General features: G+C 36.6%; 4 protein-coding genes and 1 pseudogene across 4 annotated transcripts in view; 4 read left to right on the top strand and 1 right to left on the bottom strand.

Moving 5' to 3' along the window:
- Positions 1–104, top strand: part of LOC141821648 (D-3-phosphoglycerate dehydrogenase 1, chloroplastic-like) — a 1691-nt gene extending 1587 nt beyond the window's left edge. The window contains exon 4 of the mRNA XM_074709013.1: positions 3–104. Coding sequence (XP_074565114.1) covers positions 3–104 — 102 coding nt within the window. The remainder of the gene's footprint in view (positions 1–2) is intronic.
- Positions 105–29740: 29636 nt separating this feature from the next.
- On the bottom strand, positions 29741–31790 carry LOC141822193 (protein BYPASS1-LIKE-like). The gene is made up of 2 exons (XM_074709628.1): positions 30357–31790; positions 29741–29990 (listed from the first exon to the last, which is right to left on the bottom strand). Exon 1 carries the CDS (start codon positions 31648–31650, stop codon positions 30430–30432), a length of 1221 nt encoding a protein of 406 aa, XP_074565729.1. The 5' UTR covers positions 31651–31790; the 3' UTR covers positions 29741–29990; positions 30357–30429.
- Positions 31791–39198: 7408 nt separating this feature from the next.
- On the top strand, positions 39199–44632 carry LOC141821129 (transmembrane 9 superfamily member 1-like). The gene is made up of 12 exons (XM_074708505.1): positions 39199–39380; positions 40264–40456; positions 40585–40689; positions 40851–40868; positions 40959–41047; positions 41144–41296; positions 41740–41874; positions 42000–42166; positions 43009–43103; positions 43301–43674; positions 43939–44212; positions 44327–44632. The coding sequence occupies exons 1-12, from the start codon at positions 39276–39278 to the stop codon at positions 44392–44394; spliced, it is 1776 nt and encodes a 591-aa protein (XP_074564606.1). The 5' UTR covers positions 39199–39275; the 3' UTR covers positions 44395–44632.
- An 11492-nt stretch (positions 44633–56124) lies between these two features.
- LOC141821647 (uncharacterized) lies at positions 56125–57334 on the top strand (annotated as a pseudogene).
- A 10960-nt stretch (positions 57335–68294) lies between these two features.
- On the top strand, positions 68295–69612 carry LOC141818233 (1-aminocyclopropane-1-carboxylate oxidase-like). The gene is made up of 3 exons (XM_074705765.1): positions 68295–68465; positions 68532–68767; positions 68860–69612. The coding sequence occupies exons 1-3, from the start codon at positions 68367–68369 to the stop codon at positions 69434–69436; spliced, it is 912 nt and encodes a 303-aa protein (XP_074561866.1). The 5' UTR covers positions 68295–68366; the 3' UTR covers positions 69437–69612.
- The last annotated feature ends 2477 nt before the right edge of the window (positions 69613–72089 follow it).

The raw sequence follows: 72089 nt of genomic DNA, 5'->3' as shown, positions 1-72089 counted from the left end.
AGGAGGAAGTGGCGATTGAAATAGCTGGAGCTGTTCTTGGAGCTCTGAAAGGAGAGCTTGCTTCTACTGCAATAAATGCTCCAATAGTTCCTGCCGAGATATGATGTTTGCATGGTGTTCTGAACTGTGACATATACCGAGATATTAAATCACGCTATCTTTTCTTATTTGCTACTAAGAACTAGTACATGACTTTACTCTTAACTGCTGGCTTAGATATTGATCAAAGACAGCTGCAACTGATATGAGTCCTCTGGAATTTCTGACAGACATGCTAACACTCATACACGAAGTGCATTGTTTCTTTAGTCAGAATCTTAACGATGCAACCTTTTACACAAAGCTAAACTATAGTTTGTATTTTTTTTAAATTTTAAATATAAATATATATTAATTTTATTAATATTTAATTATTACATAAGTTTACATAAGTTTTATATATATGTTGAAATGTTAAATTTATATTTCAATATTTTCTCTTAAAATTTAAAATTATAAAATCATTTGAAAGGTTAAAAATACTTATAAAATTATTTGAAAATTTTAAATTATTTTTTTGAATGTTTTTGTAAATTTTTAATTTTAAATAATTTATTTGAAATTTTTAAGAATTATATTTTCTTTAAAAGTTTAGATTATTTTAAATTTATATTTAATTTTAAAATTATTTTTAAAAATTAAATTATTTTATAAAACATTTATTAACTTTTAAATTATTTAAAAATTTTGAAATAATTTTTAATATTTTATAACTATTAATAATAGTTTATTTTTAAAAATATATATATATATATATTTAAAAAATAAAAAATTAACTAAATCAAAAAATTAAAAAAATTACGGCTGTAATAGCCCGTGGAGGTTGTCATAGCACCGCGGCGTAGAGGATTTTAGGAATATATAAAATTTTATTAAAATTTTAAATAAATTTTTATATATATTAATGAGATAATTTGATTAGAATTTTAAAAAATATATTTAATTATTTTTTAGGATATGATTGACTATTTATTTAGGTTAAGAGTTGATGAGAAAATAAATAAAAAATTATTAAAATTTAAATAAAATAAATAAAATATATAATTAATTAGATAATTTTATTAAGATTTAATTAAATTAATTATTAGCATTTTAATTAAAAAATCTAATCTTTTCCCCTCCCTCGACGTGCGCGATCCTACAAAAAGCAAAGAAAAAACAAAAAGCAAAGAAACGCGAATGATCAAGATTGATCACCCTCCTCTATCGATCCCACATCGGTTCTACAAAATGAACTGATGAACCTATAGTTTAATCGCTGGTTCAATTGTCAATTTGAACTAACGGTTCAACTATCATTTCATTCATATTTATTAAAAAAATTAAAATTTTAATTTAATTTTAGATTTTTTCGATCATAATTTTTATTTAATAGTATTTTAGTTATATTATATGGTATGTATATTAATGGTATGATTCAATATAAATTAACTCATTTATTTTAAATTTTCAATATGAAACTATTTTATTTTTCTATTAAAATTAATCAACTTATTTATCTTGAATTCTTTAATATCAAACTATTACACTTTTTTATTAAAGTCAATTTTTCAATCTATTTACATTGAATTAACTAAGGTGGAGTATTCTACCTTTCTATTAAAGTTAAATTTTTAAAGCAGTTTTTAGACTATTCTACCATTAACTTATTATATATATTAATCTTATTTAACTCTCTTAATTACTCATTAGTCTTATTTTATATTTGATTCATTTAATATTGAATTTATAAAAATTATTTGACTTATATAATATATCCAATAATAAATTTATCGAGAGATATAATTTATTTAATAATAAAATTATATATATATAATGAAGACTATTATCGAATATATAAAATTAATTAAAAGATATAACTTATTGATTTATATATCTCATCATATTAAAATATAATAATATTAATTAAGTTTGATAAAACAGTATTGATGTAAAAAATAATGATGATTCAGAGTTATAAAACATAAAATATTAATGATGGGTGAAACTAAAAAAAATAAATAAATTTAATTTTCAAAAGACGTAATAGAAAATTTTAATATCAAAATAACTAACGAATTATGTGACTTTAATTCGCTTACCGTCCCCGGGGCCATGGTACCATGGTAGGACATCCAGGTTGTCACCCAGGTATCCATGGTTCGATCTCCAACTATGACATACGTGGTAGGACATCCAAGTTGTCACCCAGGTACCCATGGTTCGATCTCCAACTATGACATATTTGCAGGAATTTTTCTCTAAATGGGGATCGCAATTAAAGGATGTTGAGCATCTGGATTGGTTGCTGCATGCGCTTCCCGATTTACCCTAGTGGCCGGTGGAAAACTTCCGTGGGACCGAGTCAGTCACCTCAAGGATTGAGTCAATACGACTAACTGGGATTATTATTTTTTTTTATTCGCTTACCAATAAGTAGATAATTTAAATAAATTTATTTTTCCATATTTATAAAATTTTTAATTTTTTTAAAGAATAAAATATAAATAATAAACTTAAACGAACCGAATCATAACCAATGATTTTAAATCGTGAACTTATGTTTACTTTGAAATTTAAGATTCTTGACTCCGAGAAGTCAAATTATTAATTTCAAATCGTGGTCGGTTAAACATCTAGCAACCTCAACGATCGCAACAAAATGATACTAAATACAGAATAATTCAATCTACTATTCATTAATCTTAACAATTTCTTTTTTTTCTCTACCCGAGCAGGGAATTATTACATTTGGATATTTCTAAATATTGTAAAATAATAATTTTAACATATTTTTTGTTATTTCATTTTATATATCACAAACTTCCATAGTCCCTTAATAAACTCATTCCTTTGTGATGACGGCTACTGGCGCAGACATTATAAAAAATAATTATAAATAACGATGAATTTAATAATTGATTACAATTTAGTCACTGTTTCAATGATCGATTTTTAACTTCAATCGCTATTTAACGATTGAATTATATAATCGATCGCTATTTAATGACGAAAATTAATAATCGGTCATTAATTAGCGATGAAAATCAAATATCGGTCGTTAAAATAGCGATCAAATTTATATGTGGAGAATTTTAACGAACTTTAGCGACAGAATCGATATTCGATCGCTAAAGTAGCGACCAAATCTCGATTCGGTCGCTAAAATAGCGACCGAACTAAGTTTTGATTGCTAAAATAGTGATCAATCGGTGTTCGATCGCTAATGAGCGATTGAACCAGAGTTCAGTTGCTAAGTTTCCCTAAAATCTCATGGATCTTTTTCTCTTCTCCCCCGAACCCTAAAGTTCTCGAACCCTAAAATCTCCTCCTCTGGCGCGATTTTCCTGGCGGGATCTCCTCCTTCGACGTCTCAGGGTAAGTTACGTTGTTACTTCGATATTTTTTTTTGTTGGGTGCGACTGTGATGCCGGCCGGCTGGTACCCAACTCACACAGCCGAGGTGGCACAGTCGATCCCGCCACCAATCGTGGGTTTGATGGCGCGGTCGACCTCCGGGCTGGTGGTGCGGCAACAGGGTCTGGTGGCGCGGCAACAAGGTTGATGGCGCGACCAGCCTCCTTGGCGGTTGCGGGGCTGCTTGGGGCCTGGGTTCAACCCTGATCTGGTCATGATGGGGTGCGGGGTTGTAGGAGTCGGGAGCACGACGGAGTCGGGGTTGAAGGGGTCAGTCGCAAGGTTGCCAGGGCCGCCCGCCTAGGGCTGTCCGGGTCGATCGCCTTGGGCTAATTTAAGACATTATATAATGTGACTAATGCTAATTTTTAAAACCTTTTTTTGTTATCTTTAGGTGTACTAGCTGCATATTCTGAGCATCATCTTCCGTCCGTTTGGGATCTACTCTGTTGGTGGTACTTTAATTTTAAATTTAAAGCATCTTATTTACTTTAAATTTAAGTGGTATTATGGTTTAATTAGGTTTATATTATGAAGTTTGCATGTTTAACTTTATATATTTATTAATATAGTAATTGTTTTTTTATTAGGTTGTATATAAATAATGTTTGGATGGATAATAGATTAGAGAACGGATTTATTACTGACGAATATTTTGATGAATTTATTACTAATAATAGATTAGATAATCTATTTCTGTTGCATGTTATTTATTCTTAGATACTAGTCATGCCAACTCCATCAATTTCAAAGTTTCACTAGGTGCCTATTTTTCATGTTATTTCTTACTACTCAGCCAGATTTATCCATGGCAAGTTGAATTGTATGATTTAATGTTTATGCTAATTTGTGAAAATCATGATCATTGATTAACTGCAGGTAACTGGAAATATGCACTAGTTATCTTGAAGAACTTTGTTGAATGTATTTGCAGTTATAAAACTTCCACTACAATTCCTGAAAGCGATAAACAAAGCCTACGCTCTTGCAAGATGCTGGAAGTTCATTTGGCTAGATATATTGAGGATAACAATTCTGAAAATTCATCCTCGAACTGAAAAAATATCAGAATATTACTATGGCAGTCTTGATGATGCTGGGCGAAGGTAAAAAAAAAAAGTGTTTTCTTAAGATATTGAATTTGATCATTCACTGGGGAGTATATACAAATGTAGAAAACCTCTAGCTTGTGATTGTTTCCCATCGCATTAATAAGTTGCTCGACTTTTCAATAGTTTCTGGGTTGCTGTTCAATTTCAATATCTATATTCCATGAGAAAGTCTGGGGGAGTAGCTGAAGAGAAATTAGAGGTGGACTGTACTAATTTTAGGTATGAAAAGGATCAAAATACAATGAACAAAGAAAGAACCGATTAATTTTTCTTTGATACTAAATTATAGTCTTGTATCTAATTTTTTTAAATAGATTAAAGTCCAAAATAGCCCAATCTCATATAATTTTTAAAAAATTAGATTAAAATCCAAAATAGTCCCTTCAGAAGGTGAGAGAGGCTCAAACTCTCGATCTCAGGAGACTGCTGACCTATGCGCTAGCCAACTGCGCCACCAGCCCCTTCAAAAATATTTATTAATGATAAATTATTATAAGACTTACAGAGCTGAGCTACAGCCCAGGATAGCCCCTATTTAAATCCGTCTCTGCCTGAAGATCATCCTGTCAACTCTAGGTTGGCTGCTTGGGCCTTCCTATCTGATTGTCAAGATGATCTGCTTAACTCTGTTTTATCTTGGGTAGACATGAGAAATTTTGGTGTAGGTCTGTGGTATACAAATGCGTCGCAGTTGAGAACACGGGTAACACAATTCACAATCTCTCATCAAGATTTATTTACAAGAATTCTGCAGCTACAATTTATTAACCCTCTAGCTTTTGTGGGTTTTGTAATATCAGATGTCATCATAATGCATGCATGATATTGAGAAAAGTTGGTGTTTATATAGTCGACTTGATTCTTTAAACCTCAGAAATTTGTTATAAATGATAATTTTTAATGAATATAGAATGACTTACATTTACTTTTGGACCACACATTCTCAAATTTTCATATATTTTCTCAAGCAGGAAGATTCAGAATTCTTCTACTTAGTTAATGCAGTTTTCACTGAAGTTCCTTATCTGTAGATTCACTTTATTGCTTTATTTAATTCATCATATCCTAGCACATCTACATTAATTAGCTAGGTGTCGTGATGGCTGTTTTCTAATGCTTCCTTTTCGGTAATATCATTTCTTTCTTAATCACACTTCAAGATTAAACATATGATTTTTTTTTTTGACTATTTAGATGGAGAAGTTGGCTAGATTCGAGTATCTAAGGAACAAACAATTGTCATGGCTCGGAATGTCCACTGTCAATGCTACTGTATGGAGGTTGGATACAAAGTTGCTGAGGACGAGATTGTCACAGAGAAATGCGAGCTAGTGGAGGACGACAAAGAAAACTGTACTGTAAGAAACTTCATAGGACTGAGTTGGTCGGAGTTGTGTATGATACCTATCTAATTGTAGTGAGAGAAAATAAAGGGCGTTTGGTTTGAAATTTTTTTTATTTTTTATTTTTTATTTCTATTTTTCTATTTTCTGATCTAGTTTTTAGAAAATCAAAAATGCGTTTGGTATGATATACTGTTTTCTATTTTCTAGAAAAGAAAACTGAAAAATATATTTGATTTGTTAATATAAAAAATTATAAATAAAATATTTTTTTAATAAAAAAATTATATTATTCATAGAAAAGAAAAAACCTTGCGTGAAGAGCAGCAAGGAATTCAAGAATAAATATTCCTGCTCCCCAAACTCACACCCAACAAACATATCCAAAATAAAAGCATAATTGGCATGCAAGACATATGTCTATAAAAATCCAAAACATAATAAGTAAACTAAAATCTATTTCAAAACCTTGAGGGAGTAGGAAAAGAAGGGGGGTAAAAAAGAAAACTGATTAGGGCAAATGACATAGGTTAAATGGAGTAAGGTAAGATAATATAAGAAAATAGTAAACTAAACGCATGCACATCAATCTACAACATCAATAAATGCTGCACCATAGTTATTTAAGGAGTGAAGCGTCCAAAAGTACATAAGTTTTATGGGACTTGAGGGGCACTATGCAAGGTGAGAAGCACGTCTTACTAAAGAAAGACGGTCTAGGTATAAATTTGAGAATAATTTCCATAATAATTTGAGAATATAGCAGCAAATGTGTTGCATGAACAAAAGAACCTCTAAAACCAACAAAATAGTACAAGCAAAAGAGTCAATAACATAGCACGGGATTCTCCATAAGAATTACTGTTGCTAATCTCAACTTTATTCTACCTTAAGCTACCTCTCGCCCAATTCAACCTCATAGCTCAATTTCCAAGATGGAACCACTAGACTAGCCACTCTCGCCAGCTCACCATCAAATCAAATCATTTTGCCTTTCAAGTCATTGATCACTGAAAACCCTCTTTCTATGTCCAACTCCAAATAATACACCCTACCTTTGATGTTGGCCAACTACCATTCACCATTACCTATCAACCTCTCTGTATTGATCAACTGGACCACCTGTGAGAAAGACAAGGATATCAATCCATCCTATAACCCACTAAACATCTTAGGAAAGAATCCCACTAAACGTTTGCTCAATTCTCCGCCACCTCCAAACACATCCTACAATCAGCATTCACAATTCCCTCCAACGGTTTGTCCTCACAGTTCCACACGTTCCAATTAACAGAGAATATGAACCTACCAGCACAAGCGCAGTGATTCGCTAAAACAACACTAATTGTACGCTGCGGGAGAAAAGGCTCCTTCGTTGTTGCAAGAGAATGCTGGAAAATAACTGCGAGGAAACATCAATTTACTACGACAAATTACAAAGAAACACAAAACTACAATAGGGTATTAAAACTCAGATTGCCAATGACGAAATGCAAGACCAGAGGTTAACGATCATGAAAGGAAGACAAGGCCAGGGGCTGATATTACTGATTAGAAGAGGAGCTGACGGGGTTTGACTGCTGCAACTCCCAGAAAATGAGAAAGGAGCAGGGGACGCTGATGAGGAATGCTTCTGATCGACAGGAGATCAGCAGGGGAAAGGGTTTCACAGCGGGGAAAAGGGGACAGAGCTGACGGGGTTTGACCGCTGCAACTCCCAGAAAATGAGAAAGGAGCAGGGGACCAGCAGGAGGAAAGGGTTTCACAGCGGGGAAAAGGGGACAGAGCTGCCGGATTCACTCGCCGCAACTATGAGAAAGGTGGGGGGGGGGGGGGGGGGGGGGGGGGGGGGGGGGGGGGGCGGCAGTGAGCGACTATGCAGGCTCGCCGGGATACGGCGGCCGCTCCGGTCGGGAAGCCGAGGCGTGTCGATAGGGAGTAAGGGAGCACGCGATCGCTGGCGGCTCCCGGCAGTGCGGCGGCGAGGTCGCAAGAGGAGAGAGGAGAATGCAATCACGACTTGGGGTACCGCATTTTCGTATTTTCACCACAATTTTCATTTTCCACGTGATATCTTATTATTTTTTATTTTCTTAGAAAATAACTTCTCATTTTTTTAAAAAATAAGATTGAAAAATAATAATTTTTAGAAAATAAAAAAACTAAAAAATATTAAATCAAACGCTATCTAAGATTTGTTATTTTCTGTTTAATCTTTTCATTTGTAAGATTATTATGTATGAACAAATTTATCTTTCAATAAGAAATTAATTTATCATTTAGATAAATTTGTGGTATGTATTTAATTTTAAATATGAATTCTAAATATAGATTGTATGAGAAGAATTTAATGTTGGTTATATGTAAATATAAACATGGGATTTTGATAAATTTTTTAAAATATTAACGACGAAATTAGCGATTGAATTGAAATTTCGTCGCTCAATTTAGCGACCAAATTAAAATTCCATCGTTAATTTTAACGACTGAATTTATAATTGATCATTAATATTAATGGCAAAATCTTAAAATTGGTCGCTAATTAACGATCAAATTTCAATTCGGTCGCTACTTTTCGCGATCGAATTTGAATTAGGTCGCTAAAATTAGCAAGCGAATTCGAATTCGATCGCTGATTAGCGATCGAATTTCAATTCGGTCGCTAAATCGAATTACGATAAATTTTTTTAATGATTTTTTATATCGACCGTTAATCGGATTTAGCGACCGATTAGTGATTAAATTTTCAATCGTTAATCGGTATTATTTTTGTAGTGAGGTTTCCATTGAAATTCGATCGCTAAAGCAAATTATGATGAACTTTTTTTATGATTTTTTATATCGGTTGTTAATCGGATTTAGCGACCGATTAACGATCAAATTTTCGGTCGCTAATCGGTATTATTTTTGTAGTGAGGTTTCCACTCCATCTCAGTGGAGACGACGAGCATGCCCTCCAGCGGTAGCCTGCACTCCCTGTAGCACTCGCCCGTTCCCTATCTCTTCGTCTGCCTCGGGTCGATGTCCGACGTCGTCGCCTTCGCCATCGTCCTCCTCGCCTACTCCCACAGGAAATTTGGCTCCCACCTTGATTTCGCCGCCGGAGGGGACTACGACAAAGAGAATTCCCGCTACAACACCGCCCTAGAGGACGACCGCCGCCTCGTTATCATAGCCAGTGACCGCGTGCCCACCTTCATCGTCATCCCCATTTCCCATGGCGCACTACAAAAATAATACCGATTAACAATCAAAAATTCGGTCGCTAATTGGTAACTAAATTTGATTAACGACTGAAAATTCGATCGCTAATCAATCGCTAAATTCGATTAACGATCGATATAAAAAATTGTAAAAAAATTTGTCATAATTCGAGTTAGCGATCGAATTCGAATTCAATCGCTAAAATCATGTTTGATCACTAAAACTATCGATCGAAATCATGTTCGATAGCTAATTTTAGTGATCGAATTTCAATTCAGTCGTTAATTAGCGATCAAATCTCGATTCGGTCGTTAATTAGCGACCGAATCTCGATTTTGTCGCTAAAGTTTGTTACAATTTTTCGTGTGCCGTCTAACTCTAAAATTAGTGAGCTAATATAAATTTGATTGCTATTTTAGTGACCAATATTTGATTTCTGTCGTTAATTAGCGATTGATTGTTAACTTCTGTCGTTAAATAGCGATAAATTCTTGGTGACCTCGTCAGCAGCTATCGGGAACCATTAAACGGCATGACAAGATGTCGATGGGACATCGAACGGTCGGCGCAATGAGAAATGAGAATGATCGGGACAGTGAAAGAAAACGGGGCTGGGGTTCGGCAAAGAGAGGATGATGCGGGACAGCGAAAGAAAACGGTGGCTGGAGTTCGGCGCAGAGAGGATGATGCGGGACAGCGAAAGAAAACGGTGGTTGGAGTTCGGCGCAGAGAGAATCATGTTATAGCAATCTCAACATGAGCGACAGTCCTTATAAATAGAAAATCTCCTTTATCCCCTTGTGATGACGCCTACGACCGCAACGAAATCCGTTCCGCCTGCGGCAAATGCCTGCGAAAGTACCTAGGCGGCCCACTGTTGCCGTCATTCGCCGAAAAGCTCCAGCGCTTCGCGGCGAAGACTCATCATTGCTCCTCTCCGTCGCCCACAACAAAAATAATACCGATTAGCGACCGAATTTTCAATCGCTAATCGGTCGCTAAATCCGATCAACGACCGATTATCGATCGATAAAAAAATCATTAAAAAATTCATCTTAATTCAATTTAGCGGTCGAATTCGAATTCGATCGCTAATTAGTGATCGAATTCGAATTCGATCGTTGATCGAAATCATGTTCGATCGCTAATTTTAGTGACTGAATTCCTGTTCGATCGCTAAATTAGTGACCGAAATAATGTTCAATCGCTAATTAGCAACCGAATTCAAATTCGGTCGTTAAATATAACGATCGAATTTAAGATTCCGTCATTAATATTAACGATCAATTATGAATTCCGTCGCTAAATTTAATGATCAAATTTAAATTCGGTCGCTAATTAACGATCGATTGTAAGATTCCGTCGTTAATAGTACCGACCAATTATGAATTCCATTGCTAAAATTAATGACCGAATTTGAATTTAGTCTCTAAATTTAATAATGGAATGATTGTTAATTCTGTCGTTAATATTTTAAAAACTTTATCAAAATCCCATGTTTATATTTACATACAACTAATATTTTTAGCGACCGAACACAGATCGGTTCTATTTTAGCGACCGAAACGTAGTTCGGTCGGTAAATGTTAACAACCGATTATTGATTCGGTCGTTAAGGTTCGCTAAAATTCTATGTGTCATCCAACTTTAAAATTAGCTAATTCGGTCGCTAAATTAGCGATCGATATGTGATCTCTGTTTCTAATTTAGCGATCGATTTTTAATTTCCGTCACTAAATTAGCGACCGAAGTTTATTCGGTCGCTAAATAGTGATCGAAGTTAAAAATCGATCGCTAAATTAGCGATTGAAATTTAATTAATTATTATTTGTGATTATTTTTGTAATGATTGCCTTTCTCCTCGTCATCCACGGTGACAGCCGAAAGGGAGGAGGAGGAAGTGGATGGGCCAGGGCTGTTGGCGGCTTTTGGAGATGGTCGGCTGCTCAGGGACTGCTACATGGCGCCGCACTTCCTATGCCGGTGACGCCCGGCTAAGCACGATGACCACCCCTGAAAGTTTGAAGGCGGAGTAGGAGGCAACGGCTCCGACGGTGACGGGCCGGGAGTCAAGACTGTCCATTTGTTGAGCTCTGTTTTGGAGATTTTATAAAGTTTTTATAAAAAAAAACTAACTAATTGAAATACGATGAATATACATGTATTTCATGATAATTTTCATTAAATCTTTTTTTAATTAAATTTAACTGACAATTTAGATTTAATAAATTGAAACCTTATGACAAAGTCAACACAGGAAACGGTAGTTTGTTAGTTAGTCCCTAAATTGATTGATATAATTTGACTGAAGACAAACTCAAATTAGACTCTAATTGACATTTTTATAATTTTTCTACTGAATTTCAATTAATAAAAAATGATGAAAATAATTAGCTTAAGCAACAAAGGGGTACATCCTTATTCCCTCCTTTAAGAAACCTGGTCTTCAAATTTAATAGAATGTATATCAATTATCTTTTTTTATTTATTTAGGAAAAATGACTTATAGCACAATAACTTGATATTAATATATGGTAATAAAAATCTTTATGGTAATAAACTAATGACATAACATATAATTTATTATCAATTTAATTATGAATTTGATCATAAATTAGCACTAATCAAGTAGTTGAGACGTCTAGAAAGTTTGATCATCTACAACCCTGAGAACAATTTGATAAGTTTAATTTTAACTCTTTCAACCTGATAATTCTCAATCCTTGTGAATTACATCAATGCATATCGCCTTAGTGATCATGTCATAAGTGTTCTTGAACATTTTCTTGCAATATTGTTGACTGATCAACCTGAATTGGAATTTGTTCTTTTCAATAATGTTTATATGAAGCTAGTTATTGCTTAAATGCTACACAAATATAAACCATGCATACATAAAGAGAATTTTCACAGTTGATCCCTTCAAATTCACCAAATAATTTACTAAAAGAATAATAATGAAACAAATATGAGTGCTAAACTAACTTGGATGTTGATCGTACATTACCAATATTACCAAATAAACTGAATGTTATAGGGGAACTTACATATAAGAACGTTTCAAACTATGTGTAAACATGAGTAAACAAACATATTGACATACAAGGTGTATGAGAAAGAATTTAATATTGGTTATATGTAAATATAAACATGGGATTTTGATAAATTTTTTAAAATATTAACGACGAAATTAGCGATTGAATTGAAATTTCGTCGCTCAATTTAGCGACCAAATTAAAATTCCATCGTTAATTTTAACGACTGAATTTATAATTGATCATTAATATTAATGGCAAAATCTTAAAATTGGTCGCTAATTAACGATCAAATTTCAATTCGGTCGCTACTTTTCGCGATCGAATTTGAATTAGGTCGCTAAAATTAGCAAGCGAATTCGAATTCGATCGCTGATTAGCGATCGAATTTCAATTCGGTCGCTAAATCGAATTACGATAAATTTTTTTAATGATTTTTTATATCGACCGTTAATCGGATTTAGCGACCGATTAGTGATTAAATTTTCAATCGTTAATCGGTATTATTTTTGTAGTGAGGTTTCCATTGAAATTCGATCGCTAAAGCAAATTATGATGAACTTTTTAATGATTTTTTATATCGGTTGTTAATCGGATTTAGCGACCGATTAACGATCAAATTTTCGGTCGCTAATCGGTATTATTTTTGTAGTGAGGTTTCCACTCCATCTCAGTGGAGACGACGAGCATGCCCTCCAGCGGCAGCCCGCACTCCCTGTAGCACTCGCCCGTTCCCTATCTCTTCGTCTGCCTCGGGTCGATGTCCGACGTCGTCGCCTTCGCCATCGTCCTCCTCGCCTACTCCCACAGGAAATTTGGCTCCCACCTTGATTTCGCCGCCGGAGGGGACTACGACAAAGAGAATTCCCGCTACAACACCACCCTAGAGGACGACCGCCGCCTCGTTATCATAGCCAGTGACCGCGTGCCCACCTTCATCGTCATCCCCATTTCCCATGGCGCACTACAAAAATAATACCGATTAACAATAAAAAATTCGGTCGCTAATTGGTAATTAAATTTGATTAACTACTGAAAATTCGATCGCTAATCAATCGCTAAATTCGATTAACGATCGATATAAAAAATTGTAAAAAAATTTGTCATAATTCGAGTTAGCGATCGAATTCGAATTCAATCGCTAAAATCATGTTTGATCACTAAAACTATCGATCGAAATCATGTTCGATAGCTAATTTTAGTGATCGAATTTCAATTCAGTCGTTAATTAGCGATCAAATCTCGATTCGGTCGTTAATTAGCGACCGAATCTCGATTTTGTCGCTAAAGTTTGTTACAATTTTTCGTGTGTCGTCTAACTTTAAAATTAGTGAGCTAATATAAATTTGATTGCTATTTTAGTGACCGATATTTGATTTCTGTCGTTAATTAGCGATTGATTGTTAACTTCTGTCGTTAAATAGCGATAAATTCTTGGTGACCTCGTCAGCAGCTATCGGGAACCATTAAACGGCATGACAAGATGTCGATGGGACATCGAACGGTCGGCGCAATGAGAAATGAGAATGATCGGGACAGTGAAAGAAAACGGGGCTGGGGTTCGGCAAAGAGAGGATGATGCGGGACAGCGAAAGAAAACGGTGGCTGGAGTTCGGCGCAAGAGGATGATGCGGGACAGCGAAAGAAAACGGTGGTTGGAGTTCGGCGCAGAGAGAATCATGTTATAGCAATCTCAACATGAGCGACAGTCCTTATAAATAGAAAATCTCCTTTATCCCCTTGTGATGACGCCTACGACCGCAACGAAATCCGTTCCGCCTGCGGCAAATGCCTGCGAAAGTACCTAGGCGGCCCACTGTTGCCGTCATTCGCCGAAAAGCTCCAGCGCTTCGCGGCGAAGACTCATCATTGCTCCTCTCCGTCGCCCACAACAAAAATAATACCGATTAGCGACCGAATTTTCAATCGCTAATCGGTCGCTAAATCCGATCAACGACCGATTATCGATCGATAAAAAAATCATTAAAAAATTCATCTTAATTCAATTTAGCGGTCGAATTCGAATTCGATCGCTAATTAGTGATCGAATTCGAATTCGATCGTTGATCGAAATCATGTTCGATCGCTAATTTTAGTGACTGAATTCCTGTTCGATCGCTAAATTAGTGACCGAAATAATGTTCAATCGCTAATTAGCAACCGAATTCAAATTCGGTCGTTAAATATAACGACCGAATTTAAGATTCCGTCATTAATATTAACGATCAATTATGAATTCCGTCGCTAAATTTAATGATCAAATTTAAATTCGGTCGCTAATTAACGATCGATTGTAAGATTCCGTCGTTAATAGTACCGACCAATTATGAATTACATTGCTAAAATTAATGACCGAATTTGAATTTAGTCTCTAAATTTAATAATGAAATTCTAAAAGATTGTTAATTCTGTCGTTAATATTTTAAAAACTTTATCAAAATCCCATGTTTATATTTACATACAACTAATATTTTTAGCGACCGAACACAGATCGGTTCTATTTTAGCGACCGAAACGTAGTTCGGTCGGTAAATGTTAACAATCGATTATTGATTCGGTCGTTAAGGTTCACTAAAATTCTATGTGTCATCCAACTTTAAAATTAGCTAATTCGGTCGCTAAATTAGCGATCGATATGTGATCTCTGTTTCTAATTTAGCGATCGATTTTTAATTTCCGTCGCTAAATTAGCGACCGAAGTTTATTCGGTCGCTAAATAGTGATCGAAGTTAAAAATCGATCGCTAAATTAGCGATTGAAATTTAATTAATTGTTATTTGTGATTATTTTTGTAATGATTGCCTTTCTCCTCGTCATCCACGGTGACAGCCGAAAGGGAGGAGGAGGAAGTGGATGGGCCAGGGCTGTTGGCGGCTTTTGGAGATGGTCGGCTGCTCAGGGACTGCTACATGGCGCCGCACTTCCTATGCCGGTGACGCCCGGCTAAGCACGATGACCACCCCTGAAAGTTTGAAGGCGGAGTAGGAGGCAACGGCTCCGACGCTTACGGGCCGGGAGTCAAGACTGTCCATTTGTTGAGCTCTGTTTTGGAGATTTTATAAAGTTTTTATAAAAAAAAACTAACTAATTGAAATACGATGAATATACATGTATTTCATGATAATTTTCATTAAATCTTTTTTAATTAAATTTAACTGACAATTTAGATTTAATAAATTGAAACCTTATGACAAAGTCAACACAGGAAACACGGTAGTTTGTTAGTTAGTCCCTAAATTGATTGATATAATTTGACTGAAGACAAACTCAAATTAGACTCTAATTGACATTTTTATAATTTTTCTACTGAATTTCAATTAATAAAAAAATGATGAAAATAATTAGCTTAAGCAACAAAGGGGTACATCCTTATTCCCTCCTTTAAGAAACCTGGTCTTCAAATTTAATAGAATGTATATCAATTATCTTTTTTTATTTATTTAGGAAAAATGACTTATAGCACAATAACTTGATATTAATATATGGTAATAAAAATCTTTATGGTAATAAACTAATGACATAACATATAATTTATTATCAATTTAATTATGAATTTGATCATAAATTAGCACTAATCAAGTAGTTGAGACGTCTAGAAAGTTTGATCATCTACAGCCCTGATAACAATTTGATAAGTTTAATTTTAACTCTTTCAACCTGATAATTCTCAATCCTTGTGAATTACATCAATGCATATCGCCTTAGTGATCATGTCATAAGTGTTCTTGAACATTTTCTTGCAATATTGTTGACTGATCAACCTGAATTGGAATTTGTTCTTTTCAATAATGTTTATATGAAGCTAGTTAAATGCTACACAAGTATAAACCATGCATACATAAAGAGAATTTTCACAGTTGATCCCTTCAAATTCACCAAATAATTTACTAAAAGAATAATAATGAAACAAATATGAGTGCTAAACTAACTTGGATGTTGATCGTACATTACCAATATTACCAAATAAACTGAATGTTATAGGGGAACTTACATATAAGAACGTTTCAAACTATGAGTAAACATGAGTAAACAAACATATTGACATACAAGGTGTATGAGAAAGAATTTAATATTGGTTATATGTAAATATAAACATGGGATTTTGATAAATTTTTTAAAATATTAACGACGAAATTAGCGATTGAATTGAAATTTCGTCGCTCAATTTAGCGACCAAATTAAAATTTCATCGTTAATTTTAACGACTGAATTTATAATTGATCATTAATATTAATGGCAAAATCTTAAAATTGGTCGCTAATTAACGATCAAATTTCAATTCGGTCGCTACTTTTCGCGATCGAATTTGAATTAGGTCGCTAAAATTAGCAAGCGAATTCGAATTCGATCGCTGATTAGCGATCGAATTTCAATTCGGTCGCTAAATCGAATTACGATAAATTTTTTTAAAGATTTTTTATATCGACCGTTAATCGGATTTAGCGACCGATTAGTGATTAAATTTTCAATCGTTAATCGGTATTATTTTTGTAGTGAGGTTTCCATTGAAATTCGATCGCTAAAGCAAATTATGATGAACTTTTTTATGATTTTTTATATCGGTTGTTAATCGGATTTAGCGACCGATTAACGATCAAATTTTCGATCGCTAATCGGTATTATTTTTGTAGTGAGGTTTCCACTCCATCTCAGTGGAGACGACGAGCATGCCCTCCAGCGGCAGCCCGCACTCCCTGTAGCACTCGCCCGTTCCCTATCTCTTCGTCTGCCTCGGGTCGATGTCCGACGTCGTCGCCTTCGCCATCGTCCTCCTCGCCTACTCCCACAGGAAATTTGGCTCCCACCTTGATTTCGCCGCCAGAGGGGACTACGACAAAGAGAATTCCCGCTACAACACCGCCCTAGAGGACGACCGCCGCCTCGTTATCATAGCCAGTGACCGCGTGCCCACCTTCATCGTCATCCCCATTTCCCATGGCGCACTACAAAAATAATACCGATTAACAATCGAAAATTCGGTCGCTAATTGGTAACTAAATTTGATTAACGACTGAAAATTCGATCGCTAATCAATCGCTAAATTCGATTAACGATCGATATAAAAAATTGTAAAAAAATTTGTCATAATTCGAGTTAGCGATCGAATTCGAATTCAATCGCTAAAATCATGTTTGATCACTAAAACTATTGACCGAAATCATGTTCGATAGCTAATTTTAGTGATCGAATTTCAATTCAGTCGTTAATTAGCGATCAAATCTCGATTCGGTCGTTAATTAGCGACCGAATCTCGATTTTGTCGCTAAAGTTTGTTACAATTTTTCGTGTGCCGTCTAACTCTAAAATTAGTGAGCTAATATAAATTTGATTGCTATTTTAGTGACCGATATTTGATTTCTGTCGTTAATTAGCGATTGATTGTTAACTTCTGTCGTTAAATAGCGATAAATTCTTGGTGACCTCGTCAGCAGCTATCGGGAACCATTAAACGGCATGACAAGATGTCGATGGGACATCGAACGGTCGGCGCAATGAGAAATGAGAATGATCGGGACAGTGAAAGAAAACGGGGCTGGGGTTCGGCAAAGAGAGGATGATGCGGGACAGCGAAAGAAAACGGTGGCTGGAGTTCGGCAGCAAAGAGGATGATGCGGGACAGCGAAAGAAAACGGTGGTTGGAGTTCGGCGCAGAGAGAATCATGTTATAGCAATCTCAACATGAGCGACAGTCCTTATAAATAGAAAATCTCCTTTATCCCCTTGTGATGACGCCTACGACCGCAACGAAATCCGTTCCGCCTGCGGCAAATGCCTGCGAAAGTACCTAGGCGGCCCACTGTTGCCGTCATTCGCCGAAAAGCTCCAGCGCTTCGCGGCGAAGACTCATCATTGCTCCTCTCCGTCGCCCACAACAAAAATAATACCGATTAGCGACCGAATTTTCAATCGCTAATCGGTCGCTAAATCCGATCAACGACCGATTATCGATCGATAAAAAAATCATTAAAAAATTCATCTTAATTCAATTTAGCGGTCGAATTCGAATTCGACCGCTAATTAGTGATCGAATTCGTTCGATCGTTGATCGAAATCATGTTCGATCGCTAATTTTAGTGACTGAATTCCTGTTCGATCGCTAAATTAGTGACCGAAATAATGTTCAATCGCTAATTAGCAACCGAATTCAAATTCGGTCGTTAAATATAACGATCGAATTTAAGATTCTGTCATTAATATTAACGATCGATTATGAATTCCGTCGCTAAATTTAATGATCAAATTTAAATTCGGTCGCTAATTAACGATCGATTGTAAGATTCCGTCGTTAATATTACCGACCAATTATGAATTCCATTGCTAAAATTAATCACCGAATTTGAATTTAGTCTCTAAATTTAACAATGGAATTTTAAAAGATTGTTAATTCTGTCGTTAATATTTTAAAAACTTTATCAAAATCCCATGTTTATATTTACATACAATAATATTTTTAGCGACCGAACACAGATCGGTTCTATTTTAGCGACCGAAACGTAGTTCGGTCGGTAAATATTAACAACCGATTATTGATTCGGTCGTTAAGGTTCACTAAAATTCTATGTGTCATCCAACTTTAAAATTAGCTAATTCGGTCACTAAATTAGCGATCGATATGTGATCTCCGTTTCTAATTTAGCGATCGATTTTTAATTTCCGTAATTAAATTAGCGACCGAAGTTGAAATAGCAATTTAAAAATCGATAATTAGCGATTAATTTTGATTATTTTTGTAGTGATTGCCTTTCTCCTCGTCATCCACGGTGACAGCCGAAAGGGAAGGAGGAGGAAGTGGATGGGCCAGGGCTGTTGGCGGCTTTTGGAGATGGTCGGCTGCTCAGGGACTGCTACATGGCGCCGCACTTCCTATGCCGGTGACGCCCGGCTAAGCACGATGACCACCCCTGAAAGTTTGAAGGCGGAGTAGGAGGCAACGGCTCCGACGCTTACGGGCCAGGAGTCAAGACTGTCCATTTGTTGAGCTCTGTTTTAGAGATTTTATAAAGTTTTTATAAAAAAAAACTAACTAATTGAAATACGATGAATATACATGTATTTCATGATAATTTTTATTAAATCTTTTTTAAATTAAATTTAACTGACAATTTAGATTTAATAAATTGAAACCTTATGACAAAGTCAACACAGGAAACGGTAGTTTGTTAGTTAGTCCCTAAATTGATTGATATAATTTGACTGAAGACAAACTCAAATTAGACTCTAATTGACATTTTTATAATTTTTCTACTGAATTTCAATTAATAAAAAATGATGAAAATAATTAGCTTAAACAACAAAGTGGTACATCCTTATTCCCTCCTTTAAGAAACCTGGTCTTCAAATTTAATAGAATGTATATCAATTATCTTTTTTTATTTATTTAGGAAAAATGACTTATAGCACAATAACTTGATATTAATATATGGTAATAAAAATCTTTATGGTAATAAACTAATGACATAACATATAATTTATTATCAATTTAATTATAAATTTGATCATAAATTAGCACTAATCAAGTAGTTGAGACGTCTACAAAGTTTGATCATCTACAGCCCTGAGAACAATTTGATAAAAACTATTTCAACCTGATAATTCTCAATCCTTGTGAATTACATCAATGCATATCGCCTTAGTGATCATGTCATAAGTGTTCTTGAACATTTTCTTGCAATATTGTTGACTGATCAACCTGAATTGGAATTTGTTCTTTTCAATAATGTTTATATGAAGCTAGTTATTGCTTAAATGCTACACAAGTATAAACCATGCATACATAAAGAGAATTTTCACAGTTGATCCCTTCAAATTCACCAAATAATTTATTAAAAGAATAATAATGAAACAAATATGAGTGTTAAACTAACTTGGATGTTGATCGTACATTACCAATATTACCAAATAAACTGAATGTTATAAGAACGTTAAAACTCAAACATGTTGATGAGAGAATATACCACAAATTAGAAACATGAGTAAACAAACATATTTGACATACAAGGTGTGAGCAACTCTTTTGGCTGCGTGATTTGCGACGACTTAGAACTATCTCAACATGAGACAATGACTTGATCTTGGCTCAGTCTCGATAGGCAATGATGGTCGACCTTTGTAAGAGATAATAAGAGTAAAGATGACACAGTAGATCTCATTAGACTAGATTTGGCATGAGGAACAACTCCTTGAGCCGTGTGATGGGCGATGACCATTATATTGATGGTCTTGATAGAGACAACAGGTGATGGTCGATCGTTACTATTCATGAGGAAGGAGCTATATATAGACGGCAGAAGGCAGGAGAAATTATTTCTGCTTGCTTCAAGCAAAAGTCAGACTCCTAAAATGCCTACATTTTTCATTGACATCGAAGTTAGGGAAACCAAACATTGAAAAACCCGAAACTAATTTATAGAGAAACATTTTCCATTGGACAAACATATCCGAAATCACAGATCAAAAGGGAAGCATATAATATAATCTTAAAAGTATTATATCTAAATCTTTCAAATATGGAAGAGATGTGGGATATATCATAATAAGTTAATAAATGTATACAGTTAATAAATTTATATAGATATAATCAAGAACCGGGATGAATATTTATGGAAGAAAGGCCAAAGGATATAGACTTCAAAAATGAATTCGACTCGTCAATCTAATTCAAGTCGATTTGAAACATTTCGAATTAATATTGGAGGGTTTCAGATTCAAGTCAGGTTCGGATTAAGAGTTTTTTGGTTGAATTGAGTTTGGATTGACCCAACTTAACCTAAATTTATGATTTAAGGGTTTTTTTAGATTAAATTAAATTTGATTTTGAAAATTAAGATGTTTTAGCATAATGTTAATATCACAATAATAAAGTATATAAAAGTGAAGAATTATAAAAAAATAATAAAAAAGTTTTTTTCGGGTCAGTTTGGTTATTGGTCAGGTTATATAGGTTCGGATTTGGATTTTCGGATTGAGTTCAGGTTCAGATTGATATTTTTTTATAATAATTTTGTTTCAACCCTATCAAACCCGACCTGACCCATCCGAATTTGAGGCTGTAAATAAGTCAAATCGAGTCAAATTTTATAGTGTTCAAACTTGTTTGATAAGGTGGCCAAGTCAAGGCAAGTCGAGAATGAACCAAACTTTTGAAATAATTATTCAAAATTAACTTGATTTCTTGTTTATGAGTTTGAACTTGGTTCGTTTAGATGTTATTTAGCTCTCAATTTAAATTTAAGTTTATTTGATTGTTTGAAACTTTTATAATTTATTTAGTGGGTTATTAAGTTTGATAATATGAATTTATTTATTTATTTTGAATTTTTTTTTAATATATTGATAAAAAAATTTATTGATGAATATGATTTATAAATTATTTATGAATATTATTTACGAATATTATTTACGAATATTATTTATTAAGGTTGTTCATGAACATTGTTCATGAATATTAATGACCTAAAGATATGTATTTAAGTTTATTTATTTAATTTAATATGTTATTTAAATTTTATTAATTAATTAATTTATTGAATGAATATAAATAAATTTTTATTTAATTGAATATCAAATTTATTTATAAACCTTCCATTTATTGATAGTACTATCCAAATTGTGATATGAAAGGGCAGCCACGTAACTGCTGGGCTACAGCCCAGACTATCCTTGCGTATAGCCCGGACCGCCCTTTCGTGACCATCAAATAAAAAAGAGGGTGAATAATACATAGTAATGATTAAAATATAAATTGTAAAAAAGTTTGATGTTTCACTCCTTCTATAAATAATAAAACAAAATTTCTTTGGCTATGATATAGTGGAATTATTAAACATTTGCATCATTACCAAATTATTATTTTATCATTATTTTTATGATAATTTGTATTTACTAATTGTTGGCATTTATTAATGCACCCTGCAAAGGGAAAACAAATTCCTTCGTGCATTGTTGTTGATGTTGAAAATCTCTTACGTCAGAAAATTTTCTTTTAATATAGTATCATTTTACAATGTAAAGGCATTTTATTAATTAAATATTGTGATACAAAGCAAAAAAATAATAAAAAAATTTAAAAAGGCGGTGTTATCGTAAAAAGCACCCCATTTTTTTTAAAAAAATTCCATTCTATTTTGCTATTTGAAAATACTCTTTTTTAATATCACTGTAGCAACTTAGTTTAAAGTGCTATAATAGTTAATTTTGACTCAGTTAGGGCAATTTGATATAGCATATATTAATTTTAATTAAATTGGAGTAATTTTGCTCTACATTGTAATAATGTTGGCAAAAATTGTTAGTATAATATTAGAACAAGGATATTTTCGGGATAACATGATAGAATGTCCTTTTAATATTTTTTTGTAAATCGAATATATTTTTTATGATAATGCAAATAACAAGCACTTTTGATTTCCTCCTAGACCCTAAAATTCATTATTCAAATACATAGGTATAATTAGGCATATTGTGAGATTATGAATTAAATGAGTTAATGTTAACTAGATATTTGTTAGTGAACAAAGTCAATATAGATGTAGAGTGATTGAACATTTGACTTATGGGAAATCCAAATAAATCAAAATTGATTAAATAAGTGACAGATGCGGAGTTGACAAAGAAAGTCTACAAGTGTGGAGGAACTTTAAGTTAGTGAATGAGGATCAACTACTTAGCTATAAAAGTCTTAACAAAATGGTGATTGGATGTTAAGTAGTGGAAGTCTAAACAAGTCAAAAGAACTAGATGCTTGATAGCGGAAGCCCTAATAAATTAAGATTAATCAAACGCTAGATAAGTGAAAAGTTTTGATAGGTCAAGATTGATTATGAATTCATAGAAGTGAGGAGTCTTTAGACAAGAAAAGTCCTGATAAATTTAAGTAAATCATATACTTAATAAAATTGAAGTCCTAGTGAGTCAAAGTAAATTTGCACTAGACATATGAGGAAGTCCTAGAGAAATGAGATCTCTTAGCACGACAAGATTTTGGTCTTAAAGAAGCTAAAAATTGAGTACTAGTTGATTGATATAAAAGATATCAGTCAATTTATGAACTTGAAACTATGAAGTCATGGTTTAGATAGGCTTGTAGTATTAACCAGTTGACTAATGAGGTTATTCAATCAATTGGAGAAGGAGTCGACTTAGTCTAGAATTCACATGCAAAGAATATTTTTGTTCAGCTTTGTCTAAAGTGTAATTAACTGACTAGTCTATTGAATTTAGAATTAGTCAATTAGGATGGTAATACTAGTCAATTGATGTCAAACTAGGAAACCAGAAAGGAGATGCTTAGTGGATAAGGTTGCAACAATATTTGAATTTTGACAGAATAATTGATTGTTAGATGATAAGTAATTAATTGATGTGCAATAACCAATTGGAAATGGCATAGCAATCGGTTGATCAATGGCTTCTAGTCATGAACAATAACCATATAAAGGAGAGTTTCTTAAAGGTTTGGTTGCATTGATTCTTGAGGGTTCTTGGGCAAGTTTTGCTACATTCTAGAGTTTTCATAGAGCAACCTCAAGCATGAGAAAACAAACAAAGTGAAAATTTCACTTGTGCCACATTTGTTTTACTCGTATCATTTTGTTTCCTATTATACTTTTGTATTATTATATAGAAAATAAGTATTATAAGAGGGTTTTCTACCAACCAACAGATGTTGTCTGAAGAGGAGAGAAGTGTTGGAAATTTGAATGGAAACAATAAGAGGTGGTTAAAGGAGACTCTATTGTGCATGAAATTTTAGTTCCACATTAGGGGTTTCATGGACTTATTGTTAGTTTATATTGAATCACATGCATATATGTTGTGAACAAATGCTTGATGAGAGACTCTCTCTTATGTGTGGGTGCATAAAGGGGTGCAAATCTTGAGTTTAGATTGCATTGAACCAAGTTAACTTTGTGTGAGTATGACTTGTACATGCCAAATGTTAGATCAGTCGTGATAACATTTACCTAAGAAAATGAACTAATATTTTACCACATTAATACATTTTTTGCTACCTCATCCTTAATTACATAAAGGATGCATTTATGGATGTTAATGCCGTATCCGTAATCTCTCCGACAAAATGGCCGATTATGATTGGTATTTTGAGTCGGGTGAGTAAAGATAGTAAATGACAATTAACTGACCATTTAATGTTACCTAAGGAGGTCATGATCTTGAGCAAGAGTGTGCAAGCAAAAAAAAAAAAATCTTCATCCACTTTCATTCCCTCATTGTCTTTCTCTCTGTCGTGCATTTACTTAACAGATCCATCCGTGGTAGCCTTCAGATACTATCTCAGTTCACCATGACTGCTAGTGCTTGGTGAAGGTTCACGGTTTGTCATTGTATCCTAGGAAACAGATGACCCACGATAACCTCGAAGCACCGTTGGAGATGGGGTGAATCTATTTTAAGGAAACTGCGTTGAATGCAGACCTCGACTCTTTATTTTAGCTTAGACTCGGGGACTCAGACTTGGCAACTGGAACTTGGTGATTCAGCGACTTAGACTCGACGACTCAAACCTCTATTTCAGCTTGGACTCGGGGACTCAGACTTAGCCATATAAGGCAGCCTAGTCTTCTAGGTAACTCAACAACCATCCAAGCATCTCATCCTTCCTGCTTGGCAGCCAGAGATTATCAGCTCAGGTCATCTTGATAGATAAGTTGAAATTGAAATACTATAATTTTCAATTAAGTACATTCCCATAATATCTCTAGCAAAGATTGTTCAACAATCTTAAAACAGATTCATTTCTATTGAGATGACAACGAAAGTGGTTGAAGTGCAACAAACTCAACGCGTGATGGCCCCGTTTCCCCCAATTGGAAATGTTCCAATCAACCATGAGGAAAAGCGAGAGAAGTTCATTGGATTGAACTTCAAGTGGTGGCAACAAAAGATGCTCTTCTACCTGACCATGCTGAATCTGACTCAATTCTTGACTGAGAAACCTCCCAAGCCGCCTGAGAATGCGAATGTAGTGGAGACATGGACTCATTATGAGTTCTTATGTCAAAACTACATCCTTAACTGCCTTGTTGACTCGTTGTATGCTGTGTATAGCACGAAGAGAATGGCTAAGGAGTTATGGGTGTCCTTGGACTAGAAGTACAAGAAAGAGGATGCGGGGTCAAGAAGTTCATCGTGGGTCGATTCCTAAACCATAACATGGTTGACTCCAAGATGATGATCAGCCACGTCTAGGAATTTCAGATGATTCTACACAAGATTCACTCAGAAGGTATGATACTGAGTGAAACCTTTCAAGTGATCACAACCATCATTAAGAAGCCGCCTCCCGACTAGAAGGACTTAAAAAACTACCTGAAGCATAAGCGGAAGGAGAAGAACATGAAGGAACTCATTGTTAGACTTCGAATTGAGGAAGATAATAAGAGTTCAGAGAGAAAGATATTCTCCTAGGCTACTGTAAAAGCTAACGTGGTCAAGCACGATTAAAGCTTGAAATGGAAGAATCCCAAATCTTCCAAGATGGGAACCAAAATAGGCGTCAGTAAGAAGAAATTCTTTGGGAAGTGCTTCAACTGTGATCAAGCCGGTCACAAATCTTTGGAGTGCAAAAAGTTGAAGAAGAAGCAAGAGGCCAACCTAAATGAGGGACCAAAAATGAATGACCTCTATGTTGTGATCTTTGAGCTAAACTTGGTGGGTTCAAATATGTGACAATGGTGGATCGATACTAGTGTCACCAGATGTGTGCTGCAACAAGAAGCTACTCCATAATTTTGAAGAAGTCAATGGGGACAAGTTGTTCATGGGAAACTCAGCAACCTCGGATATCATGTGGCAAGGAAAAGTGGTGCTGAAGATAACCTAGGGCAAGCACCTCACTTTGAACAATATGTTTTATGTTCCAGAGGTTTGGAAGAATCTAGTGTCCGGATCACTATTGAGCAAGCATGACTTTCATATTATTTTTGAGTCAGACAGAGCTGTTCTATCTAAAAATGAAATATTTGTAGGAAAGAGTTATGTAATTGATGGGTTGTTCAAACTCAGTGTAATGACTATTTGGTCTAAGATTAATAAAACTGAAAGCTTTTCTACTTATATGTTTAAGTCTTCGTGTTTGTGGCATGGTAGATTAGGACATATTAACTATGATATGTTGCGTAGATTAATTACCATACAAAGCATATTTACATTCCACCTTAACCAGAAACACAAGTTCAAGACTTGTGTTGAAGCGAAAATGACAAGGTCATTTCAACACGTTGAAAGAAGCAATGAGCCACTTAGCTTGATCCACATCGATGTGTGTGACCTTAAGGGTACACCAACACATGGACATGGTGAGAATAAGTATTTCATCACTTTTATTTTGTTGATGATAACATAAAATATTGTTTTATGTATCTTCTCAAAAGTAAAGATGAAGTTATAAAGAAATTTGTTCTCTATAAGATTAAGGTTGAAAACTAATTTAATGAAAAGATTAAGCTGGTTCAAAGTGATTAAGATGATGAATATGTATCACTGTTCACTAAGTTGTGTGTTGAACATGGTATCAGATATGAAACAATAACTTCCTATACTTCTCAGCAAATTGGTGTTGTTGGGAAAAAAAATTGTACTCTGAAAGAAATGACGAATGCTTTTCTATTAAGCTCTGGATTATTAGAGCACATGTGGGGGGGGGGGGGGGGAGCTGTGTTAACAATTAATTACCTTTTGAATAAGGTGTCCCGAAAGAAAATAAATAAAAGCTCTTATGAGTTGTTAAAAGGTAAACAACTATCCTACAAATACTTGCGAGTGGAGGAGGGGGGGGCGTCTAGCCAAAGTGTTACCTTATCCAAAAAAGGATCAACATAGGATTAAAAATTATTGATTGAATATTTATTAGATATGTACATAACAACAGTCTATAAGTTCCTTGTATATGAATTTCGTCCCCGGGGCCATGGTGCCGCGGTAGGATATCTAGGTTGTCACCCAGGCACTCGCGGTTCGATCCCTAGCTACGGTGTATTTGTAAGAATTTTTCTCCAAATGGGGATCACAATCAAAGGATACTGGGCATCTGGGTTGGTCGTTATGTGCGCTTCCCGATTTACCCTGGTGGCCGGGGGGAAACTTCCGTGGGACTAGGCCGGTCACCCCCAGAGATTGAGTCAATGCGACTAACTGGGATTATCATTTTTTTTTCTTGTGTATGAATTTCAAATATCAAAGATACATAAGAACTCAATTATTGAATTGAGAAATGCCTCGCTCTTCGAACATATGTCTTTCCGTAAGACTCGAGAGGATGCTAACTCCTCGAAACGGGCATATGATGTTGGTGCAATCTTGCCCCAAGTATCAGTCGATTTTAATGTTTGACTAAATGAGTTTAAGTTAGACAATGTTGGTAATTTAACATGTGTGATTTGAGTAAATAGGAAAGTCCAGGTTTGAAGTCTTGGCAATTGGTGAAGTCCCGGAGGCGCGACCTGTTGGCAAATGGTGAAGTCCCGGAGGCGCGGCCTCTTGGCAAATGGTGAAGTCCCAGAAGCGCGAGCTCTTGGCAAACGGTGAAGTCCCGAAGGTGATGCCTCTTGGTAAAAGGAAGACTTAGCGTGACAAAGCTGAGGAAAACATCTCAAGCAAGTGCAAGGATGAGGAGTTGTGAGCTTGAAAGCATCCAAGGAAGGCACGAGGCTTATAGAAGATGTTTGAAGGCGTGAGTCAAGGCTAATGGATGACGAAGGAAACTAAAAGGTGGGGTTTCAGCTTCATCAGTCGACTGGTGTCTTGATTCAAAACACATAGAAAGATCAGTTGAGTGAAAAAGCAGAGACCAATCGACTGGTTGAGTCATTAGTCGACTGATATTTGAACGTTGGGGCTGATAGCTGGAGAATTAATGCAATAAACAGTAGTCGTTGGAGCTCACCAGTCGACTGATCATGAGACAGTCAACTGGTGTCGAGAAAATATAAAAAAGACAGATTCGAGACAGAAAAGAAGGGTTCACTTTCTCATTGTTGTAAGCTCCGTAAATCTCTTATACTCTTCCTCTAATACATATGAAACACAAGAGGAAGAAGAATATGATGAACCAGTTGAGGTTGAGCTCAGATGAAGTAAAAGAGCTCCAATGAAAAAATCTTTCGGAATAGATTTTATTAATTTCATGTTGGAAAGTGATCCCCAAAGTTACTGAAAAGCAGTAAACTTTTCTCAAGGATCTCAATGGAAAGAAACAATTGCATCTGAGATTGACTCTATCTTGCAAAATCACACTTGAAAACTTATGGATCTTCCTCAGGAAAGTAAACCACTATGGTACAAGTGAATTTCAAAAAAAGATGAAATCAGATAACACGATCGATAAGTACAAGACCAGATTGATAATTAAGAGTTACCAACCAATAAGAAGACCTTGATTACTTTGATACGTATTCTCCGGTATCGAGAATAACTTCCATTAGAGTGTTGTTGACGATTTTCGCTCTATGAAATTTGGAAATACATCAGATGTAAAGACAACTTTTCTAAACGGAGATTTAGAATAGGAAATCTACATGGAGCAACCTGAAGGGTTTTCTGTGGCAGAAAAATAAAAATTGTAGATTAGTGAAGTCATTATACGACTTGAAACTAGCATCAAAGCAATGACATGAGAAATTTGATAATGTCACGAAGGAAAGTTGATTTAAAATCAATGAATATGATAAATGTGTCTATATGAATGTCACAGAAAACGACTATGTAGATGACATACTTATCATTGGGAGTAATGATAAAATAATCAGATCCACTAAAGATATATTGAACTTAAGATTAGACATGAAAAACATAGGCCCAGCAGATGTGATTCTACGAATTAAAATTCTTAGAACATCAAAAGGACTTGTTTTGAGTCAGTCCCATCAACTGATGTTAATGGCGTATATGCATAACCTTTAGGATGAAACGATCGACTAAAAGAGGAGGCCATGATCTTGCGCAAGGTGGGTGCAAGTAAATTATCTCCATCCACCTTATTCCCCCAAATTCTTTCTGTCATTCATCTTTCGCTCGACAGACTACCCGCGATAGCATTCGGGTGTAATCTCAGTTCGTCGCGACCGACTTGTGCTTGGTGGTGATCACGATTCATCGTTGTATCTTGGGAAACATATGTTCGTCATGACCTCTAAAGTACTACCGGAGGGGACAAATTTATTTTAAGGAATCTACGTTGGACGCGAGCCTCGGCACTCAAAAACCCACTCAAGAATACTTTCTCGAGCACTTAGACTCCATGCCCAAGCACTTGGCACTCGAATGATACTCAACAGTCGAGCGACATCTCTCCCGACTCGGAGTTCTACTCGAACGATAACATAAGTTTGGCGAAGTTCTCTCCCGGCAACAGTCCACTTGGTTGATTCAGCGTTTGAGCGATTCAGCACTCAACAGTTCAGCCGACTCTGCTATCAACAATTCAAATCTCAACCGACTCAGGCGACGACAGACAGTATCCCTCTTGGGAAGCATTAGGTTGCCAGACCTCATGCCACTCCAAGAGGACATCCCACTCGGACTCGGACTCGCGCTCACCTAAATAACCAAATAACACAGAACTTAGCAGTACGAGATTATCAGCTCTCACAGATACGTCTGAAATTAATTTGTAATTCATATTATTCTTCTTGATCTCCGACAACAAGACAACAAGATTGTCTAACACCTCCTTTCCCCTCTTCCTTGTAGGAGCCACGAGAGCACAAATGCCTCCACCCTAATCAACTTCTATGAGTTATTTTACTGGGGTACTTTGAGCCTATTCCATTGCCGAAGCTTGTCATGCAGGCGTCTTGATGAAAGAGGATGATGCTTTCCCTCAAAGCAGATAAATCTCAATCCTGTAAAGAAGGTAGCCGATCAGCATATTTGCCAAATGATGGCATCTATAGTGCTATCCAATACCGAGATTTCAGGCACAGAACCATATTGCGACAGAATTTTTTTATAAAGTAGAAACAGAACAGAGAGTTTATTCTGTGAATGCATACAAAAAGGATTTCACCCGACATTAAAGATATGTCCGGGGAAAAAAAAAACATGCAGATAACCTCTGAAAACTGATCGAGCCTATCGAAAGTTCATGAGACACAAACATTAGTCTGGCAGAGAAGAGCCCAGGACACAGACATCACTACTTGCACTCTGTGATTGTAGGTAAGAGAAACAACCAACAAAATGTACCACGGTGAATACGGAAGTGCTACCTGAAGCTGGTGCCGATGAATTGAAGAACCAATTGGCCTAACTCTGATCCTTCAGTCTGGATTTCCATGAGTCTCAAAACAAAGCATGGCCTCGTTGCAAACTACGGGATGACAGATCGAGAGCCTCAGCGCGGCTACGCCCAATACGAAGGAATATCTCCATGATCTGGCGCTCCAATGTGTCAAGTCCTTGCTTCAAGACCTCGCATACTCGAGACAACTCCAGTGCTCCCTGTTTCAGCTCTTTCTCCTTCTCCTCCGACATGGGAAACTGGATGTTGTCGATTGTCGAAATCAGATGGTGTGTGCAACTATGGATTTGTCGAAGCTCTTTCAGAAGCCCGGGCGAGTTCCTGCGGTCCTTCTTCTTCGACTCCTCCGCGACCCGCTGGTGAAGAGACATGATAGGCGCCGCCCAAGGGAAGGCCCGCGGGATGAAAATTTGGGCCTGGAGGGCGCGGTCCTGGCCGCGTAATGCAACCATAAGAGAGCGCATCGCGAACAGAAGCACCGCGCTCATCGTGTATATGGGCACCGCGAGCCCAGCGGTGCTGTCGATCTCGTGATCGCGAGGTGCGACCACATTACTCCCCATTGCCTGCAGTTGCCTCGATGCTGACCAGGAACGAGACACGGAAGAGGAAATTGAGCGCAACTGCAACATGCGGCGGTTGCTACTGGATGAAAAGAACGAGCCGGCGCTGGCACTATAGCCGAAGAAGCGGTTACGGGAGGAGTGACCACAGTCCTTGTCGTCAAGCATGACCTCGAGTTCACCAAGCGCCTTTCGGGCGCGCCGAGCCTGCCCCTCGCCAAGTCTCCGCTGGGAGGAGGAGGAGGAGGAGGATGCGGCGGCCGCGGGGCTGAGCGCGGCGACTACGATCTCGACGTGGGCGCGGCAACGTCGCAGATGATCTATGCCGTCTCGGGCAGCGTTACAGATGTCGAGGGCCTTGACGGCGCGGTCGGAGAAGTCGGCGATGAAGCGATCGAGGGGCGGGCGGACAACGAGCGGCACGCGATCGAGGAGGACTGCGCGGAACTCCTCGTGGCAAATGAGGAAGCCGTGAAGGAGCTTGCAGACCCAGGAGATCGAAAGGAAGCCATCCGCGTCTGCCACGGCGAGGTCTTGCAAGTACTCGGCCACGCAGCCGTGGAGGCGGAGCAGAAGGGCATGTTGGTCCGCAGCCATGTGGTCGTCGATCGCGTGAACCTGGTCACGTCGGAGGTTGAGGAGGGAGGGAAAGGGAACGGAGGCGGCGCAGGGGAAGCCCTGGTGGTCCTGCGCAGGCATTGTCGAGCGGATCGAAGGGACGGAGCCCTGAGGAGGCGACGATGAGAGGGGGCGGTCTTTTATGGTGCGCACGCCACGCCGGAAGTGTCCTTTTCGAGTTTAAATGGTAAAGTAAAAAAAAGAGAAAAAAAAGAGAAAGGAACCAGAGATTTGCAGTTGTGGGTATTCGAGCCACTCTTTTAAACGAGACCCCGTCTATGGAACCGCGGAGAGAGAGTGCGAAAGCGGAGCTCCATGCGGACGCGGACGGAACGCGAACGGGACACGGCCGCGTCCGCGTAGCAGCAGCGACGGCTTCTTTCTTTCCTTTTTTGCATCGAGATTCGTGGACGCGCGAGAAGCGGACGGAGATGGCGTGGCTTCGATCGATCAATTTCGATGAGGGTGGGGTCCTATGGCAGGGTGGGGGCGAGGAGGAATGCCTTCCAGTTATTGGACGAGATATTTTTACTGTTCCGGGCCTCGAGCCGAGTGGATGTGCCCGATCGTGGAGGGCGCCTATGGAAATGAGTAGCCTAACGCGGCCCCGTGGAATTTTGAATGGGTCCAAAATCGGGTAGGTAGACGAAGTCATTAGTCAAACGTCGTATGTGATTGAGTGCTGGTTGCGTGTGCTGTTGTGGAGCCCACCGCCAGTGCATGAGGATGCATGAGGATTCTACGATGCATATCATTGTTTATTTAGTTGTTTGGCACCTTCAAAGTAGGACTAGATTGTATCCATGTATTTAAATTTAAAAGAAACTCATTCTTCTTTTTCGGTAAAAAATAGAATATATCATCTCAATAGTATGACATGATCAATCACATAATCATCTATGAAGAAATAAATTAAAAAATTATAGTTGACTATTACGACATGAGCGAAAGTCAGATATTATTCTAACTGGGCTTTAGCCCGAGGGCTCAAAAGTGTTAAAGAGAAATTATAGTTTAAATTTATTATAGATAAAATAAAAAAATTATGTGAAAAATGAAGATAGCTCGAGGGCTTTCGATCAGCTCGGGATTAACTCGGAGGCTATAAAATTCCTGGGTCCACCATTGCAGGAGGACATTACCTCGACTTCGGTGAGATTCGACTTTTGCCCACTTCAACAAGTCTGCTCTATCGTAACCAACTCAACTATACCTCGAGGGCGAAAATAAACTCACCATAGATACGATGCAATAGGGCAATAATATAGCATAATCAAGTATTCATACATAGATTTAAAATTATGATGTACAAGATTAATTTTTTTCAATCGAAAAATAATTTTAGAATATTAATTATGGAGCGATATATTATTCATACTTCTCAATTTACCCCGATGATTAATAAAAAATTTTTATAGAATCAAATCAATCACCTCCAGAATTAATCAATTTGAAATACTAAATACTTATATTATAAAAAACATTAAAGAAACTCAAAAATAATTATATAGTAATTTTGGAAAAAAAATATTATATGATAATTTTTATTTTTAAAATTTTTTATTTTTTGTTGGTACTAGTTAATCAAATTAATCCTAAGAATGATTGGTTCAACTCATAAAAATTTTTCGACTACCAAGATATATAAATCAAGAAGCACTCACATGATAATTTTTCTCTTTAAAAATAATTATCATATAATAATTTTAATTAAAATTATAAAAAAAATACTAAATAATTATTTTCTTCTTGAATTTTGAGTAGATATTTTAAAGTGACTAAACTACACAAAAATGACCATAGGATATTTTATCCAAAACTATCGAACTATTTTTTAAAATTTTAAATTAAAAAAATAGATTTACTCATCCTTTTAAAAGAACCAAAAGACTAACAAATTGTCATGTATAAACTATTATATAGTCATTTTCTTAAATTTTAAAATTGAATAAAGAGATGATGTATTGTATGAGATCATTAGATTTCAATTATGCTTTCAAAGTGACTAAATAATTCAACTACCATGTAGCTAAAAAATATTACATGATCATACATGAGACCAAACCCTAATACATAGTCATTTTTTCCTTAAATTTTTTCTTTCGAGATCAATTTAACCTCAAGCAAATCTATTAAATATCCTCTACAACCTAGAATGTAAATCCCCTAGATAAGTTAGCATTAGTGAAGTTGCCCTAACGACAATCATGTTCTAAGGGAATCTCTATACAAGGTAATTGATAGTGGTTCCTCCCTTTGCAATTAGTGAAAATCATAGTGTTTTGTTGTTTAATCAACACATTTAAGTTAGAAACTATGATTTAACAAAGTATTTCTTTAGAATGAAAACCCCCTAGATAAGTTACCTAGAGCTGTATATTCTTTTTATATCTTGTAAATTTCTTATGTTATCGATCTGAGTCCTCAGAGATTGATCTTTGGGACTCGACTAATGATATGGTTAAGTAATTAGTTTAACTAGAAGGGGTTTTCCTAGTCATTTTTTTGTTAATGGATTAGACTAATCTTAAAAGTCCGACTACCTTTTCGAACCGACTAATAAATCTAAAAAAGATGACCGATTCGGTCTCACAAAAATTTTTACGCTAATTAAATCATCAGAATAAATCTTGCAGTGAAGCACAAATAAGCATATCGCTCTTATTAATAAAAATCAAACAATATTGTTCTATAATTATCTTTTTATTGAAAGAAATTAATCTGTAATACATCGTAATTAAAAATCGATTGATATTAGATTAATAATTACAAAAGTGTCTTGCATTATTGTGTTATAGATTTAATGCAAGTGATAGCAATTAATTCTTAAACTTGAAATTAATAATAAAAATCAAACAAGATGGATAAATGATATTACTTTTTTTTAATGATGTAAGAAATATTAAGAATTCAACAAATTCCCAGCGTATATGAAATTTCAAAATTCTCAAAAAGTGTATCATGTTTAATTATAATTTTACTCTTATACATGCATGCAATCTCTCAAATGGTGCCACGGTAGACACATCTAATTATAATTTTACTTGCACACAAGTTCTGTGCGCTTCTCTTTACCCTTCTCTTCTAGGCATACATGCAACTTTTTTTTTTTTTTTTTCTCTTATGCATGCATGTATTCTCTTAAATTAAATTAAACTAATTTAAACACCATTTAAATTTTAATAAATAATCCTATAAATTTATTTATTTTTAATTTTAATTTTAAAACTTTAATAAAAAATTAAAAATATATAAAAAGAAGGTTAATAAAATATTTTTATTTTATTTTTAATATCTAATTATAAAAGAATAAAAAATAAAAATAAATTTAATAACAAGAGTTAATTTTATTAATAAAAATAATAAATAAATAAAAATAAAAAATTACTTTGGTGTTGGTTAAAAAACAACACCATTGCTTAAATATAACATTGCTCTAATACAATATTGTTGGTTTCTGAAGATCAACACTAAAATGATGCTGATTTTAAAAAACTAGCTCCACAATGTTTTGAAAGTTTTAAATCATTTTGAGTATTATTGGAAGGACATTAAAATAGTAAAAGAGGATTTATTTAAATTAGGTTCACCTAATAAACTCACAGAATTAGAATGAGTCCAATTGGATCTCTCGCTCTCTAGGTCCATCAATGAGTTTTGACCGAACTCATTGATGGACTTAGATGACTTGGATTTTTAAAATTTTACAATGAGATAAAAGTATGGAGTGTGTAAACAGTAAATATGGTGAGAAATCCTGATCTAGAGTCTCCTACACGAAATTATAAGCCTATGTCAATTTGCACAAAGTTTGAAAACTTTATAAACCTTTTGAGTACTAATGTTGAAAATTTTTACGATGATAACAGATAACACATTTGGACTTCTGGGCACTGAAAAACTTACATGAGTTGGAATAAGCTTGATCAAAACTCTCTATATAAGTCTATTAATGAATTTTGACTAAAATCCATTAATGAACCTAGATGACTTGAATTTCTAAAATTTTATAATGAAATAGAAGTGTAAAGTGTGTAAAAGATAGATATGGTGAGAAATCCTAGTTCTGAATCTCCTACATAAAGTTATAGTCCCGTGTCAATTGACACAAAGTCTGAAACTTTCTAAATCATTTGAGTAATTTTGGGAATCCTTTATGATAATAATCGAGGACACCCTTGGACTCCCAAACATTGCAAAAACCTACAAGAGTTGGAATGAGTTCAATAAGAGCTCTCTATGTTATCAATGGGTTTTGATTGAAACTCATTGATTAACCTATGGTATTTAGATTTCTAAAATTTTTCCATGAGATGAGAAAAGTTAGCCTGTAGAAAGTATATGATATCTAATATTGGTCCTAATATACGTAGACGAAGTTATAATCGCATACCAACTAGCATAGATTGTGGTGTTGGTTTCTGAAGACTAGCACCACAGTGTGTGATCAGAACCAACATTGTGGTGCTGGTTTTTGAAGACCAACACCACTTTGGTACTGATCTTCAAAAACCTAGCATCACAACTTTGCTAGTTGGCATGCGCATAACTTTGTCTACGTATATTAGAACCATGATTTGACACCATATATACTTCTATACACTAACATCTCCCATCACATGATAAAATTTCAGAAATCCAAATATCCTAGGTTCATTAATGAGTTTCGAATCAAAATTCATTGATAGATCTAGAGAGCTCTGATCAAAATCATTCCAACTCTTGTAGGTTTCTACAATGCCCGTAAAGTCCCGGAAGGGTGCCCTCCGGTATCATCGTAAAGGATTCCCAATATTGCTCAAAAAGTTTAGAAAGTTTTAAACTTTGTGTCAATTGGCACCTTTGTGTGGGAGACTCAAAACCAGAATTTCTTACCATATCTATCTTCTACACACTCTACACTTCCATCTTATTGTAAAATTTCAGAAATCAAGTCGTTTAGGTCCATCAATGAATTTCGGTCAAAACTCATGGATCTAGAGAGCTCCGATTGAACCTATTCCAACTCCTATAGGTGTATTAGATGAATCTAAGTCTAAATAAGTCATCTTTTACTATTTTAAAGTTCTTCCAATAGTACTCAAAATGAATTGAAACTTTTAGAATACTGTAGTGCTGATTTTCAAAAATCAACACAATAATGTGTGATCAGAACCAACATTGTGATGCTGGTTTATGAACAGTAGCATCACTGTGGTGTTGATTTTCAAAAATCAACACAACATTCTATGCTAGTTGGCACGCGATCATAACTTCGTCTACGTGTATTAGGACTAGGATTGGACACCATATATACCTTCTACACACTAACCTCTCCCATCTCATGGTAAAATTTCAAATATCCAAAATATCCTAAGTCCATCAATGGATTTCGATCAAAATTTATTGATGGACCTAGAGAATTTGATTGGACCATTTCAAATCTTATAGATTTCTGTAGTACCCAGAAGTCCAAGGGCGTCCTCCGTTATCATCGTAAAGGATTTCCAACATTGCTCAATTGGTTTAGAAAGTTTCAGACTTTATGCTAATTGACACGGGTCTATAACTTTGTGTAAGAGACTCAGAATTAGGATTTCTTACCATATCTATCTTTTAACACTCCACACTTCCATCTCATTATAAAATTTTAAAAATTCAAGTCGTTTAGGTCTATTAATGAGTTTTGGTCAAAACTCATTGATAGACTTAGAGAGTTTTGATTTGGGCTTATATTCTAACTCATGGAGGTTTCTACTATGCCTAGGAGTTTAGCTAAATGTGTCATTCATTATCATTGTAAAGGATTTTTAATTTACACTGCTCAAAAAGTTTAGAAAATTTTCATTAAAAATAACTTTGTGGAAATTGACACAAGCAAATAACTTTGTTAATTTTATTTTTTAAATTTTAAAATAAATATATATATTAATAAAATAATTTATTAAAATAATTATTTTAATGCACATATATTACTTAATCCTCTCACTTTTTTTAAATTTAAAATTTTATATTTCGCTTAATAAAATAATTTATTAAAATGATTATTTTAATAAAATAATTTATTAAATTAATAAAGCTAATATGATAATTTTATTTTAATAAAATAATTCATTAAAATTAATTATTTTAATAAAGGAATTTATTAAAAATAAATATAATTTGTTAATTTCATTTTTTTAAAATTTAAAAAATATATATATTTTTATTAAAATAATTAATTTATTAAAATATCGCTAAATCCATTCCCATCCATTAATTTTATTTTTTAAATTTAAAATAAATTTATTTTTTTTCTCCCCTTTAAATTAAAATTTATTGAATTAAATAATTTAATTTTAATTAGATTCCTCCTCTTCTTTTTTCTAATTGACTTAGTTTTAAAATCAGAGGGTAATCATGGAAAAAATTTTGTTAACCTCCTCTTCTTCTTCCTTTCTCCTGCCAAGCGCAATCACATTACCAGGTTATAATCGATTTACTTATTAACGATCAGACGATCGATTAATTAATCGATCAGACGATCAGACGATAATTAACCCTCAGACGATCAAACACCAGACGATCGATGATTGGGCTCATTAAGTCATGTGTTTAATCGATGATTAAGCCAAATGTGCCCTATTATCGATCGAGAGCCTTTTTAATATTGTTTAAAAGGTTTAAAAAATTTCAGATTTTGTCCAAATTGACACAAGCAAATAACTTTGTGTAAAATCCGGTAATCATGATTTTTCATCATATCTATCTTCTGCACATATCACACTTTCCTCTCACTATAAAATTTTAAAAATCTAAATTATTTAAGTTCATCAATAGATTTTGATCAAAATTCATTAATGAATCTAGGGAGTTCCAATGAGGTTCATTTCAACCCTTATGAATTTATTAGGTGAATATAAGTTGAAATAAATATTCTTTTATTATTTTAAGATACTTCTAACAATGCTAAAAATAATTTAAACTTTTAGAATACTATGGTGCTAATTTCTGAAGATCAACATCACTATGGTGTTAGTCTTTAGAAATAACACCATAGCGATTTTATATTTAAGCTGTGGATTTTTAACTAGTACTAAAAAGTGATTTTTTATTTTTATTAATAAAATTAACCCTCGTTATTAATTTTATTTTTATTTTTTATTCTTTTATAATTAGATATTAAAAAATTAGAGATGTTAAAAAATAGAAAATATATTTTTAATGTTTTATTAATATTCTTTTTATACTTTTTTTAAAATTTTTAATTATAAAATTAAAATTAAAATTAAAATTAAAAATAAATAAATTTAGAGGTTTATTTATTAAAATTTAAATAATATTTAAATTAATTTAATTTAATTTAAAAGAAAAGAGAAGTTGCACGTATATATATATATTAAAGAGAGAGGAAAGAAATATATAGAAATAAAATTATAATTAAGTGTATTTTTTTAAGAATAATAAAGACTTATGCATTGTTGGGAATTTTGAAATTGCATGTACGTCCTAGAATTTGCTCACAACAATACAATCTAGATTTTTTTTTTCTTCAAGTTAACAGATATTTTCCTTTCTAGGTTTATTCAAACCAAACTAGACGCGTTACAAGGACCATCATCACCAAGCTCAATCAAACCCGATCTGATAGATGCGTTACAAAGACCATCATTCCGCTTCCTCAAATTAAAGACTTTAAACGCCCCTCTTCTTCCTCTCCACCGCCATCTCAGATCCGGCTTTCGGCGATGCCTCCCGGCGACCGATCTCCATCCCCTTCTTTCGCCTCGTCCGCCTTCATATTCCTCTTCTTTCTAGCCGCCACGGCTTTCGCCTCCGAATCTGACCACAAGGTACGCCGGTGCTCCCGCCGCTGGATTGGCTAATCACCCTGTCATGACTCTGGCATGTCTGATGAGATCTTCAAGTTACAACGTTCTCATTTTTTTATCCGCCATCATTTGATGCGAAAAGCCGTTTCTGTGGTGATCGCGCGATTTCGGCATCAGTTTGTCGCTGCTTGTTATTTTTAATCTACGTGTAGATCTGGACCTGGATTGTTTCCTGATACTTCTTGATATATATTCATTATTGATTTAGTTTATTTTGGTTTGGATTTAGCCTCTTTTTTGACGATCCATGGTTACCAAGAAGCTATGGTAGCTCAGTCGGACACTAACATGTGGATGAATCTGGAAGAAGTTTCAGAGATGGAACCAAGGTCAAAATTTGGCATTCCATGAAGCTTTTATGTGTTCATAGTATCTGCTTACACGAATTAGGGAGGAGTGATTTTGTCTAATAGGAAATTCCAGATCCACTTTATGGGGCAAGTTTGAGTTTGTGGATTCACCTTCGACCTGCACGTGGTTACTTGTCTTACCTTGATGAAGGATGGGAACTTAGTTCCCTGAAAGAAATTAATTCTTTCCGTAGCTCAATTGTATCCGATGTGATGTTATTAGCTTGAGGAGATAATGTATACATATCACTTCTATTGGATATATGACCACACTTGTTTGAATTTGGTTCTAGCACTGGTTAACTTTTTGTAATGCTGATCTATTGTAGTCTATAGATTTTAAAATGGTAAATGGTATTTTTTTTTGATATTCTTTAACAAAATGGAAGTATTTATTGCAAGTTCCTCTGCCTCTTTAAGTGGTTTCTCTTTCTCATTTCCATACACACAGCTTTTTATTGTGATTTTCATATGCATTGCCAATTTACTTGCAGTACCAAGCAGAAGACCTGGTCACACTATGGGTAAACAAGGTTGGGCCTTATAATAACCCTCAAGAAACATACAACTATTACACTCTTCCGTTTTGCCATCCATCTGAGAACCCTGCACATAAGTGGGGTGGGCTAGGAGAGGTCCTAGGCGGAAATGAACTAATAGACAGCCAGATTCCTATAAAGTTTGAAAGTATGCAGTTTTGTCACATAGTTGTTCCTCATTTTCAATTCATGATCGGATGCAAATAAAGACTATGAAATACGGTGCATAGTTAATGATTTATTTCTTCAATTTGAAATTTGAGAATTGATGTGCAGGAAATATTGAAAAGGGCACCATTTGTGCAATTGAACTTGATGCCACAAAAGTTAAGAAATTCACAGATGCTATAGAGAACTCTTATTGGTTTGAATTTTTCATAGGTATTGACACAGTTTTTCCGTATCTGGTACTTTAATAAGTATGGGATATCCTGTTTTGTTGTCTTCCTGTGTTCTTTCCTCTGCAATTATTTTCTTTTTGTTTAGTTACTTATCCTTTATTTATTTCTTCTTTCTGATCCTCACTTGGAGCTGCATCGTAGATGACTTACCTTTACAGGGTAAGCTTCTGTCAATTGTAATTGTCTTTTATATGTATTTTATGTTTCATTAAACTTCACATTCCTGGATGTACAAATTTGTACTTTCAGGGTTTGTTGGAGAGACTGATAAGAATGACAAAGATAAGCATTACCTTTACACACATAAAAGCATTCTGATCCAACACAACAAAGATCAGGTAAAGCAACCATTGGGTCTCTTTATGAGTAATAGAAAATTTTCTTCTTAGGAGACAATCTGGGTGTCAGTTATTTTATGGGTTGCTTTGTTGCAGATTATTCATGTTAATCTCACTCAAGAAAATCCTAAACTTTTGGAACCGGGGAAAAAGTTTGATATGACATATGCAGTCAAATGGGAGCCAACAAATGTGACATTTGCCCGCCGATTTGAGGTTTACTTGGATTACCCCTTTTTTGAGCACCAGGTAATGTAGTTATTGCTCGGTTGCATATCATATACTTTTGCTAACTCTCAATGTGGATCTTCCTGTACATCAATACATTATATTAGAAAAAATATCTTACATATCCTGCTGATCATGGTTTTGAAATCCACGTTATACAAGCTATATTGTTCAAGACTACCCGTGTTATAAGCACCAGGTAATGTAGTTATTGCTTGGTTATGTATCACATACTCTTGCTACCTCACAATGTGGGCCTTTTCTGTACATCAATGCATTATATTAGAACATCTTAAGTTTCCTCCAGGTCATTGTTTTTCAAAGCATGCTATAGAAGCCATATTGTTCCAGCAATCTGATGGTAGAGATATTACATTTAAACTTTGTTAGTGATATCGATTGACATGTGTGATCCATAAAGTTTTTCCCTACTTGAGATAACAAAAAATTGTATGCTTTGACAGATTCACTGGTTCTCTATCTTCAATTCATTCATGATGGTTATTTTCCTCACTGGCTTGGTATCTATGATATTGATGAGAACTCTTAGAAATGATTATGCAAAATATGCTCGGGAAGATGATGATCTTGAAAGTTTGGTAAGTCTGTGATTGTTTGATATGCAGATTTCAGCTTTAGTCACTATCTCAGTTGAGATAGTGATGGGTCTAAGCCGTGATGCTAAAGCCAACTTGGTTTCTTATATGAATTGATTTTTGGTTAGGAAAGAGATGTTAGTGAAGAATCTGGTTGGAAATTAGTTCATGGGGATATCTTTCGACCTCCTCGGAATTTGGTTTTTATGTCTGCTCTTGTTGGTATTGGTGCCCAGTTGGCCACACTTGTTCTTCTAGTTATTTTGCTGGCTATTATTGGAACACTATATATCGGGTATGTATAACCTTATTTTTATAATATGCTAAATGGATTTAGAGCAAAGAGAATGGGTAGCTAGATTGTGCTATTATTTCCATTCAATACATAAAATAACAGTTTACTAGAGCTTATTAGAAGTTAAACTAGTTTTGCATACCTGTTCGATTCCTTTCAACTTAAATTTGTTATCGATTATTATTGTTGTTTAATATTTTACCAAAGAATGATCATTAATCTGATTTAACTTCTCTTATAGTACTATAATATGGTTGCACTAATCAATCAGGTGACAGTTATTGCATATTCAAGATTGATGAAAATTTTTGTTTTCTGCCTTCTTTTGAATTGTATTTGCTTCCTGTATGTTGGTTCAGTATACGCTGACAATTCCTCAGTACAGTTCATGGCCATTACATTTTTCTCATCTTCTAGTTATATTCAGACTTTTGTTTGGCGGTATCTTTTTCTTTGGATTGTTACCCACCAACCAACTATGTACTAAATAAAGTACATAAATTGCCACATCCAATTCCTTCTCATGTATAACCCATAACTTCTAAGCTGATTATTATTGTGTTGGTATACTTATCAGAATTGTGGTGGTTTCTATTTCATGTAGATAGCTTATTGTGTGTCTATTTTGTTAATTCTCTGTGATACAGTAAAATAATTCAGTCTAAATTATTTCATAAGAGCATTTCTAAATTTTTGTGTCAATCAGTAATTCAGTGTGAAAAAGAATGCTTATATTTGCTCAATATGAGTTCTGGTTTTAATTTGATATTTATCTAGTGTTATTTGTCCTCTAATCTTTTGCATGCTGACTTTGATTACTTCACCCTACTTTTTTTTACTAGGCGAGGTACTATCATAACTACATTCATTGTGTGCTATGCCCTTACCTCATTTGTCTCTGGCTATGTTAGTGGTGGACTTTATTCGCGTAATGGCGGTATGGTTCCTTTGAAATATTCACCTTTTCTTTCCATTATGCAATTTTTATGCTTCTTAATTGGGTTTCTTCCAAAAGAAGTTCCTATCATGTCATATTAACGAATCTAGGCTCTCTCAGACACATGGAAGCAATTTTCTTTAGAGAAAAGACTTTCACTTAATTTGTCTGAATATTACATCTGTTTATTTTTGCAGGTAAAAATTGGATAAAAGCAATGATTCTGATGGCATCATTGTTTCCCTTCATATGCTTTGGAATTGGCTTCATACTTAACACAATTGCTATATTTTATGGATCATTGGCAGCTATTCCATTTGGGACAATGGTGGTTATGTTCATATTATGGGCTTTCATTTCATTTCCTCTTGCACTTTTAGGCACTGTTGTTGGTAGGAACTGGAGTGGTTCACCAAACAATCCATGCCGTGTGAAGACCATCCCCCGTCCTATTCCTGAGAAGAAATGGTATCTAACACCATCTGTCATCTCACTTATGGGAGGATTGCTTCCATTTGGTAGTATCTTCATTGAGATGTATTTTGTTTTCACATCATTCTGGAATTATAAGGTAAGTTTATGCATCTGCTTGTAACTTTACACTCAAAATAATGTTTAGAATTCCATTCATTGTATCAGTTCAATCATGACTATCGGTAATAATCTGCACTTGCTTGTCAAGTAATATTTTGCCATAGGCAATATTTGTTTTCTTGAATACCTAGTCGGCAGAAGTGCAAATTTCTAGTTGGCATTTTGTCCAGTTCAGATATTTGTCAAGTAATATCAAAATTCTAAGATTTGACTAATAATTTTGGTTGTCTTGCTTGGACAGGTATATTATGTGTATGGATTCATGTTACTGGTCTTCTTAATCCTTCTCATTGTCACCATTTGTGTGACTATAGTGGGCACATATTTCTTGCTTAATGCTGAGAACTATCACTGGCAGTGGACTTCATTCTTTTCTGCTGCATCAACAGCCATCTATGTGTATCTTTACTCTATTTACTACTACTATGTGAAGACCAAAATGTCTGGCTTTTTCCAGACTAGTTTCTACTTTGGCTATACTCTAATGTTCAGTTTGGGTTTAGGAATTCTTTGTGGTGAGTCCAACTATTTTCAAATCGTCATAAACTCCATGTTTTATATTATGCTTCTCTAAGGAGGATCATTAAATTAAATTCTATTGGTGACTTGTTTCCATTTTTTTTTATCAGGTGCTGTTGGCTATCTTGGCTCTACTTTGTTCGTGAGAAGAATCTACAGAAACATTAAATGTGACTAGCAAGCTACATGAAATCCAGGGAGATTGATACCATATACCGTCGCCAAATTTTGAAACAGCAGAACTTGAAGCTGAGAGTTATTGTTGATTACAAGTTGATGTAGCTCGTCAAATTCCACGAGAGTAGGTTGTCCTAGCATCCTTTTTCTTTCTTTATGTTCTGTTTTGAACTTAGCGGAACGATGTAATTTTTAGCTTATTTTAGTGTAATATGGAAACTACAGATATTTTCTTTACCTATATCAGTGTAATTATGTACAAGAAGGGTCAGCCTGTAGTAAACAGTAGTGGCTACAAATGTACCCACAGTTGGCAGCTCCTATTCTAGTACCATTCTATCCACTTCTAAGTAGAGCTATTTTTGATACAACTGCTTAAAATTTATAATGTCTTGTCATGAAGCCTTGTTTGAAACTTGGAAAGCTATCCTATCAACTAATGATTCAATCTTTCTATCATGCATATCATTCAATCTTTTGTGTTTTCCCCCCAGCAATTCATAGAACTTGTGGGTCTCTATACGCTGTGTTTCGTCTGTAAAGATTTGTTGCAAGCGTTTCACAGGGTTTATAAGATTTGAATTGGAAAACGGCGGGGATGTGTTGGATTCCTTTTTATGTTTTAGTTACTAATGGTTGCCTAAATATTTTAAAAATCAAGGATGATTATTTGAAAATATGTAAATTGTATATAATTTAACTATTTAAAACATCTACAAAACAAAACCTCATTTCCTCTCAAGTCACCCACCGATAAAGGTGAGACAGAAGCAATTAATCCCTAATTATTATACCTAGGGAGCAACTAAAAGAAATGTCCTAAAGATAGTGCAGACGGATAACATAATGAATTAAGTTTGATGTTTGATCTGTTTATTTATATTCGTTCGATACGTGATTAATAAAATAAATAAATTTAAATAATTTATTAAATTAAATAAATAAATTAATATATATATATATAGAAATGATATATTATATATTTTATGTTGTACATTTCGTGAATATTTAATATTTTTATTTTTATTTTATTTAATCTAAATATTATATCTTATTTGAATCTTAAATATTATATTCTAAATTAAAAAAAAATAATATTAGATGTTTCATAAAATATATAATATATTAAATTCTTTTATATATATACATTTGAAGTAAGATGTTAAGATGGTTACGGCATAAAATATTTAACATATTAAATCCTCTTATATATTTGAAGTTAGATGTTAAGATGGTTAAGGCATCCTACCGGCTACGTGCAAAAGACGGTTTAGGCATCCCACTGATATTTCTAAAGTTAAGAGGCCTTTTTTGTAAGATTTCACAAGTAGGTGTTTCTCTGGCCCCATTGTCCTCGTTCTTGTGGCCCTGTGGCCCCCGTCCCGACTCGGCAACCGTTACCTCGCTCGTCGATGTCTCTCCGACGTCCCCTCGACATCTTTCGCTCTCCCGTGTCTCTCTGGCGAGCAGCACTGCAGCGCCATCCCTCGATCGTGCCTCTCCAGTAGGTGTTTGGCGCCTCGGCCACTCCCAAATTCCAGCACACGCTTCGCACTTTTGACTTCTCGTCTGAGGACCGAACCACGGAGGTATTAACGTTTCATTTCAGCTAACGCTTGCTCAATGCCTAGTTCTCTTATTATTTTGGAATGCTTTAGTCTTTAACATGTCAAAATTGTTTGTGAAACAGTTATGGGTGTTCCTGCACAATTGTAGTTAATATTTTCCATCACAGTGATTTAAATAATGAGCAAGTGATCTAGAAAGAATATGGATTCTTTCAAACAAGTAGAGATACGTCATAATTAATTTGGAGAACTACCCTTAGTTACCTCCAATGCTTTTCTCAGAAAAATTAATTGGGGAAGATGAGCCATTTGATAGTGTGATAGTGGAAACCCTAGGTTTGGGCGATCGACTGTACAAACACCTGGGTGGCGGATTAATAGAAGCTAAGTAATTTTAATATTGTTAATTAAATATTGTTTTTAGATTTTGTCCGTTAATTTAGAATTGGTCAATTGACCTGGTTTATGTAAACCTCTATATATTGCATCGTTTAGGGATGCAACATAATCAATAAAGTTTATTCCTTTGCATCCATCTTTTGTTCTAATATGGTATCAGAGCGGGATACCCTAATTCCCTTTTTTTTTCCTTCTCCCTGCGCCGCCTCTCTCTCCCCTGCTCTCTTCTCTCTTGCTCTGCACCGCGCCGCCTCGCTGCACCGCCTCGCTGCATTAGCTCCGCTGCAGGCCGACGCCGCCAACACCAGCGGCACTTCGTTTTGCTACCTCGCCGGGTGCAGAAGACGCGAACAGCCCCGGCTCGGCCTTTCTCCTTTTTCCCGTGCACTCGCGCGTCCTCCCCTCTGCCGCGCGACCTCAGCGACGTGTCCTCCCCGCTGCCGCGCAACCTCAACGCCCTGCTGCCGACGCCAACCCTAAGCCGCCGAAACCTTCTCCTCTGATCAGCACCGATCTCCTCTGCCAGTGAGAAAAACAGAGAACGGCGGGCGAAGGTTACAGAGCTTGGCGTGTTTTCTGCTGCCAGTAAGTGCGGCGTGATAGAGCACCTTCCCTTGTGTCAAAGCTTGGCGTGGAAGGAAAAGGTGTCAAAGCTTGATCCTCCAGTGTGTCAAAGCTTGATCCTCCAGGCGTGGAGCGTTTCTTTAATCGTAAGATCCTTTCTCTCCATTCTGATTGGGGTGGAGAATATCAAGCCCTTCATCGTCATCTAAATTCTTCTGGCATTCTTCATCGAGTTTCATGTCCTCACACTCCCGAACAAAATGGATCTGCTGAACGGAAACATCGTCATATAATAGAAACTGCATTAGCTCTTCTCAATCATGCATCAGTTCCACTTAAATTTTAGGATGATGCAGTTCAAACTGCAGTCTATCTTATTAATTGTCTACCTACTCCGTTGCTTCAGCATAAAAGTCCCATGGAAAAACTCTACAATCAAACTCCTAACTACACCTTCTTACGTATCTTTGGTTGCGCATGTTATCCATGGCTCCGATCCTATTCTAAACATAAACTGAATCCACGTTCTCAACAATGTGTTTTTCTTGGTTATAGTAATTTGCACCATGGCTACCGTTGTCTACATATTCCGACAGGGCGTATATATATATCTCGACATGTTACTTTTGATGAGTCTCTATTTCCTTTTACAGCCTCAACTGCACCTCCATCTTCAGGGAATAATGGAACTTTCTTAATACCACCACTTAATATTCCTTCTGAGTTCTCACAGACTGCTGCTCCGACCAGTCCTGCTACAAATACAGGTGGTGATGGCATTCTAGGGCCTGCTCCAGCTTCTGTTGTAAATTCATCTGGGTCATCTGAATCGCCTCATGTGTCTTCTCCAGTACGAGCTGGACGGACTAATAATTTCAGGGGTGACAAGGCCTTAAAACCTATTCCATGTCCAATTTTGGAGGCATCTCCCGCTACAGGAAACATGGTTCCTCATTCAGAATCATCAAATAACACAACCCCTTCATCAAACTCACCTTCAACATCAACAAGTGGTGATACTCCTTGTCGCATGCATTCCTTGAGTGACATATATGCACGATGCTCAATGGCTACTCGGCATCCACTTCCTCAAGCTCTAGTGGTTTCCTCGAAAACCATTGAACCAACTTGTTTTACACAAGCAAACAAAGATCCGAATTGGCGTAATGCAATGGCAACGGAATTTGATGCACTTCTTCGCAATGGAACATGGAGCTTAGTTCCACGCACTCCCTCTATGAATATTGTGGGCTCTAAATGGATCTTCCGTCTTAAACATCGTGCTGATGGTTCTCTTGAAAGATATAAGGCTCGGCTTGTTGCAAAGGGTTTTAGTCAACAACAAGGTATTGACTTCAATGACACTTTTAGCCCAGTAGTCAAAATTACATCTGTCAGATTATTATTATCAATTGCCATTAGTTCTAATTGGTCTATCCGACAATTGGATGTTTCTAATGCATTTCTTCATGGTAATCTTGAGGAGACGGTGTTTATGGAACAACCACCTGGGTTTATTCATCCACAATTTCCGTCTCATGTATGTCACCTCAAGAAATCCATATATGGTCTTCGACAAGCTCCTCGTGCATGGTTTCATCGATTATCCAAATGGTTGCAGAGTCAAGGATTTTCTAGTTCAAAAACTGACTCCTCTCTTTTCTATAGACACAATGATGAATCCATGATATTCTTTCTTATTTATGTGGATGACATCTTATTAACTGGCAATGATCAGAAGGGCATCAACAATCTATTAAGTCTTCTTAACCAAGAATTTCCTATTCGAGATTTAGGAAATGCTCATTATTTTCTTGGCATTGAACTTATTCCGCATGAAGACGGTTATGTTCTCTCTCAGACCAAATATATCACTGGGCTTCTTCAAAAGGCTAAAATGGATGGAGCACGACCGGTCTCTACGCCGATGGCTACAAATACAGGTGTCACATCATCTTCAACCTCAGCGATGTCTGATCCCCAGATCTATCGAAGTATCGTTGGTGCTTTACAGTATGTGACTATTACACGTCCTGATATCACATTTGCAGTCAATCGTGCCTGTCAGTTTATGCATGCTCCCACCGATCAAAATTGGGAAAGTGTGAAAAGAATACTTCGCTATCTTAAAGGCACTATTCTACATGGTTTTCTTTTATATCGCCACTCATCCCGAGATTTACATGCCTATAGTGATGCAGATTGGGCAAGTTCTCCCGAAGATAGACGCTCTACCAGTGGCTATGCAATATTTCTTGGCCGGAATCTTATCTCTTGGAATTCAAAAAAGTAACCCACTGTATCCCGTTCAAGCACTGAAGCTGAATATAAAGCTATAGCTAATGCAACTTCAGAACTTATTTGGATTCAATCACTTCTTTCAGAACTTCATCTTGTCTCAAAGACTACACCGAAAATTTGGTGTGATAATATTGGAGCAACATATTTTACAGCAAATCCGGTTTTTCATGCTCGTACGAAACACGTTGAGATTGACTTTCACTTTGTTCGAGAGCGTGTGGCTAGCCAACAATTATCTGTTTCATACATCTCAGCGGAAGATCAAATTGCCGATATTTTTACTAAGCCATTATCCGGACAACGTTTCGGCAAGCTAAGATGCAAACTCAACGTCAAAGATCTCCCGTTAAGTTTGTCGGAGGGTAATAGATGTTAAGGCCCATAAAGGCCCATATACCCTGTTATCTATATATAGTTGTCTGTACCTATTGTATTCGATATCTTCCATACTCTTGTAACATGGTATCAGAGCGAGTCGATTGGGATTAGATTTATTCGCCCTAATCTACCACCGCCGTCAAATCTTTTTTTTCTTTCCGCGACTCTGCGATTGTCCTGATCGGTTCGGCCGCCGGTGCTATTTCGAGCAGTGCTATTTTTCCTCTTGAAGTCGCCCTAATCTACCGCCGCCTTCTCCGGTCCACGCCGCGCGCCGCCGCTTCGCTGAGAGCCACCATCACGGGCGTGTCCTCTGTTCCAGCGGTCGCGCGTGTCCTCTGTTCCACCGATCACGAGCGTTCCACAGCCATCACGGGTGTTCCTCTTTGCGTCGCGTGTCACGGCGGCACGCCTCGAAGATCGCGGGCGCTCCTCTGCTCTTCTCTCGGCCGTCGGCCTTGTTTCTCTCGGCCGTCGGCCTTGTTTCTCTCGGCCGTCGGCCTTGCTTCCTGATTCCGCTCGCCAACCGCCTCTTATCGTCCGCCGTCACGCATCACAGCTTCGCCTGCCAGCTGCGATCCAGCACCGTCTGGCCGCGATCTAGTCACCCGTCGGCCACGATCAGGCCGCCTTCACCGGTCGCGATCGGTTCTCCCCACCGACCGTGATCCAGACAGCGCAAGCTCGACATCGCGAGCCCGACGCCCCGAGTCCACGCAGAGCCCCCGCTGCCACTTTCCCTAATTTCAGCCTCATCTTGAGGAGAAGAAGTCACTGTTCGGTTTCTTCTGGCCTTCCCGGTTGCAGGTAAACCTCCCTCTTCTTGCTGCCAGCCAAAGAGAGTTGTTGCCGGAGTTTACAGCTTGCTGTCGGAGTTCACAGCTTACTGTCGGAGTTTCGCCACCGAAAACAGGGAGGGGTTTTCTTCCCCTACGAGTGATAACTTAGGGTTTTATTAATTTTTAATCGATTTATTTTTGGGCTTTTACATGAAAATATATTATAAAATGAATCGATTCATTCATATTTGTCCTACATTGCATGATTTAAGGCTTGATATAATTTTTGTGATTTAATGGTGAATTTTGACATTAATTTGATTTTTATTGATTTTAGGGCTAAATCGGACCTAACTCGAGCTCAACCGCGGTCAAATCGAGTCAAAATCGCCAAATCGATCAAGCCAACACGGAGGACATGACTTGGATCGAGCCCGATCAAAATCTCAGAATTTTTTGGAAACCCTAGACTGCCCTAGAGCTCAGATCAAGTTTGCACCGCAGGATCAGGATTCAACGGCCCAGATTCCTTGATTAATCAGCGGTATAAAATCAGAAAACTTACCCGATGAACAGTGGCCGCCCGACACTGTTCATCGTCCCGCGAGAAGCGAAGCTCTGCTCCTCGACGTATCAATCGGCGTGCCCACTTTCTTCCCAATTCAATTCCATCATCATCCTTGATCCAAGAGGAGTTCGAATCCGTGTCTTTGGGTGAAATCCGGCAGCTGCATTTGGCTCGTCGGCGGGGGTTCTTCCGGCGACGCCAAACTGGTTTCTTCGTGCTCCGGTCAGTGGCTGAGCAATCCGACGGTTCGAGCCAACAGAGGGGTTCTCTGAGGTTCGAAAACTATTCCTAAAGTATCAAAAAGATAATCGGAGCAAGGAAGGAGCTCGGAATCCAGTTTTGCCAATTCACAGCCCTCTGCGCCGATGCTCTGTTTCCGTCCGAAGCGGGTTTCTTCGAGCTGAACAGCATCGGGGTTGCAAGGAAACCACACCAGAGATTGAGTCGAAGCTTCTTGTGGATTCAATAGTCGAGTGACGCCGATTTGAGGAGAATCGAAGGAGGAAAAGGGAGAAGGATGCAATTTACAGTTTCTGAATTTCATGTTTCTGATTTCTCTTTAGTTTCTGATTTCAATGTTGCTGTTGATTCAAATCCTTAGCAAACTTTGTGAATTCGTTTGTTAGTTTAAGGCCTAGCTTTTGTTTGAATCTTGAATGTTTTAGAGTTCGATTAGTTGAATTCCAACCCTTCAAATGCCATCTTCATTACTGAAACTCTGAAAATCTGTCCCGTGCCATGTTCAAATGTGCTGTTGCGTGCCATTCATCATGTCTTCAATAAATGCAATAATTATTAATATCACCTTAGATGGTCAGAATTATCCAGAGTGGGCTTTCTGTGTAGAAACTGCATTAAGAGGTTATGGTTTACTTTTTCATTTAAATGAATCTCCACCTGTGCTTAAGAATGATGGTAGTAATGCTGCTGCAATAACAGAATGGCATATTAATGATGGAAAAGTGATGGCTGCCATGGTCAATAGTACTAAACAATCCATGATTATGAGTCTTTCTAAGTTCAAAACAGCTAAGGACATATGGAACAACTTGAAGAAACGCTATGTTCAGGATAGTGGTGCTCTTTTACATAATCTCATGCAGCAAACTCATGAAATTATGCAGAATGATATGTCCATTGATGAGTACTACTCTGCTTTTGATCGTTTGATGGGATCACTGATTTCCATGATACCAGAGTGTACAACTGTTCCTTGCCCAACACACAAGTTTATTGAAAAGTTTTTCACTTACAGATTTGTTATGGGAGTTCGGGCTGAATATGATTCTATTCGTACACGATTACTTCACAATTCTTCTGATCTCACTATGGCACAGGCATTGTCTGATTTACTTGCAGAAGAAACACGTCTCAAGTCTATGTCTTCTTCTGCATTTGTCTCTCATAGTGTGTTGGCAGCTTCTCAAAGGATCAGTGTACCAAAAAGCTTCTCTTCAGAGCCCTGTAAGCATTGTGGCAAGACTGGTCATCTTCCAGAGAATTGTTTTTCTATTCATCCAGAGAAGTTGGTTGACTATCGTGCACGTCGTGCTGCCCGTGGTACTGCCCGTGGTGCTCGTGGTCGTGGTACTGGTTCCACTCCTGGAGGTTCAGTGTCTATTGCTGCTGCTTCACCTGTTACTGCTCCTTCGTCGTCTTGGGTACTTGATTCAGGGGCTTCTTTTCATGTGACATCTGATCAGTCCCAGTTGGTCGCTTGCAAGCCGGTCACTGATGGAGCTTCTATTCGGACAGCTGATGGTACATCTTGTCATATCACTCACCAGGGTTCACTTTGCAATCCTTATTTTTCTGTACCAAATGTTTCTTTAGTACCTCAGTTATCCATGAATCTTCTTTCGGTTGGTCAAGTTACCGACCAAAATTGTTTTGTTGGATTTGATGACTCATCTTGTTTTATTCAGGACCGTCGAAGCGGGAAAGTGATTGGGACTGGCCATCGCCGTAAAGGTGTTCCTAGCCTTTACATCCTAGATACTTTGCGTCTTCCTTCTTCCATTGAAACTTCTGCTCGTGTGTCATCCGCTACATCGGGTTCTGTTTGTTCTTCCTTCGCCCAGTGGCATCATCGTCTTGGTCATCTTTGTGGGTCTCGACTGTCCACATTAATAAATAAAGGTTGTTTAGGTCATACAACTATTGAGTCTGATTTTCATTGTAAGGGTTGCAAACTTGGAAAACAAATACAACTACCATATTCATCTAGTATTTCTCATTCTGCTAGACATTTTGATCTTATTCATTCTGATGTATGGGGTCCTGCACCTTTTCCTTCAAAAGGTGGTCACAAATATTATGTCATTTTTATTGATGATCATTCTCGATATACATGGGTTTATTTTATGAAACATCGCTCTCAGTTGTGTTCTATTTATCAGTCTTTTGTCCGCATGGTTCACACACAATTTTCTACTCCTATTAGAGTTTTTCGTTCTGACTCTGGGGGAGAGTATTTGTCTGATGTTTTTCGCCAATTTTTGTCATCTGAGGGTACTCTTGCTCAACTCTCTTGTCCTGGTGCTCATGCTCAGAATGGTGTTGCTGAACGCAAACATCGTCATATTATAGAGACTGCCCGCACACTTTTGATTTCATCTTTTGTGCCTTCTCATTTTTGGGGTGAAGCTGTTTCTACTGCTGTCTATCTCATAAATAGACAACCCTCATCCAAACTGTCTGGAAAATGTCCCGGCGAAGTTCTTTTTGGTACTTCTCCCAGTTATGATCATCTCCGAGTTTTTGGATGTACTTGTTATGTTTTGCTTGCACCTCGTGAGCGAACTAAGTTGACTGCACAATCTGTTGAGTGTGTTTTTCTAGGATATAGTCCTGAACATAAAGGTTATCGGTGTTATGATCCTTCTTCTCGTCGCATACGTATCTCTCGCGATGTGACCTTTGTTGAGGATCGCCCTTTCTTTTATAACCCCTCTACTCAGCCCTCATATTCTCCCACAGAATCTACATCATTCCTGTGTTTACCTCCTATCTCATCCTCTGATGATGTCACTACTCCTCATCATATTACCCCCATTCATGCTCCTTCTATTTCCATCACGCCACCTTCACAGGGGACTACACCTCCTCCTGTACCACTTCCATTTCATCCTAAACCACCTATCACACATGTATTCCATCGTCGTCCCACAAATCTCACAGTGTCTCCATCTAGTTCTACCACCACGGCCAGTCCTGATTCACCTGCTGTTGATGTTTCTAATAATATTGATGAGTCTCATACTGCTCCTGATGAGTTACAGGTTGGTCCAAGATATAATTTAAGAGATCGTGCTACTATTGGTCCCGCTGCCAAGTATGGTTTTACATGTGTGAGTGTCGAGCCATCAACTTACCAAGAAGCTTCTATTATTCCGGAATGGCAACTTGCTATGTCTGAGGAGCTTGCTGCTCTTGATCGTACAGGCACTTGGGATATTGTTCCACTACCATCACATGCAGTGCCAATTACATCTAAATGGGTATTCAAAATTAAGACCAAGTCTGATGGTTCTATCGAGAGATACAAAGCTCGTCTTGTTGCTAGAGGTTTTCAGCAAACTCAAGGACGAGATTATGATGAGACATTTGCACCAGTTGCTCATATGACTACTGTTCGTACTCTTATTGCTGTGGCTGCTACTTCTTCTTGGACCATCTCTCAAATGGATGTTAAGAATGCTTTTCTTCATGGTGATTTGCATGAAGAAGTTTATATGCAACCACCCCTAGGTGTTGATGCTCCTCCTGGTCATGTTTGTCGTCTTCGTCGTGCTCTATATGGTCTTAAACAGGCTCCTCGTGCTTGGTTTGAGCGCTTTGTATCTGTGATACAAGCTGCTGGATTTTTACCTAGTGATCATGACCCTGCTCTATTTATTCATCTCTCTCCACGTGGACGCACTTTGCTTCTTCTATATGTTGATGATATGTTGATTACGGGAGACGATGTGGAACACATTTCTTGTGTGAAAAAGCAACTTAGTGAGCAGTTTCAAATGTCTGATTTGGGTCCACTCAGTTATTTCTTAGGGATTGAGGTATTACATTCGGCAGATGGCTACTATCTTTCTCAGTCCAAATACATACAAGACCTTATTCATAGTTCTGGCATTACAGATAGTCGAACAGCTGCGACACCTATGGATCTTCATTTACAACTTCGTTCTACTGATGGTACACCTCTTGAGGATCCGTCTCGATATCGGCGTATTGTAGGCAGCCTTGTCTATCTCACTGTTACCAGACCTGATATTGCTCATGCGGTTCATATTCTGAGTCAGTTTGTGAGTGCTCCTACTTCCATTCATTTTGGACATTTGCTTCGTGTACTACGGTACTTAAGGGGGACATCTTCTCAGTGTTTGTTCTATGCTCGTGATAGTCCACTTCAGCTTCATGCTTACTCAGACTCCACCTGGGCAAGTGATCCAACAGATCGTCGTTCTGTCACAGGTTATTGCATTTTTCTTGGTTCTTCTCCTCTTACATGGAAGTCTAAAAAGCAGGTGGCTGTATCTCGTTCTAGTACAGAAGCAGAACTTCGAGCACTTGCCACTACCACTTCAGAGATAGTATGGCTTCGATGGTTATTAGCAGATTTTGGTATTTCTTGTGATGCTCCTACACCTCTTCTGTGTGACAATACTGGAGCTATACAAATTGCCAATGATCCTGTGAAGCATGAACTTACAAAGCATATTGGTGTTGATGCTTTCTTTACTCGGTCTCATTGTCATCAGAAAACAATTGCTCTTCAGTATGTGCCCTCAGAACTACAAGTGGCAGATTTTTTCACTAAAGCACAAACTCGAGAGCAACATCGGCTTCATTTACTCAAACTCAATGTTTCAGAACCTCCACTTCCACCTTGAGTTTGAAGGGGGGTGTTAAGGCCCATAAAGGCCCATATACCCTGTTATCTATATATAGTTGTCTATACCTATTGTATTCTTATGCTTCCATATTCATGTAACAAAAAAATAAAATTAATAAAATAGAAAAAGAAGCCCTTGTTCAACGACTTACAATTATTCAACGATTAATTTTTTTAAAAATATCTATAAATACATCTTCAATATTTCATTCTATTCATCCTATCACTTTCTACTTCTATATTTTCTTTCTTTCATTTTATATTTATATTTTTATTCGAAATGAATGAAAATTCTTCTTTTACAAATCTTTTGAATTCTCCAAATGTGGAAGAGAATACATCTTTCCAAAATACTCGCATTCATCTAAATGTCAACTAATCTCAATTTTCCTTTCACACAATATCTTCCAAATTTTCAAAAATTTCATATGTTCCACAATATCCTCCAAATTTCCAAAGTTTTCAAAAAATTTTGACGAATCCAAGTAACGCTGCCCCTCCATTTGATATGTATCCACCTAAGATTGATTAGTCATGGGCAACCAATTTGGGATCTCCCTCTACTGTACGTATTTTCTCCTCTACAACCATCAGTTATACTTTCGAATGAATCAAGAAGGACTAGTGTCAATGCATCTGTCAGCAACAAAGAACCTGTAACACCATCTTTTGTTCTAGGAATTCAGTGGCCACCACACTTATCACACATAGAGCGCGAATATGAATCGGAGATAGATGACTCAAAATGAATAGTTTGATCTCCCAATGAAGACATGGTCCTTGCGAAGTCATGGGTCACTATCAGTACCGATGTAGTCATTAGTAATGACTAGAAAGATCAAGCTTTTTGGAAAGGTATCACTGATTACTACAACAAGCATCGACTCGCTAGAACTGTGTCGAGAATTTGGAAGGGGCTAAAATCACATCACTATAAGTTCGCACCGATGGTGAATGAATTTTATGCAAACTATAATAATTTTTATACTCATCGTCAAAGTAGTTAAAGTGACGAGAATGTATTAAAGAACGCACTGAATATGTAGAAAGCCAATAACAATGACTTCAAGTATATGCATGTGTGGAGGGTTCTCAGAGAGTATGAGAAATATGCTTCACAATCAGTTGGTCATCACTTTAGCAAGAAGGTAAGGACATCCGAATCAGGGGGGCACATTAACACATCAAAATCCGGATACGAGTTTTGATATGGATGACTGTGAAGTCCGCATTCATCCAATAGGATAAAAGACAACAAAGAAGAAGGACAAATCCAAAGTCAGAGAGAGTGACAAAATGAATAAAGCATCGACATAGATTGACAAGATATTAAAGAATATCAAATGTAAAAAATGATTTTGTGGAAAGTCGAAGTCCTTCATAAGGATTATGAAATTCTTATGAAAGATACTAGTGAAATGACACTAGGACAACTTTATATATATGAGAAAATAATTGAAAAAATTAAACAAAGACATGACCTGATGTAGATGTGTTTAAGTTGATCTTTATATATTGATAGAATTTCTATCTTTTTAGTTGATGTATTGTATTATTTATGCAATCTATTTTTTAATTATTAATATCATTCAATGCTAGCAATTATATGGATTTAATAAATTAGTCGTTAAAAAGTAACAATGACAAAATAGCCATTACAAAGTAGTTGTTACCAGAGACGGATCTAAGTAGGGGCTACCCTTGGCTTAGCCCAGCCCTGTGAGACGAGGAGTGGCTCGCTAATAGAGGGATCGACGGGGAGGAAGGATTGAGTGAAGAGGCGACCAAGGGGGCTTTGGAAGTAGGTTTGCTGATCGCCGATGCCGATTAGGATCCATTTTCCGCTTCTGCTTCGGTTTTTGGTTTCAGTAAAAGGAATGGGGGAGGGGGAGCCATGGAGTTGCGCCTTCTTCTCTTTCTACTAGCTCTGTTGTCCACCACCCGAGTCGATGAAGGTGAGATCCATTCGCATCTCTGAAATTCCCTTTTTTGTGAGTTGATCTGGAGACTGTGGTTCGAAGGAAGAGCTTCCATTTAGTAATTGTGCAGGTTTTACTCTTTTACTCATTTTCGATTTCTCCGTTTGTATTGCGGCAAGCGTCACAACCTCTCGTTCGTGGTTCCTTTGCTTTTGTTGACGTAAAAAAGGTGTCTTAGTATTTCTTTTGTTCTAATGAATGAGAATAACTATTTTTTTTAAAAAAATATTTTTGGCGACAATAATTAATGAGTGAGTTCCAATGAGCTTCCGTTGCTTTCGATTTAATACTTTCGAGGAACAAGAGAAAGAACATGAAACGAGAGTCATGGTTGTGATTGGATAGTACATTCAGGGGGCCCACTTGTGGCTTCTGCTTCCACCTCCGGAAATTTTTTTCTATTTTTTATGCTAATTCGATTTATAATTTAAATAATTTGGTAGGCGCCTACATTGCCATCAGATCTTGTCTTGTCACATCATGGTTTTTTTATAAAAAAATAATGTTGTTTAATCATGCATTTACTATTTACTTGTTCCTTTTTTTGCAAACTATAATGCATTTGTTTATTATGCCGAAGCAAATAAAGATAAAATAAATTGCATGACTGTCGTTCAATCAATCAACTCTAAAATTGCAATAGGATTCATTCATTAAAAAAATTAAAATATTAAAGTTATTCAAGTTAAAGGGTGCAATTGTAACTAGTCAAATCTCGGATACGTAATTTACAAAATAGACTGCAGTCGTCTTGTACAAGCAATAAAAAAGAGTCTCAAAAGTATTGATCACAAACATAACTCGTAAGATGGGACAAAATGAGTTTAACAGAATATGACTTCGTGCATAGACGAATCTAAGATAGGGTTATTTTGGGCTCTAATCTAACTTTTAAAAAATTACATAGATATTTGTAGTCTACAACTTGGCATCAAAGAAAAATTGATGCGCTCTTTCTTTCTTTGTTCATTTTATTTTGATGTTTAACTCACCCCTGACTGTTACAAAATAGTAGTTACAAAAGAATTCATTGCTTAATGTTGTACTTTTTCTTTTTAAATTTTATAAAATTTCAATTATATATATAATGTAAATATAAATAAAGAGTGAGATCCATAAATAAATTGTTGGGAGGTTTTGTGATAGTAGAGAGATGAGTGAGATTTTTTTCTTTTGATATAGTATTGATGTGACATTGTAGGGACTACAAAAAAGCTCTCTAATAGCTCCCACTGTTGGAGATATGCTCTTAGTTCCTATAGAATTAGTTTTGCTTTTTTAATCACAAATAGGTTTTTGTATTTTTTCTGATCCAGCTCTTGTTTGGATGTGTGCATAGTTTCTTTAGAGCTTCTATATTGATCTGCTACACATGCCACAATTCTTGGGTTCGAAAGTTAAGGTCATTTTCCTATCTCACATGTAACTGTTGCAGTTAATATTTATGTTTGAGATCCTTAACGTACAAATATAATGCAATAATTATTTAGACCATTCTCTATATCTTCATTTAATTTTGTATAATTATATATAAAATTTGTCATTTTAATTCTTCTTGGTTTGATGAATTTAAGCCATTGTTAGAGTACAATACATCTTATTGTTTATATTGCAATGTCTTTACAAAATTTGGTTGAGTCATTCAGTACACGTGGATATTCCAAATGGAAAGATACAAATGAATTTTATGAACATGTTTGGAATCATTCTAGTCTGCACAACACTTCAAAAGCTACGAGCGAAGCTTTAATGAATAAAAGACAAAATGTTGGAATTGTTTTAGCTAAAAATTCAGTGCAAAGCAAGGTGGATTCTCATACTCAGTTATTTGTATGTGTGGATTGTATCCATTGTATGACAAGGACTATCTTTTCATTGATATGATGAATCTGATGAACCACACAAGCTTCCCACAAAACTGTAAGTTAACATCATGAAAAATTCAAAAAGAACTATTTTTGCAAACGCTAGTGAGACAATGATTAAAATTATTAAAGATATTGGAAATGACTTATTTAAAATCTTTGATCGACAAGTCCAGAGGCGGGTAAAAAAAGAGGAAATGATCATTGTCCTAAGATACATAAATTAAGGAGACATTATTGAGTGCCTTCTTGGGATTGTGCACATAAGTAACACTACTGCTATATCACTTGAGAGGGCAATTGATTTATTATTTGCATGGTATGGACTTAGTATTGCAAACTTACTTGGACAAGATTATGATGGTGCAAGTTATATGAAAGGGGAGTTCAGTGGCTTGAAAATATTGATTATTAGAGGAAAATAGTTGTGCATTCTATATCCATTGCTTTGCAAATCAAATTTAATTGATTCTTCTAGTTTAATATCTATGGTTTAAAATGTAGTTGTTGGTTCTTATAAATGACAAGACACACTTAGATAGTAAAGGAAGTTGAAAGAGTTGCCCATTAGCTTGGTTTTGGAGACTTAGAAAGTGGAAAAGGTTTAAATCAACCATTTCAAATTAAGAGAGCTAGTGCAACACAATGAAGTTCACATTATGGAGCTTTATTAAACTTTGTTCATGATGGGAAAGTCTTGAAAAACCGTTTCGGTAGATTCTTGCAGAACAAAAATTTTCCCGGAAACGATCTCAAGTTGCCCTCATAGTCGATCGACGCATTTAGATCATTGGGCTCTTGTGTTTGGTTTACAGGATCCAAGATAAAAAGGATAATTTAACTTATGCAGAAACATTAAATTATACCTTTCTTCGGACTGTTGTGAAGGATGAAGTTTGTACCCGAAGACCTCTTGATCTTCTGCTGTATTCCTCTCCTCTTTCGAACGTTGTGTGGGCAACGATCCTTCGAAAAATTTTTCCACCAGAATTCTCCTCTCCGATGGCTAGCAAACTTTCCTTCCTTCTCTTTGTGAGAAGAGAAGAGGAAGAAAAAGAGGTTAGCTACCGAGAGTCTCGGCCACCAAAGGTTTATTTCGTGTCTCTCTAAAATCCGTTGCAAGCCTCCTCTTTTATAGCCTAGCAATCTCACAAACTTGGTATGATTTGTATCATAAATATGGTATGATTTAAATCATAAACTTGGTATAATTATAATCAAATCAAATCTTCTTTTCCAGATTTGATTAGAAAAATCATAACCAATTTTGTCTGCGGAAGAGATAAAATTATGATTCTAATCAAATCAAATCTCATCCAGATTTGATTCTAATCAAATCAAATTATCCAGATTTGATTTCTAATCAAATCTCATTCAGATTTGATTCTAATCAAATCAAATCTCATCTAGATTTGATTCTTATCAAATCAAATCTCATCTAGATTTGATTAGAAAAATCATAATTAATTTTTTCTGTGGAAGAAAATTAATAATTTCATAACGAAAATTTTAATCGGAATTTCTTAACAAAATTTTTCTCCGGAAAAATAATTTCAGAAATTCTTAAAATTTCCTATCCGAAATTTCATATAATTTTCTTAAGTGGATACGAGGTTTTATCCAGAGGCTACAGTAGGGACCTAGAGGAGAAATTGGTTTTGGTCTCCCGATAGACTTAAGCTTCCCATGTTCTTTACCGAACATATAGCTTAAGTCTATCAATAATAACTCATTCCACTAGAGAGTTATTATTGCGCTACCGCACCAATCCCATATTATAATATGAGCTCCTTCTTACTACAAGTACATTAGTCTCCCTGTGTTTAAGATATCGTATGTCCGTCAATTAAATGAGTTACTGACAACTCAAATTTAATCGACATCTTTTCTAAGAGTAGTACCACTCAACCTTATTATCATGCGGACAAGGTCCACCTGCAGGGTTTACATGATAATCCTTATGAGCTCCTCAAGGGGACATCATCAGCCTAGATTATAGGATACAATTTTCTTTTGTAATCAACAACACACCATGTACATAATACTTCTTCTCAACTCATCGAGCCTTTTGATCTATCGTTCTAAGTCTCACCCTTTGATGAATTAAAGAAGTACATACTAAGCACATGTGTTTGTTATTACATCGGGATTAAGAGCATGTACATCTATAGTAACAGAGGTTTAGTTCGATTATATAGTCAGTATAAATCGAACAATCCTTAGATGGTCCTGCTCAATACACACTTAGTGTACTAGTGTAATTCTATAGTCAAGACAGACTAAGACCAAATTACACTACAACCACTCTAATGGTTTGTCCAATCCATTTTGGTTGTGAACACTGTTTATAATCTATAAGTAACTGATAACATGATCTTCTGTGTGTGACTCCGCACACCATGTTAATTGACAATATAGATTAAATGGACACTTGCATAAAAACTAAATGCAAATTTTTGACTAAATGTGATTCTTATTTCAGAATGTTTATTTACACAGCTAGGATTCTGGTATAAATCCCTACAGTTCATATGTTTTCTTCTATTGTTAATGTTCTTATTATCATCAAAGCTGAAGGTTCTGATGGTAAACAAAGAAGACAAGCAAATATTTTGCTCAAAAATATTAAGAAGTTTGAATTTATATTTATGCTGCACCTTGATGAAAAGTATTTTGACAATGATCCATGAATTGTTAGTTAGTGCTAAAGAGAGCTCAGGATATTGTTAATGCATAAGTTTGGTAAATAATCAAAAAAGGGTTAAGAAGTTTCGGAAATGGTTCTTCCTAATGGAATTCATTTATAGAGAAAGTATCAATATAACATAGATGTTCCAATCATGGATGATGAGTTCAGATTGGCAGAAAGTGCAAGATGCAAATCACAAGGGATCACAATTTGCAATATTATAGAATTGGATCATTTGTTACAGTTATTAATTGGACCTTAAATGTGAATACCAGGCCACTTTTTATGTGTTGCTTGTCTTAATCCAAGTGATAAGTTAATTTGCTTCATTTGATAAACAAAAATTATTACATTTTGCAGAGTTATATCCTACCAATTTTTCTCCATTGGATTTAATGGTGCTTAAAAGTCAATTAGATATTTATAATTTGGATATGCTCTCCAATTTAGCATGTTTTGATGTTAAAGGAATCAACAGACTTTTGAAAAGGTACTGCAGTTGAAGAGACATAATCATTATCCGTTAGTATTTTCTTATGAATTAGCTTGTCAAACCTGACATAATAATTTTAACAAAACTAAATTTAAACTATTCAATAGTTAATCTGTTTGATCTTGACATTTTAACTTCCTAACATGATCTGCCCAGGCCTGTTTTAAGCCAAAAAAAATAGTGGAGTTTCGACTATGGGAGCATTTTTGTTGTCTGGAACCTTGTTTTGTTTTCTTGGATAGAAGACATTAAGTGGATGCTATGGGTTACATTAGAAAATAATTGTACAAAAAAGTTATTTTATGCTTTGAATTTTGTAATAGTGATAATATAATAAATTGGTAACGATCCTTGATTTAGTTATTGTACACCATGTATGAAGGAAAAACGATGGTGCACAAATCTAAATTTGAAATAATAGTTCAGAGCTATTCATTTTAAGTGATAAAAGTAAAATTGAATATTAACTTTTGTGTTGGAAATTCATGCTTTTGATGCTTTCTAATGTTAACTGTGTTTAATTAATGAGAATAGTTATTCTATTCCTTATAAATTCTTATAGAATATATACTTTTATATGTGTTTGCAAAAATAACTTTAGAACAGTCATATCTATAGAACTGCAATTCTCAATGCATAAGGAATATATATTCCTTAATAAATAATTTATTAAGCCAATGACATCAGTTGCACTGATCAAGTTGGAGAACTGGTTGGCTTGAATGAACAACCTGATCAAGTTAGTTGAACAGCCTGATAAATTGGTTGGACAGAGTGATCGAGTTTGTTGAGTCGATCAGATTTGTGACGCTGGTCATATTGCTCGATTCAAACGAGTTGATCAAGTTATTAGGCATGCAGCTACTAACTAATGTTAACAATAATATGTGTATGTCTATTCTACTACTTCATGAGTTAACCTAAAGAAGTTAGTGTTTCTATTTTATTTCTTATATTTGATGATGATTGAGCTAGAGTGACATAGAATCATAATAGGTGTTCAAATACAAAGTACTAGTTTCCGTAGGAGAAACAACAACTCTTTCACATGGCATTGTCATTTGTGATAAAGATGTGAACAGGAAGGAAGAGGTCAAGGTGCATGTACTACCATCAATTATTGCATTGGTGGAGGTTGCTGGGGCTTAAAGAGAGTGGTGGCCAACAGGATTTAGTTGTCAATATGATCCTACTTTGATCAGCAAAGCTAACTAAAATATAGTAGAAGCCACTGCACTAGCTACCTCCCCAAGATATGATGTACCTTTCCAAGGATTAGGATAATGAAACCATGTGCATGCCTCTCTCACAACTCCTTTCATCATGGAAGCTTTGAACTAATATTAGATGGAGACTACCACAGCTACAACCTTTCTTATCATACATGATGAAATCAAGACTATATTATTAGAGTAGAAAGTGTAAGAGATCTAATTAATACATGAAAAAACTTCAAGTTACTGGCAGGGAATAACACCTATCAAAGATGTTAGTCGAGCATCATGCTAGAGACATTAGAATTGGTCAGCGAGTGAAAATGAGGCCAAGTACACAACTTAAACTGAAAGCATGAAACAAAGTTTCAATGCTCAATCAGTTTAGTTAATATTATAGGAGAAAAGCAAGTCAAATGAGCAACCACTCTTTAATTCTAAGTCTATTAATCAATTGTCTTGGCTCAATTAGTTATCAACTAACAATAAAGGAAGTATATATTATAATTTCCTTGACTTTTACAAGTCAAATGTTAATTAGGAATTGTCTTAATTAAATCTATTTCTTAAATCTCTAACTATAAATAATTCAACACTCTTTTTATAGGTAATTTTAATTTGATCCAGACAAGTCAGATGGAGGTATGCCATCCTCACTACTGATAGAGGCCTCATAGTTGACCTAAAAACAGCATAAAAAATGCCATTCAAGTTTCTTTTCAATCTTCTATTATTTATTGATCAATAACCTTCAAATATTCATCAATCTCCATGTCTCAAAGATGGCTTTTTAAATTCCATGTCTTGACTGCATCATGCCTTCTTTGAATGAATCTGGAAGGAAGACATTGAACCTGCATCTAGATCTATTCTTTCTGCATGAGACAGTAAGATCAAGAGGACTTAGGAATCAAACTGTTCTCCACATTAAATATGGAGGAAGAGTTGATTTTGGACCAATCAGATAGACAGTTGATTTAAAAGTCGCATGTCTCTTTACATGTATACATTTATTTTCTTTTGGCTTTTCAATCTCAACAGTCAAATGAGTATAAATATTGAAGTCACAATTGTGAGACTACATATATATTATTTTTAAAATCATGTTGACATGTAGTTTTCAAGAGCCATATCTATTAAAAAGATCTATCCACTCAGAGTCACATTCATGTATGTCCATAAAAAGAAAGATTGGATGGCCATTTGCAATAAATTTCTTCATCCTTATCTTTTCTTCCTTTTAGTTCATTTTTCTAACAAATTAACATTACAGCCAAGTTGAAATGATTAGTGTCTTTGTAATTCTAAGCATCTAGACTTCGCAAAATAATTTGGGCAAGTAGTCCATTCAAATAAAGGCTTTATTGGATTTACATGATTTCTAGGAGATTGTATAGAAAGACTGAGGAATCTAATAATGAAGCTACTCTTATAGAAGACTAAAGAGACAAACTGAATGATACAAGAATACAAAGACACTTATCCTGCTTTACCAAAGTGATTTTAAGAAGATTACGGTCACCAACTCTCTGAATATGTTCACATGGTTGAAAACGATGACTCAGGACATTCCCTTCAGCACGTCCCTGATGCCAGTCATGAAATTGCACTCTTTTGACATTAGACAATGTAAAGACAACCATGCTTAGCACTCACATGATATAAGAGCATCACATGCAATTATAATCACAATTTTAGAAAAGTTTAAGACAATAAAGAAAAATACTGAAATTGTAACAAGAAAAGAAGAGTGCTGCAAATAAATAACAAAGAAGAAAACTCCACAAGTGACACAAACACTCCAAATCCAACAACAATAGTGTCTTAGAGTTGTAATAGTAACAATTTAATAGTTTGACTCTCAGTTTAATAGCCTTTGATTCATCTGAAGGTAAAGATAAAAATAGAATTGTGAGTATTAGTGGGATACCCTAATAGGAAACCAAAAATAATAGAAGAAAAATAGTCAAGAAGGAACAATAATGCAAAATTTTCCATTTAAGCACATAACTCTATTAGAACCCTAGAAGAGGAAACATAGAAGGGCTCATTGCCGGTAAGAAACCACCAAAGAGGCTCTTGATGCTTGGATTGCAAGAGTAAAGAAATCACCAAAGAGGGAGAAGACAAAGTCTTATGGTGGTGGCTAGGCTGGGTCAAAACTCGTAAGTTGATTATAAGGGAGGGAGGAAGAAATACAATATGAGAGAGGATGAAGTCCTGATTTCATGATCATGGGAGGGAAATTAGTCTTTAATTAACTTTTTTTAGTAACTAAGTTGGGTTTTGAACACGAGTATAACTAAAATAAATATGAGAAATACTTCAAGATTTCTATAAAGTTGTTGATAGGTTGAGAAATTCTACTTATAATTGTTTCGTGCCAAATTTGGAACTTTGCATGTATATATTTTGGCCTACTTTATAAGAATTCTTCTATTGTTAACGAATTCAGAATAAATGGTGTAAAGTGGAAAGACATTCGAGGAATTAAAAAGATTCATTGATCACTTGCTGAGAAGTTCAATTTAATTGTTGTTTAGCTATCCAAGAATCAGAGGATTTTGACAAGATGAGTTTTCATGAACTTATGACAGTTGTTTTATCTAGCCTCTTTATTTTTGTTCTTATTGAATTATACAATAAAATTTTCACTGTTCATTTCTTCCCTTCCCTTGATCAGTAACCCCTCTCTCAAGAGTTTCCTTTTAGTTCCTTTACTGCAGAACACTGACACACCACCAAGGTAGTTCAATATTATGGGTTATTATTGAATCTATCGACAAACAAATTTTTTGGTGTATCCTTGCATACGATTTAAATTTTTTCTTTTTTGTGTTATTTCCAAATACTATTTCTACACTGAAGATTCCTTTGTTGAAGCTTGATACTTGGTGGTGCTTCTTTTCCAAATATAATTTCAGCAAGAATACTCATTTTTTGTATGGATCAACCCATAAAAAGATAATTCACTTGGCATTTCCTTTTGAAAGGTAGGAATCAGATACTTGGTTTGAATAAAGGAGCATCGAAAATGTTCTTGATTGTGGACTATGCATCAAAACCTTATGATATTTTTTTTTCTGGTGCCTTAAATTGAGTACTTAGTTCCATAGTAATTTTAGGCCACCAGATAGCCAATGGACAAGCGCGTATGGGATGGGACGTGCTGAGAACGACGCATTAAACACTCAAATTGGCAGGTAAACTTAACAACCGCCATAAATGTAGCCTTCTATCAATTTCCCAGTAATAATGTCCCATGCTTGCAGTCTTCTCCTTTTAATTCTGTCAAATTTTTTGTCATAATATCTTCAGAACTTCATGGAAAGGTATTTCTACCAAATCACAGTTCCTCACTTAATCTGCTTCTGTTTTTAATCCATTGTTCAGATGAATTAAGGTTAAAGAAGAGGTTTAATTCTTCATGGTTGAGTGACTTGTTCTTCTTCAATAATGCGCCACCGAACTATCTTCCCTGCTCCATACATTGTTCTTGGCCTTGGACGCCACAGATCATGGGATGTTATTCTTTTTGCAAGTCAAACAGTCCGTAAGAAGCAGCATGTCACTTTCCATGTGGGGACTTCATTTCAGAAGCAATCATAAATGTAACTCTCATTTGACCCAGCAAAAAAAAAAAAAAGGTACTCTCGATTAAAATGATCAAGTCGGCAGAGAATTCCCAGATTACTCCCAACATGATCAGCGAATCTAGCAATCTAAATTTGCTTTGAATCATTGGTACTGCTGATTATTGCCATCGAGGTTTGGGAAATACTGCTTTTAGTAGGTCTGAGATTGCTTCGTTCCTACTTAATTAGGCCGAAGCTTCGAGTAGTCTTTGATCCAGTCAATGGAGAAAGCGACCCATGTGAGTGGAAGACAAAGGTGCATGGCTAAGTTATGGAGCCCCAGATCAAGTCTCAGACATGAGCAGAGTAACCGTGTGCATTCGCTGCAATAAAGTCTTCATTAGTTTCCTTACTAATCCATGATTTTGGAGAGCATGACAGTCTATAATTGCTGTCTTCTTCTGGGTATTACCTCACCCCCATTGCAAATTTGCAATGTTGACTTAAGCTTTTAATTTAATCTTATCTGGATATAAAACTAACACTGATGACTGGTTTCTTAATCCAAAATTAAACTAGTAGTTGACATCCAACAAGTTTGCGCTATAAAAGGCCACCGGAGGTTGCAAGAGGCCAACAGAGCATCCATAATCAAGCTTACAATCTCCCATAGTTGTCCTGTTCTTGTGTAGCTCGATCGAGGCAAGATGATCCCAGTCATTGACTTCTCGAAGCTGCAGGGCGATGAGAGGGCCCAGACCTTGTCACAGATTGCCAATGGATGCGAAGAGTGGGGATTCTTTCAGGTATCGAATCAAAGCTCAAATGGTGATTTCTACAATTAAAAGCTTGATTTGCGTGTTTGCGTGCAGCTGGTGAACCATGGGATCTCTGAGGAGCTACTGGAACGCGTGAAGAAGGTTTGCTCCGAGTGCTACAAACTGCGAGAGGAAAGCTTCCACGAGTCCACCCCTGTCCGGTCGTTAAACGAGCTGGTGGATCGAGAAAGCCAAGGTGAGGCTGTCAAGAAATTGAAAGACGTCGATTGGGAGGATGTGTTCGTGCTCCAAGACGACAACGCGTGGCCTTCAAATCCCCATGACTTCATGTAGGAACATTGAATTAAAGAAAACAAGATTTTTGTTGTTGTTGTTGTTGCTGCGTGATTAGTATACATGTCTTGGCTTTAATGATTTGCAGGGAGACGATGAAGGAATACAGGGTGGAGCTGAGGAAGCTGGCGGAGAAGGTAATGGAGCTGATGGGCGAGAACCTGGGCCTCGAAAAAGGCTACATCAAGAAGGCCTTCACAGGAGACGGGCAGCAAGAGGCGTTCTTTGGGACCAAGGTGAGCCACTACCCTCCGTGCCCGCGGCCAGACCTCGTCGACGGCCTCCGCGCGCACACCGACGCCGGCGGCGTCATCCTGCTGTTCCAGGACGACCAGGTGGGCGGGCTGCAGATCCTCAAGGACGGGGAGTGGGTGGACGTGCAGCCCATGAAGAACTCCATCGTGATCAACACCGGCGACCAGATCGAGGTGGTGAGCAACGGGCGCTACAAGAGCACTTGGCACCGCGTGTTGGCCACCCGCGACGGCAGCCGCCGCTCCATCGCCTCCTTCTACAACCCCTCGCTCAAGGCCACCATCGCGCCGGCGGCCGCCCCTGCTGCGTCCTCCTATCCCAAGTTCATGTTCGGAAACTACATGGATGTGTACGTGAAGCAGAAGTTCCAGGCCAAGGAACCCAGATTTGAAGCAGTGGCAGCCATGTGAAGCCCGCACGCAGTGGCACTACTACAGCTATTAATTATACGATCGATAAGACATAAAACACGCATGATATATTGCGTCTTATATATATAGTCTGCCTTCGTGTTTCCTTGCGGTGTGGGTCTGTTGTGAAGTCTGTTGCTTTGCTTTGTAGATTGAGATATATATGTTACAGTGAAGTTTGTGGTATCCATAACCTGCGAGATTGCTATGTGGGTCGCCGGCGAGTGGCGACCCGTGCATGACTCCCTGACTCATCATCGTTGCCACCGCCCTCGCCGCGCCGTCCGGCCACCGTTGACCGCTGCCTCAGTCGCGATCGTTGCGCCACTCGCCGGTGCTTTGGCCGGCGTCGATTTCTGGATAGTGGTCGGAGTCCGATGAATTTAGTCGGAAACAGTCGCCCCCCACTGGGCAGCCACTGTCGACGGCGATCAGGCTGGATTCCGACCGCAATTTGGTCACAAGCCGACCCGATCGCCGTCGACGGTGGTCGTGCCGTTTCCAATCAAATCACGGTCGAATTCCGGCCAAATCGCGATCGGATTCTAGCCAAATCGTGTTCGGTCGGAATCCGGCCCGATCGCCGTCGACCGTGGCCACACCGTTTCCGGTCAAATTGCGATTGGATTCGGGCCAAATCGCGGCCGGAGACCGACCGAGGAAGGATCGACGTGCACTCGGCCGGTCTCCTGCCACGATTTGGCCAGAAACGACGTTGCCACTACCGACCCTGTTTCCGACCGAATTCCGTCGGATTTCGGCCACTATCCGGCCGGAATCCGACGTCGGATGGAGTGCCGGCGAACGGCGCGTCGATCGCGCTCGAGGCGGCGGCCGGCGGTGGCCGGACGGCACGGCGAGGCGGCAGTAGGTCGTGGGTGTTACGCACGGGTCGCGGATTCCTCATCGCGCATTTATCCCATAACTGGTTACTTCACAAGCTGCTTTCTATTATTATGCACAATAGAATTTTACGGCTTGACTAGTATTACCGGCTTGTGGCCATGTTTCATAGATGGAACCGAATTTAATGAAAAAGGGTTTAGAGTTTTTTTTTTTATGATCGTTAATTACAAAGATTTTGTTCCATCTCTAAAATTTGTTCCTTTATTCATTGTCGTCGTTGAGCAATTTGTAATCAACAATTTTATCATCCAAATTGGTAGCTTCCATAAAAGCCATTTGCTGCACAATTGACCATCTAAGATCTTGCCAATGTAGAATTTCTAGCGTTGTTCGAGACTTTTACATCTACAAGACGTCTCTTTGGTGCGTTAATCTTTTTTTATTACCTTGGCTCTGATATACACGAGCTTAGGAGCTTAAAACCTTTTTGCCCTAGAGCACATTTTACCACCTGCAAGTTAATTTTAGCCGAAGCTGCTCGAATCTAAATAACTTTAGTCAAAAGTATTTAAAATTGATAACTATTTTATATTATAACTGATGCAGTGCGATGGGTGACGTGGTCCTTTCTAGGAGCGATAGTTGACGAGACCCCTTCTCGGATGAAAATCAAGAGTCAAGTAAAAATCAAGTGTAGTACTGATTTAGTAGTATGAGTCAACGTGACCCAAGAGAGTAGAACTCCACCCAAGTGAAGCATGGATGAAACCCAATAATTATCTTGGTATTTGCGCCGTCTAGGTCATCTCAATTCCAAGTCCCATCTTGACCATGTCATCTCAGTCATCTCAGTCTCGAGTCCTATCTTGGCCTCCGCGCCGTCTCAGGTCCCATCTCAATCACGTCGTCTCGGTCATATCAGTCTCGAGTCCCATCTCGATCACGCCATCTAGATCATCTCAGTCCCAAGTTCCATCTTGACCATGTCGTCTCGGCCATCTCGGTCTTGGGTCCCATCTCGGTCATGCTGTCTCGGCGATCTCGGTCCCGAGTCTCATCTCGGCCTTCATGCCGTCTTGGCCATCTTGGTCCCGAGTCCCATCTCAACCTCTGGTTTTCACCTCAATCCTGGGCCCCACTTTTACGTAGTCTACGAACCCCTGTCCTCTATGACCCCACTAATGGGGAACACGAATATTCCTAAGGACACGCGACATCATAAGAATAAATAGACGGATACGAGATTGTCAAACCTAATCCCCTCGGATACTCTTTCATTTTTGCATACAAGGTCAAAAGAAAACGACTGATGGATCTGGTCCTCTCGTAGATTTTCCATAATGGCACTATCTCGTCCGATGTGGAAATGCCTTCAGATGACTACAAAAACCCTAACACGAAGTCCTGTTCTGAACTCTTCTCTTCTTCATCTTCCTTTCTATAACCTGTTTCTCAAGAACTCTAACTTTGAACGTCGAAGTGACCTACCGGGAATTCTCGACATCAGTTTAACTTCTTCTTGAAGTGTATTTCAAGTTCCCATCGTCCTTTCCTTCAAGCTCTTCCAGGAAGTCGCTCGCGTCGGACCATTCGTTGACTGGTTGCTTGAGCATCCGCGATAATTTATCGGAACAATAACAATACTAAAAATTATTTTATGTTGTATTAATTTTAGTCAAAAATATTTTAATTATAGTAATTTTAATCATGATTTAAAATTTCAAACTACATTTGATCCCGAATCAGAACAATACAGTTTTGGCACTGTATTGTATCGTGCCAATATAATTTTGATATTTTTAAATAA

Source organism: Curcuma longa, chromosome 2 (assembly GCF_044706935.1).
Source record: "Curcuma longa cultivar G26 ecotype Majalengka, Jawa Barat chromosome 2, ITB_CL_G26_1.1, whole genome shotgun sequence".
Classification (NCBI taxonomy): Eukaryota; Viridiplantae; Streptophyta; class Magnoliopsida; order Zingiberales; family Zingiberaceae; genus Curcuma; species Curcuma longa.
Note: the sequence above shows the minus strand (reverse complement) of the source record. Positions and strands in the feature narration are given on the sequence as shown.

Coding starts and splice junctions, on each gene's coding strand:
- LOC141822193 (XM_074709628.1), bottom strand. CDS start 31,650: ATGCCTGCGCAGGACCACCAGGGCTTCCCCTGCGCCGCCTCCGTTCCC.
- LOC141821129 (XM_074708505.1), top strand. CDS start 39,276: ATGCCTCCCGGCGACCGATCTCCATCCCCTTCTTTCGCCTCGTCCGCC. Junction 40,457..40,584: donor GATTCCTATAAAGTTTGAAA/GTATGCAGTTTT, acceptor ATTGATGTGCAG/GAAATATTGAAAAGGGCACC. Junction 42,167..43,008: donor ATTGGAACACTATATATCGG/GTATGTATAACC, acceptor TTTTTTTACTAG/GCGAGGTACTATCATAACTA.
- LOC141818233 (XM_074705765.1), top strand. CDS start 68,367: ATGATCCCAGTCATTGACTTCTCGAAGCTGCAGGGCGATGAGAGGGCC. Junction 68,466..68,531: donor AAGAGTGGGGATTCTTTCAG/GTATCGAATCAA, acceptor GTTTGCGTGCAG/CTGGTGAACCATGGGATCTC. Junction 68,768..68,859: donor TCAAATCCCCATGACTTCAT/GTAGGAACATTG, acceptor AATGATTTGCAG/GGAGACGATGAAGGAATACA.